This window comes from Pterocles gutturalis, unplaced genomic scaffold (genome assembly GCF_000699245.1).
Source record: "Pterocles gutturalis isolate BGI_N339 unplaced genomic scaffold, ASM69924v1 scaffold24733, whole genome shotgun sequence".
In the NCBI taxonomy this organism is placed as follows: domain Eukaryota; kingdom Metazoa; phylum Chordata; class Aves; order Pterocliformes; family Pteroclidae; genus Pterocles; species Pterocles gutturalis.
Window position 1 is genome coordinate 1 of NW_010123747.1, and position 52,128 is coordinate 52,128.

Here is a 52,128-nt window from a genome sequence, read left to right on the forward strand (position 1 = left end):
CGGGCGCGGCCGGTGAGGCGCGTCCCCGTCCTCGCGGGGCCCGGTACGGGCAGCACCTCGGGCCTGTGGAGTCGTATCGGAGGGTTAACGAGGGCTTGCACGCAGTTAATGGCACGGGGTGTAGGAGTGGGCGGAGGGGAGGTCGGTCGGTAAGGTGCTGGTTTGCAGGGCAGCAGCAGCAAACAAAATGTAAATGCGAAGTAAGGTATTACTTAACAAAAGTGGGGAGACCTGCTTTCCACTTCTTACCGGAAATGAGTGCGTGTGGGGTTATTAGTGCACTTGAGAAAATAAAATTGAGTAGACTGATAGTAATTTCCTTGCCTGTTGATGATTTTTTGACAGTAGGCATCTCCATTATCTTGTTTTCTAGAGTTTTGCACATTTAATAAGTGGCATGCTGGCTTTCGTTCATGGCTCTGGGGTGGCCTCTTGCACTTTAAAGGAACAGCATGTTCTGCAGAACCTGTTTCTTTGCAGTACACATAGGCCTCTAAGTTCTTCTAAGTTACAACAAAATGAAATGTAACAAAAGTCTTGTAGATTTTGTGTGTTGATATTGATTGTTCTTAAAAGCTTTTTTCAGAGATTCTTTCTAGCATTAATGTTTTAATTTCTTTGCTACCAGATTTATGTAGTACTATGTTATATTTTCAATTTTCTGCTCAGGGATTGTGTATCTATTTCACATTCTTTCACAGTTTTACCTTTCAAATGCTTTTGTTTATTAAGTTTTTTGGAGGCTTTTAATACATCTTGGTCAAGAGCAAAATTCTGTAGTTCTCCCAATGGCATGCATGAACATTTTTACCTTGGGTTCCAGGAACATTAAGTTGTTGATAGCTTCAGGTACAAAAGCTTCCTAACCACTCCAGAAGATAGTTTATCACTTCAGGCTACAACACACAAGCTCTTAAAAATGGTTGGGGGTTTTTTAGCAGTCAGCCTTTGGGCAACCCTCTTTAACTTAGAGTGCTGTGTTTCTTTTCATAACATTGGAGGTTAATATGGCTGTGTTGGCAGAGACTTGCATTATCGTTTTACATTAAGGTATTTCTCTAGTACTTCCTGGGTTTGGGTTTTTCTGTTGAAGGCCAGAAAGCTAATTTACACCCCAGGTGAGGATGCAGTTTGAAAGTGTCTTGGAAGCCCAAATTGAAATCTTTTTAATTTCTGAAAAAAAACTAGGAAGATATTGGCAACAAACATTGCTACTGTCTCTTTGTAACATGACTTTCTTCTGGCTAGTTTGATCTAATTTTATTTAGTGGTTACTTGTAAGTTGTGTAGCTTATTGTTTCTCATTCAGTTTTGGAAATGTTTGCTGTGGTTTTCAGTGTTCTCATGCAAAAGCAAAGGGGTTTTTTTAGATGTAATAATTTGAAACTAAATTTGTTTTGACTGTGTTTAATTTCAGGATTGTTTACAAGAGCATCTTGTTGATGTTGGTCCACAGAAATTTTGTGTCATATTTGTATCTCCATTGAACCTGTGGACTAGAAGTAGCTGTATATGTTATTTCTTAAATCCCTTGGAGATGCTCAGTGTTGTGTATTCCCCTGTGTTGGCTAAGTGGTTGTTACAGACTGGTCATGACAAATTAAAAGGTGATTATACAAGGTCTGCAATTTCTCGTCTGCTCTTCTTTGGAGTGTTGAGTACAGCTGGTTTCTTATAAAAATAACCCAAGTCTGGAGTACAGTAAAATTACATGGACTGTTTTTAAAGCAAACTATTGCTTCATAAATTGCATATGTCTCTTGACAGTACTTGATTGAAGAATGTTAATATTAGAAGTGCTGCTTAGCACTTGCAACCATTCCAAAACTCTGTCTTTGATAATGGATAACAGAAACTCTTAATTTCCATAATATTGCATCTTGAGCTTAATGAACGATTTGTGGACCATGCTTCCAAATTTGTTGTGTTATTGGGCTTTATAATTGCTGGTGCATGTAGTCTGATAACAGAGAATGTAAGTAGCACTGAATAAAACAGACATACTCCAAACAGTAAAAAAGCCAAAACAACTTTTATAATGAGTTGAATGATACCTTGTATAAATTAAGTGGCTTGAAAGTTATATATTTCTGGTTGTTGGAGAGTAAGGAATGTAAAGTATGTGTTAAAATGGAATATGAATACCTTGTGGTTTCTCTAGAAATCTGAGAGCTAAAGCTTATATCTTTTCATGTGCAGGTGAGATAAACCTGTACGTGACAGGTTTGTAAATCACTGAGTACTGACAGGAACCACTGGTAGTGCCAAAGTATCGGAGAGAGCCAGTAATATGCTGGTTACTTATGGAGAATGCTTCACTTCAAAATAGCTGAGTGCTGTTGTGAATCTGCTTTGGAATAGACTTGAAGTGGAAGCATACAATTCGATTCAGTTCTGTGCTTATTAATGTGCTCATTCTGGCTTGTCTAGTCAGGTTGGAAATAGACTATTAAAAACGGCAACAATGAGGTTTTTGTATTGGCGAATGTTAAATTGCTACCATTGATATTTGATTACATGTGTAGAGGTAAATAGTGTTTTTTTTCTCTTTAATCAGATCACCCAGAAGACACAATGAGTGTTAAAGCTTTCAAACTTGTTTCTGCTGTTGAGCGGGAGATGTTAATGGGAGACAAAAATTACATCAACATCGAATGCATTGAGTGTTGTGGAAAGAACCTCTATATTGGAACCAATGACTGCTTTATCTATCACTTTCTGTTGGATGAAAAGATCTCACCAGCTGGAAAAATAACTTTTGCTGCCACCAAGCAACTGCATAAATACCTGGGCTTGAAGAAGCCTGTGAGTGAGTTGAAAGCTGCCTCTGCCCTCACCAGGCTTCTTGTGCTTTGCGACAACACAATAACACTAGTAAACATGATGAACTTGGAACCTGTCCCCACTGGTGCTAGAATCAAAGGAGCTGTGACATTCACACTAAATGAAAACCCTGTGAGTGGGGATCCTTTCTGTGTGGAAGTCTGCATTATCTCGGTCAAGCGGCGGACCATTCAACTGTTCATGGTGTTTGAAGACAGAGTCCAGATAGTGAAGGAAGTGTTTACTCCAGAGCAACCCTGTGCTGTGGCTGTAGATGGTTATTACTTATGTCTTGCACTTACTACACAGTATATAATTTTGAATTATAATACTGGCGTCTCCCAGGATCTATTTCCTTATTGCAGTGATGAGAAACGGCCAATTGTGAAAAGGATAGGCAGACAAGAGTTTCTGTTGGCTGGCCCCGGAGGCCTAGGTGAGACTGAGGATTGTAATTTTTTTGCTTTTTTTTAACCTCTCTTTCTTAATTTCTCTCAATTTGGGAAGCAAAGCTTAACTAAGTGTTCTGCACAATAATGATAACCTTCACAGGGCTATACTGGACTGTTGAGGTATGAAGGCAGATGGTAAATTTTTGGTACTAAGTATTATTATAGCTCTCTTGCTTTTTTTTTATGCACAAAAATCCAATTATTTGTATTTTAATTGTGTCTGTAGAAAGCTTCACTTCTGTATAGGCAGCTACCAGTAGTAGTATCTTGCAGCCCAGAGTAAAAGAATTGTTTGGCACAAGGTGAAACTTCAGAGGGTGATAGCCTCTCTGTAGTGACTAGCTGGACTGGGTTTGAGAAGCCCCATGTTGCTATAAAATTGTTAAATTAATGTGGACAAGTTAATTTCCTCAGTTGCTATTCCGAGGAGTTCATACAAAGTCCCTTTTATAGATTGTAACAGATCCACAAATAGGTATGTTGTACTACAGTGCTAGTAAGAAATGTTAGTGGAAGTAAACTGTATCCTAACTCCTGTAGAAGTAAACTCGGTCCAAACTGTAGATGTTGTCAGATACTACCCCGTTTTTATGCTCCCATTTGCTTAATTTTTAAGAGTATTTTTTGGCTTCATATTACAGAAAATGATAGGTTTTAGAGTATTGCCAAACCAAAGTTAGATCATGTGAAATAATGCTTTTGTCTAATAGATAGATGATTGTAAGGACTATGGCTGCTGTAATCTGTCTAAATCAACAATATGCTGTGAGGTCTGTAATCTTGAGCTTTTTTTGGAAAATCTGCAATATCGCAGAGTTGACAGACCACAGGGAGAATGATTTCATGTTGTTTGCCATATGACTCTCCATTTAGGAGATGTGGTTTATGTATCTTCCCTGACACATTAGGAATAGCATGACAGAAAGATCACAACTGTTTAGGCGCTTACTTCAGGGATCTGCATGGGTTTTGGTTTTTTAATATAAATTCCAAAGACAAGCAAGAGTGCAGTTAGTTGTTTATATTGAAGTTTTGTCTTGTGACCAGAATGTGAGATGTACATCAACTGACCAGTTTTTCTTGAAAGAGGTAGAGACTTATTAGAAGATCAGCTTATGAAAATTTAAGTTGTTCCAAGATGAACTTGTTTTTTCAGGCGTAGAGCTTTGCTAAGTTACCTTGGTTGCCCACTTCGTATTAAAACTGTTAGTCACTTGAAATGTGGACGTGTATTTGTGGACATTAACCATTTTAGTAGTCCTGTGAAAGTTAAAATTTGTGAATTGTTTGTATGAAAGTGTTCCTTTTTGACATGTTTCTAAGGAGATCCCATTCTTACTTTAATCTTGATTTATTTTTTTAGGAATGTCAAACCAGATTCTGTTCAACTGTTTAATTTCTTTTTAGTTTTAAGAAGAATAGATACACTTTTAAAAGCATAATTTTATTTAGTCAGAAGCAGAATTTTGTTTAGTCTGACTTTTTGCTTTTATCTAGTGTCCTGGAAGAGAGCTGTACAGTAAGACATTTACTCATAAAATCCAACATCCTTGTGTACGTAGATTGTCCTGGAGTTAAAACATCGGAAATGTGATATCTTAAGCAAATGCACCTCTGCAGCTCTCAGCATGCCATAGACTTACCTTTTTCCCATAATACAAGCAAAGTCTATCTTGTACTAGCTCAGAAACCTTACAGAGACTGCTTGCTATGGATTGTATTTTTTCCTTGCCTAATTCAGCTTGTGATTTTCTAAATCATCTGTTCCCTGTTCCCTCCCCACTGTTGTTTTGAGTAGTACTATCCATCTTGCTGTTCTTCCTTGGTAAAATTCTTAATGTCTTTAACGCTCGTCTCTTTGAAGCTGTGAAGATGGTTGAGCACCTTCATAATATGTAAGCATTGTATATGATGGCATTTCACGTAAGCCTGTGCTGTAAAGTGAATGGACTTGAAAAAGCTTAATGTAAATCTTCAGTTCTGATTTTGGTTGGCTTTTGCATGTCTTATTGGTTAAGACGTTCATTTGGCACCTAGCAGAGTATCTCTGCTAAATTCAGCCTCTTTTACTGAGGTGGATGTATTTGGCCTTGTGTTTGCAGTTATGTTTATTTAGATTAATTTGGTTTTGAATTAAGACTGGAATTCAGAATGGCAGAAAGCAACTGCTTAAAATGGTAATTGTAAGGTGAAATATGTTTGAGTTTCTTGGGTGTGTAACCTTTTTCCTTACCTGGACTCTTTGCATTTAAAACTGATTGTTAGAATTGTTCCTAGTCGATCCATAGACTTAGCCATTCAGTACTTTGTTGGCTCTACTTGCAGTTAGTGTGTAGCTCATTCTTTCAAAGTGGGGAGGAACTTAATTTTTGATACCTCTTCATTCTGTCTGTTAATTCAGAATTGAATTCAGAATTCATTCAGAATTGAAAATCAGTTCTTTCTGATTATATATGAAACTGTGCTTACTAAAATTCAGGTTTTTATTCCATGAAGCTCTTGCATGATTCTAGTCAGATTTCCTGCTGTACAGAGACTTTAAGTTTTTAAAATTTCAGCAAACAGTTCTTGTATATTGGCACAGGGCACACTAGCATGCACCATCTGCAGCAACTACCCCAAAACATCAGTGGCCTCAACTCAGATGGAGCTCCCAAGGGAGGGTGCAGCTCTTCAGGTTTTGAGCTGAAAGTAGAGCCTGGTGTCTCTTGCTGAGACTGAGGCAGGGGAAAATTTTGCACTTGGCTGCAGGGAGATGTGTGCTTGGTTGAGGATTTGTGTTGCCAAGTAAAGGAGATGCAGGAGGAGGTCAGCAGAGTGCATGGCATCAGAGATTGCAAAAAGCAATCTTCTGTAGGACCCAGGCATGAGCCTGAACCCCTAGCTGTGCTAAGAAAAGGGCAGCCTGAGTCTCTGCTTGTTCTGTGGTGACGAAGGCTGGAAACTTATGATTTCTCATAAAAGAACTTTCCTTCTCTGTCTGCAGATCTGCATCTATAGAATATGTTCAGTGCTCTGGTAGCAGATGAGAAGCAGAAAGCTCTGTCCAAAAAAATCATCTGAGCTTGTACAATGCAGTAACACCAGGAGGAATTAGCAAGTAATAATAGTGGGGTACTCCCTCATATTGGAGATGGAGGTTTTCTTATCAATCCTGCTGGTGAGGAAGAACAGCAGAGGAGTAGGTGGATTGTGCAGGTCACCAGCTGGTTGCACAGCTTGTGGTGATGAAGGATTTGGCTTTTATGACAATGGATCCCTATTTAAGGAAGATATGGGATCCACCAGGCCAAGTGAGGCAAAAGGGTTTTTGTGAACAGGCTAACCAACCTGGTGAGGAGGATTTAAACTAGGAATGGCGGTTGTAGGCTGAGTTGGCAAACAAAGAGTGCAGGATGATGTGGATGAGAGACTTCATAATCAATAAACAGGGTTGGAGAGGCCCTGCTTCAGGCATATGCACACAAAGAAGTCTGTACAAAACATGATGAAAGCTTTCTCACTTTTTCTGGGAAATCAGCACAGCTGTGTGTTAACAGCTGAGGTAGGGGTTACTCGTTGCATTAAAGCAGCAGGATGGTGTGGTGGTGTGCCTTGGGACAAAGGAGGAGGCAGCTGAGAGTTTATGGGTTAGGGTTAGAGGGCAGACCAGCATGGGTGACATTGTGGTGAGGATCTGCTACAGACCACCTTATCAGGAAGCAGACATAGGTAACACCTTCTTTAGATAACAGGAAGAAACCTATGTTTGCAGGCCCTGATTCTTAGGGGACACTTGAACCACTCTGGTACCTGCAGAAGGGGCAGCATGGCAGTGCTCAAGCAGTCCAGAAGATTTCTGGAGTGGTGTTAACTTCTTGACAGAGGTGACTGAGCAGCTGATGAGGGGATGTAGTCTGTTGAACCTGGTTAGGGATGTGAACATCAGGGGAGCAGCCTTGCTTAGGCTTCGGGATCCTGAGACAAGGGAACAAGGCAAAAAGACAACAGGCCTGGACAGCAGACCTTGGTTTGTTCAGGATCTTGCTTAAAATAATCCCACAGGATATGGTCCTGGAGAGAAGGACTGCCTCCTCCAAGTTCAAGAGTAGTCCATCCCAATGAGCAGCAAAACAAGCCAAGGTGGCAGGAGGCCTGCCTTAATGAACAAGCAGCTCTTGTCTAAACTCAAAAATAAAAAGGAAGCAAATAAGGTAGAAGCAGGGCCAGGTAACCTAGGAGGAATATAGAGACACTGTCCAAGCATGTGGGGATGGGCTTAGGGAGGCCAAAGTCCAGCTGGCATTGACTCTGGTGAGCACCATGAAGGGCAACAAAAAGAGCTTCTACAAGCATATCAGGAGCAAAGGAAGGCTAACGGATGACCACTGCTGAATGGGGCTGGGGACCTGGTGTCAAGGGGCACGAAAAGGGCTGAGGTGCTTAGTGCCTTCTTTATCTCAGTTGTTGGTATGACCGTCCTTCAGGAATCCTCAGCTCCTAGGGCCAGTGGGAAAATCTGGAGCAACAAAAGCCTTGCCTCAGTAGAGAAAGGATTGGGTTATGGAACATTTAAATAAACTGGACAGACAAATTCATGGGACCTGATGGGAATGCACCCATGAGTGCTTGAGGGTGGTGATCAAGTCATTACAAGGCCACTCTTGATTATCTTTGAAAGGTCATGGTGATCAGGAGACGTTCCTCAGGACTGGAAGAAAACAAATGTCTTCACTGCTGTCTCAGATGAGCAAGAGAAAGGATCCAGGGAACTACAGGCTTATCTTAATCCCCAGAAAGGTGATGGAGAAAATACTGGCAGCTATTTCCAAATATACAAAGGACCAGAGTATGATTTGGAGTAATCAGCATGGATTTACAAATGGGAAATTGCTTGACCAGCCTGATGGTCTTCTATGATTAGATGCCTAGTTTGGTGTATGAGTGAAGAGCAGTGATACTGTGAACTTCAACAAGGCTTTTGACACTGTCTCCCATAATGTCCTTGTAGACAAACAGATGAAAAATGAACTAGAGAAACAGTGAGATGGATTGAAAGCCTGGCTCAAAGGTTTGTAGTTAGCAGCACAAAGTCCGGATGGAGGCCAGTCACTAGTTGTGCACCCCAGGGGGCTGGTAGTGAGGTCAATGCTAACATCTTCGTTAACAGCATGGATGGTGGGGCACAGTGCACCTTTAGCAAGTTTGCAGATGATACAAAAGAGGGAGAAGTAGCTGATACGCCAGGGGATTGTGTTGCCATTCCATGGGACCTTGACAGGCTGGATAAATGAGCTGACAGGAACCTCATGAAGTTCAGCAAAGGGAAATATCAAGTCCTGCACTTAAGGAGGGACGGCCCCATGCACCAGTACAGGCTGGGGGCTGACTGGCTGGAAATCAGCTTTGTGGAGAGGGACCTGGGGGCTCTGGTGGGCAAAGTGAGCATGAGCCAACAATGTGTCCTTGTGGCAAAGAAGCCCAACAGCCTACTGGGCTGCATTTAGTGGTGGACTTGGTAGTGTTATGTTAATGGTTAGACTTGATTATCTTACAGTGATCTAAATGATTCTATTGGGAAAGGTGCTGCCAGCAGGTTGAGAGAGGCAATTTTCCCCCACAATCCTAGTGACACCATGTTTGGAGTGCTGGGTCCAGCTCTGGGCTCCCCAGAATGGTGTGGACATACTGGAGTAAATCCACTGAAGAACCAGAAAGACAACTAAGTGTTTGGAGTACCTCATATGTGGAGAGGCTGAGAAGGCTGGGACTGTTCACTCTGAAGAAGAAAACACTTGCAGAGATCTTATAAACGTGTATGGGGAAGATAAAGAAGACAGAGACAGACTGCTCAGTGGTATTGTATCCAGTGAAAGGATGAGAGGCAGTCAGTACAAAATGAAATACAGGAAATTCTACATAAACATAAGAAAACAAGTTGCTCATTGTGATGGTGGTCAAACCAGGAAACAGGCCTTGGAGAGGATGTGGAGTCTGTTCTTAAAGATCCTCAAAATATGACTGGGCGAGGTCTTAAGCAACCTGTTCTAGTTCACCCTACTTTGAGCAGCGAAGTTGGACTAGACAGTCTCCAGAGGTCTGCTTCAGCTATTCCACGACTTTAATGAGTTAAAAAAAAAAAATACAAATTTTAAATGCCTAATTTTGGTTTATTCCTTTTGCTTTTCCAGAATAAACTCTTCTCAGTGGTGTATGGTTTGAACAGTTGTATAGTGATTGAGTAGACTACAAATGGAGTTGGAGAACTGAGCCTTATAACAAGCACATGGGTACTAAGCAGAATGATTCACAGAAGGATATGCAGTGCCTTTTCTCATAGCTGATGACACTGCATAAAGCAGGGTAGTCAACAGTAACCAGCCTGTTCCCTTCTTGTTTCCAGCCACTCATAGTGTTCCTTGTGCTGTCAACTTTTATGATAACTGGAAGGTTTCATATTCCTCTTAAAACAAGTAATAATAGTAATAAAGGACTTTTCTTTCAATTTTTACAGGTGTTTTCACTAAGAAGCTTTTTGTTTTAAAACAATCAAAAAATAAAATCTGCAGTCTGTTACACAAAGTCCTGAGTAATGTCATTTAAGTTGGTCCCACTTTGAGTGTGGGAGAGTCTGGTCTGGATGTCCTTTAGAAACCCCTTCCAACCTAAATTATTCTATACATTTCTAGATCTCTTGGTGCTGAAAACAGTGTAGCTGTGTTTTGGGTAATTCCTGTAACCTTTGGATAGGATATGCATTTTTAGTATGGAATTGATTGCTGGCTTAGTCTCTGTTTCATCAAACAATTCCTGTGCTATAAAAAGGCCATGGTTTCTGATTGTAGTTGTCATGTTTATTGTTATCCTCAGGTCACAACTGGATGAAGACAAAAAATGCATCATTCTACCACAGAAGCCCTAGCTATTGAGGGCAGAGGGATGTGGAGAGACATTGACTTGGAAAAGTACTGTGCATTACTCTGCATACCCTTTCATGTCCATAAAGGATTTTTAAAAATTACCTAGAAAAGAGCTCCATTATTAAAAAAAGTCTTTAAAATCAGGTTTTTGTAATATTTATTGAGAATATCAGAGAAATAGAAAATTCTGAGATTTAATATTTCAAATATAATTAGCCCTGAGCTTACTACTGATTAGTATGTATTTAACTTGTTTTCTCCCACCTTTTGAAATGTGTTTATAGCACAAGGTAACAGCTGGAAGTCACTAAAAATGACCAGTCTGCCTGGCTTAAAATTCCAATTCTGGTCTGTAGCAATATCAAGATTTGCGAAGGAAGTCAGGAATTACATATTATGGCCAAAAAAAAGTATTTTCTATAAGGCAATCTGATTGAAAAGCTTATCATTATAGTGAAAAAGCAAAAAACATTACTGGCTAATAGTCAGATGTGAAAATATAATTTTGCGTTGCACCCTTAGTCAAGGGAAAGGGCTGGTAATTTCAAAGCTGCTATAAAGGATCCAGAAGCTTAGTCTTTACACTGTAGTTCTGTAAAAATCTACAACCTTCTGTTTCCTTCTGTTGTTTTCCTCCCCCTCCCAAGATGGTCCTTTTACCCAGTTACCTTAACTTGTTATCTTCTGTTTGGAAGAGGTTGTGTAAATTGAATAACATCATCTTTTAATCTCCGCTGTCCTTTAGAGCTCAGACTTACTCTGCCAGCTATCAAGTGGCTTATTGCTGGCAAACAACAGTTTTCATGGGTGTGTCTTCTTAAGGGCATGAGAATACTGGTTTTAAGGACTATGTATTCATATTTAGAACAGAAGTTTACATAGTGCTTCAGTATAGCTCTGCTGGCAAAGTGTTACTGAACTAGGTCTGAAAACTTTGACTGGAGCTTTTCTTCAACTGGTGTCTTGGGGAGAATTGGGGAATACCAAGTAGGATAAATAGCGTGGTCCAAAAGCAAGTCAAACTTCTGTGACACTAGGAGAAACAAGTTGGATGGAATAGACAGGAGGAAAGATAATGACAAATAAAAACACAAGTTAACTGAAGAGTTGATATGGTTATTTTGAAGACAGCATAGGCAATATCATTGGGATATTAAAAATGTCTTTACTCTTTGCTTGGTTTTTGGGAAAATGTGCTCATATGCAGCCTCTTCCTTTTTTTTCAAGTGATTGAAAACACAGATGCCTCACAGGAGGCAACTCATCCCAAGGAGATGGACCCTCATTCTGTGAAAATTTTGCTGTTGCAAAAGTGAAGAAGTATAAGTAAATGATTGTTGACTAAAATACTCTTTAGACGTTTGACACTGCAAGGAACAAATATGCCTGTATTGCCAGATAGGTCAGGCAGTGCAGGTCTGCGGCTCCTACTAAGGAGGTATTGTTTGAATGCTGGATCTCACTACATATTAGTGTTTTAAAATGAATTCAAACTGCATGGCATAATTCTTATTAAATAATTCAGAATCTTGCTAAATTTGAATCATTCTTGATAGTTTCTTTCAGCATTCATCTTTTTTTTTCAGTTTCTGGTGTTCTCTGCTTCTGTGGTGAAGGAGAAAGGAAAAAAAAAAAAATTGAACTGAACTAACCAACAGGTCTGTAAGGTCCAGGGAGGTGTAATCTGCTGTCATCATGCCACCTGATAATGCATCTGTTCTTCTGAGACTTTTTATTTCTGTACCTTGGTACCCACGCTTCAGGAAAAACAAGTCTTCAACTGGCATGAACCTCAGGCTTTGTTTTTCCCTTTTTGTAGGTATGTTTGCAACTGTAGATGGCATTTCACAGCGTGCCCCTGTGCACTGGTCAGAGAACGTGATTGGAGCGGCTTTGTGCTTTCCTTACGTGGTTGCTCTTGATGATGAGTTCATTACAGTGCATAGCATGCTGGACCAGCAGCAAAAGCAAACGCTGCCTTTTAAAGAAGGCCACATTCTACAGGACTTTGAAGGTATCAAAAAGGATGTGCTTTTGCATCAGTAATTCTGCAACAACTGCTGCTGTGGGCATGGTCATTTCAGTTTGTTTCTTAAAATATCTACAAGCAGATTAACTATTGAAACGTTTATTGTAAATGCTTTCCTGGTTAGATTCTTGCAGACTATAGTAGGAATACTTCAGTCATCCAAAATTATGCGCTTCTAACAAAATGTATGACCATTAAATGTGCTCTAATTGTCAATTAATTGTCAGGTAGGAGGTTATGGTTAGAGCTTTTTCTTGTAACTTAATTCAAAGTAACAATGTTAATTTAATGCTGCAAGGCAGTAATTGTGAGCTACAGGTATTTGTCCATTGGCTATTCTGGCAAAGTTCTAACATCTTAAAAACAGTTCTTTTATATTCCTTTCTAAAATATTTGAGTAAGAGTTTAAAAGCAGGTATTTAACAAAGAATTGTTAAACAAAAAAAATTTTTAAATGGTTTTGATCTGTGCTTCTATTAAGAAATCTTAAGCATGGAATACATTGCATTGCTATTTTTTCCAGGAGAGCTACAAACTCGAGCACTATGAACTGTATGTTATTTGCTACCTTTGTACAGCCTACAATTTTTGAATGTAAGCCTGTGGAAGTACCTGGCAGTTACAAGTCCCTATTCTCTGGAATCCGGACAACAGTGCTGACCTTTACAGCTTAGTTTGTTATGAGAGATTATAGCCAGCTCATTTACTCAGAGTGGAACAAAATCTGCTGTAAATAAATAAATTTACTATTATCTCTGTATTTCTGAGGTGCAATTTACAGGTAGACTATACTATCTAGTAAATATGGTAACAACATAGATGAGTTTTGGAACTTGAACACTGTTTAGGTTTTTGTATCTTAAGTAGTAAATCTTAAAACTTATTTCTGAAATGTGGTTTTTTTCTGTAGAGAATGTAAACTGAATGTCTGTTTGCTCTATTTAGGAAAGGTGATTGTTGCTACTAATAAGGGTGTGTATATCTTGGTGCCGCTACCTTTGGAAAAACAGATTCAGGATCTTCTAGCTAGCCACAGAGTGGAAGAAGCCCTTGTTCTAGCAAAAGGAGCTCGAAGGAATATTCCAAAAGAAAAATTTCAGGTCTGTCCTTCCTTTAATTTTCATGCAAATATAAATGTCACAGTGGGGCCATGTATACTAACGGTCAAGTGATTGGGGGCGGGGGGGGGAGGGAGGAATTTATATTGAAAAGACGTTTAATACCTTTTGTGGTTTCATCCTGAGGTAATAGATGTGCTGCTGAACTGGCTTGTGCTTGTAAAGGCTGTGAGATTGACAGGGTTGAATGCTGTTGTTCTGCTGGGGTTTTGGTGGTGGTGTTTGGTTTTTTTTTTTTTCAAATGTGTAACTTGAAATCAAGTTGAAAACAAAACCAAAAAACTAGTGATAGAAAATCCATTGTGATGCCTCTTTAGTACTAGGTTCAGTTATTATTTGCTTTTGCTGTTTAAAAAAGTATACTTTATTTCAAACCAGAAATTTTAGGTTTTACTTTTTTTATCAGATATTCTCACCATATCCTAAACTCCACAGTAGTACAATTTTGAAGTTAAGTGATGGGAAATCTAAAGCAAAAAGCTCCTACTTCCAAACTCATACAAGTTGTCCTTCTGCTGGTGTGTAATTGAATATTTAAGTTTTTTGTGTGGCAAAGTATCTTAGTACGTCTTTGATTAAGAGTGTTGGTTAGAGATTTGTACTAATTTGCTTCTACTTCTCATTTATATTACAATGCATATTCTACTGTATTTGTTCCTATTTGTCAGTTAGAGACTGAAACTTGGAAAAAGTAGCATGAAATCTTTACTCAGCAAGTAGGTGAACGAATACTTGACTTGGTTGCTTTCCTTTTGTAAAAGCAGTATTTGATCTGTAACCTGCAGAAAATCTGGTTTGTTTGTTTTAATACACTTCGGAGCGTTTTGGTGCCATTGAAATAGTAGCTGTTGCATTACTTTTGTTTTGTTTAGGAAGATCTAAAGATTCGGTCTGTCAGGATTTTTTTTTTTATTATTTCAATAAGTTTCTAATTCCTTGATATTCAAATTTTTGTCAAGGTCCTTGAAAAGCAGTCACTGAAATGAAATTAGATTTGTATTGGCTTTCATTTTGATCCTTGATTCCTCTGCTGAATGAACAGCTGGGAGGCTGTTGGAAGTAAAAAAGCCTGACCAGAAAAGTGCTTCACTCCTTTTGCTAAGGTACAACTGTCGGGAAGCACTTGAAGCTAAAAAGTATTTAGGCAAACAGAGTTCAGTTTCCAGCATGTTTTGCTTTGCGTCTTCACTTCTGACACTCCCTTTGCAATCTGTTTAAAGAAGCGAATTAGAATCTTGCTGTGAGGATAGGACGCATGATCTAATCAATGTCTTCTATGCATGATGACCTCTAATTCTCCAGTTATTTCTTTCCAGTTTATGTAGATTTAGTGTAGGTGATGTCTTTCTGTGTTTCTCCACAGGATGAACTGCAATTCATTATCTCAAATACATGATGTAGAATCTCATTCTTCCCAAGTTTTCTTGAATTTAGGATTTTTCTGTCTTTAGGATAAGTTACTTTCTGTTCACATATATCTTATGTGCACAGTGTCGGTCTTCCTGAAATTACAGTTCCCAAGAATATTATTTCTAACTTAGTGTGCTTTTAAGGGTGTTCGGTTACTTTGAGTCAATGCTACAGCTGAAAAACAGGGAACTTATTACTTGCAAGCAAAATAGCCTGTTCCAGTTCTGGGCTGTATTTGCAAGCTGATATTAACCAACTTAAATTGATGGAGTCTCCCACTGAATCATATTAAAATAGCTCAACTTGGCTTAGTTGTTGAGACGTTAGTCCAATTTTTCAGAGCTTATCTGTAGCTGGAAATGCAACGTGTTGAGCTTGCTTTCTAATGTGCCTCTGATACTTAATGCTGTCATTACGGGTTTGTTACAAGCACATCAGACTTTCTTTTACTATAGTCACACATAATATAAATCTGATGGAGTTTAAGCAAATTACATGCCTTATATATGTCTTTTGCAACATTCCTTTGGCATACTCTTAACTGATCACATCGTTGCTCCTTTCTAACATGTCTAAGAGATATCTTCATATAATAGACATCTTCTAATAGGTATCTTTGGAAGTCTATTTTGCAAGCTTAACTGATTCCTGAGTAGCCAACACTTTCAAGGCCTTATTTTGCCATTTTATATGATGAGCAGTGAGAAGGAATGCATAGGTTTGGCATCAAGGCACTTGATCCAGCCACTGCAATCTATCTGTACAGAAGAGTGATAGTAATTGTCTGGTACATGTAGTGTAGTGTCCCCTTTTCCACATGCTGCTTTAATTTCTGCAGTTTGAAATGGCTGTTGCCATCTTATATGTGACTTGAACTGAGTCGTGGCATCGTAGGACAGTTCTTGATGACACTGGGTTTTTCCTGTGGTTCAATACTGTGTTATTGCATGCATGCACAGGTGCATGCTCTTTCTCTTTATATGAGCAGAAATATATATATGCAGGTAATGCAGAATGATAGTGGGATTGAAACAGTAAAGTACTGTACTCTCAATTACTTGTACAGACAAAATTTAATTTATTGGGAAGAAGCAGCTCATGCATGAGTAGCTCTAACCTGTTATTTAACCCATGGTCCCCACAGACTGCGAGTTTATCTCTGCCATATTAGATGAAAACTCCTTTGCCTTTGAGCATCAAGAATTATACTGCTAGGTAAAAAATGCTAAGTGAAAGTGTTGCAAGGAGATGGCTTTGCTGAGTATCATTTTTTGGTAGAAGAATACAAAGGCCTTTCTACCATGCTACCATGAAATGACTGAATACTACTTATTAATTTTTCAGGACAGCTGAAGTTTGCAGAAATCATGGTTGATGGTAGTGAAGACCTTGGTTAGATTGACACACATCTTGCATAGGTATCTCTCTTCTTTCTTTCTTTTTTTTATTCTCACTTCATTTTAGTTTAAAAAAAAAAAAAAATAACCGAAACCTGACCAAAAGCTAAAGTGACTTTCTAGAAAAAAAAATCTTTTGGGCAATCTAGTTCGTAATTCTGACTGGTTTCGAAAGGTTTTTTCTAGCAGTTGAGAGAATTAAGGCTTCACTATAGCTATTGCAGCTTCAGCAGTCATCTTTCTGCTTTTTAGCACTTTTTTCAGATATGAATTAATACAAATCGTATTTCATGATTTTGTAGCTAGTTTTTTTAATGTGAATTCAGTCAACAATACAGCATTTGCCTAAAGTACTCAAGTCTTATGATGATTCTTCCAAAATGACAAGGGAATAAACAATGTGTTGAATTTTGACTGGGTGTAACTTAGTACCTTTTTAAAAGAAGCCTGTTGCAGTATTCTGGCAAACGAGTCTGAAAGAACTCAAGATGTTTTTTCTGTCATAAACAAAAGTTAACTGTATGTGGTTGGCATATAGGTCTAGGCCATTTTTTAAAACCCTGTGAGAAAGAGAGAATATTGAATCTTCCATAGGCAGTCTGGTCTGTTGCTTCCATAATCTTTACCGTGGGCCATCTTAATGTCTAGTGTTTATATTGTCGGATAAAAATCAACCTGGATACTCCTTATCCAGTCACTGCATCTTTAAAAGGTTGAGGAAGCATCTGTCTGTAGACATTCTACAGCTCTTTTGTTGTGTGGCTTTAAGGGACAAGTGAAGATATGTCAACATTTAAATGAAAGTGAATACCACTTAATCAGTTCAAATTTAAAACTGATTCCTTGGGTCTGTACTTAGACTGTCAACAAGCTCTTTTCGACTTCTAGTTGAAAAGATTGCTTCAATAGTAGAACTTAGTATGTACATCAGTATTTTCAGTGTTTTAGATCAATTCAAACTTAATTCCAATATTGTAATTCACTAAATATGTAAATATTAGTGATCACTCCATTGCAAAGATCGAAAAAAGGCTTAAAAAAAAAAAACAAACCAAACCCTACTTTTGATACTAGTTAGTAGGGTGAGAAATGTTTGTACTTCAAGTCTCCCTGCAAAATCTGAGGGTAGATTTTTGTTTTTCTGGTGCCACAAGATGCAGATAATTGCAGATAAATCCTTTGCCAGCATCCTTAAGAACATGACCAGATGGGTATTCATCACTTCACAGATTACCATTTATTGATGTAGTAACACAGTCGTGAATCCAAAATATTTTTGATATTTTGTGAATTAATCACCTGAGGTAGTTTTACGTTATTACTGCAATTAAATTCCCTTTTAGCTTTAGTTAACTGTATTTAGAATTAGTATGCTTGGATGTAAAGCATAGTAACATTAATTAATGTAAAGGTGTCACGAAGTATTGTTAGTTTATGTTATGTTTGTCTGAAAAGGTGTGTCAGACAGCATTTCCCTCTGTTTCCCCTTTTCTCCCTCGCACTGGGGAGGCAAGAAAAGTCCCGCAACCTTATAAATCAATAGGTTTCAATGGTTTGCTAATGATCAAGATCAAGTATTTCCTTAGAATAATCCATTAGTAAAGCATGCACAGTCTTAATGGACTTAAACCAAGCTTTTCTCTTGGTAAATCCACAATCTCTAATCAACGTGAGAAATCACTAATTAGAATATTAGTTTACCCTGCTTGGGGCCTGACACGCCTTAGCAATTCCTGCCTGGAATACTTTATTAATGTACTGCAGTTTTTTCTGGCTATTTTCACTGAAAATGGGAGTGTGTTATTAATAACAACATTTGTGTATGCTGTTAAACATTAGAAAGCTGTATCTTCATGAGAAAGCTGAAGGGAAGAGCTGAGGATGTGTGGATATAGCTAGTGTATTTGCAAAATACCAGTGTTGTCACAAACAGTGGACACATTGCACAGCACAGTTTAGGTTCCTTGCTTTTGGTAATTCTCTTTTGCTATTGGAAATATTCTGGGCATGAGGGTTTCATTTAATCTTGTGGTAACTAGTTGACTATTCAGATTAAATAAATACCTAGCATTTAAAGTAGTTTTATATTATTTTTCTAGTGAACTTGTAAACTTTTTTCTCTTTACGCACGACATTAACAATGAAACTTCATAACGTGTAGCTTTTTGTATGGTTTACTTGTACTTCTATTTTTAACCATATTTTTATGTAAATTGCATAATATAATGCATATTGAATAAGTTGAACTGCCTTGGAAGCATTTTTATTAAAAAACAAACAATAAAACCCACAAAAAAAACCCAAGCTGGCAGAAAGTCAGAAATATGGTCATCAACTGGGGATGAGACTATGCAAATCAAACAGCAAAGTTGCTACAGAAGTAAGGTGAGATGCAGAGAAAGTTGGCTGTGTGTGGTCAAATGGGACCACCCCTGAGTTTAAATCTTTTTTTCGTGCATACTGAATCATGGGGAACTTCAAAGATGACAACTGGCTTTTACGTTTGCAAATACCATGAGCAAAAACTTGAGGAAAGTCAGACTGATGTCAGATAAGTAACTATTTGAACAAGGAAACTTAAACTTGCTGTTTGTTGACTTTGCCTTTAGCAGGTACTCGTGAACAGTGTTGTGTTCACATGCTTTTGTGTAAGCAGCTGAGTCTGGGTAGCAGATTAAGTATATTCAGGTACATACAATTTAAAATGCAGAGGATCGATGCTTTATTTTGCATGTAACCTGACAGGTCTGGTTGAAGATCATGTGTTCAGTGTTTTTGGCAAGTAGTTATGGCAGTAGTGACTAGCACTATGTAAATAACTCTTTACAAATATAATAAACCATTCCCCCCCCTTCTCTTTCATAGGTAATGTACAAACGAATCCTGCAGCAAGCAGGTTTTATACAGTTTGCACAGCTTCAGTTCCTTGAAGCAAAAGAACTCTTCAGGTAATTGTGTGACAATAAATTTATTATTTTCTCTTCTTTAAATAAGGAGCTAGTGTTCTTGGTTTTAAAAACTTAGTTGCTTGAATGTTTTTTGATGTAGATGTGAGTTCACAGTGATAAAATGGCTTTGTTGTGGCTTAAACCAGAGTAATATTGAAACAACTTTGTAACTGAAAAGTTAATGGAACTGATTTTTTTTTATATGATAACGTACAGTAGCATTAAGGCTGTGATCCGAGTTTGTATGTGTGGAGGTTTTTCTTTCTTTATGCCCATGAAGGTCAAGGCTTTATTATTGAGCCTGTTCTGTGATTTACAACATGGACGTTGTCTGTTTTTTTTAAAGAAAAAAAACCCTTTTAACAAAAAGTTACAATTTAAATATTAGTTACAATTTAAACATTATTCACACAATCGCACTAGTTTTTTTGAGGATGCCAGTACTGAATTTGTTTTAACACTTGTTCTGCTAGGCCTTTTCCAGAAGACAGATTATTTGTTCTGAAGTCTGTACTAACCTTCCCAATTTAGCTGTTTCCGCAGTCACTTGTTTACAGATTGACTTTGTGTGGTGGGTGCATACTCCATATGCATTCAAAAAAATGCTGCTTGTTATCTTTATTTTATCTGGTAATTTCATTTCTGCTAGCCATGCCTCCTTGTGTGATGCAGCACTGTCCAGAGCTAGTATCATCCATCCTGACCACAAAAAATAACTCTCCTGTTATAGGCTGAAATTCACTTTAAATCAGTGTAGAGTCTATGGAATGGGATTACAGTTAGACAGTTTGCTGTATATTGTTAAGTGTGTACACTATAAGAAAAAAGTTGTCCTTGGGTTTATGGAAATGTATCAAGGAAAGTAAAGCTTTGGTGAATGTTGCTGCTGATGAGGGACGTAGCCGTTTTGTCCCCTGCTCACCAGGAAATGGGAGACACTGAGCTTGAACACTAGACACTGGGTAAAGATTAGGGAATGACAGGAAAGGCCTGAACAGCATTTAGTGGCAATTTTTTTTTTGGCCACACCTTGTAATTTTTGGCCTTAGTGAGCAACTTGCAATCTTCCTCCTCCCTGTAATCTTCCAAACACTAGACTTAATCGCTGCTGTATCTGAAGTACAGGCTGTATGTAATCAGGCATCCTTTACAACATTCCCACAAAGCCCCTCCATGTGGCTTTCCCATTTACTTTTTTTGTGTTTTTTCAGTGTGGCCAGCTTTGGTAGAATAGCTTGTTAAGGTTGTACCAACTATAAAGTGTCTTCATTGTCTAGGTGTGGTTAGGTGGACAGATTTGTATAGCTCTGCAACTGTCTTGGCTATGGCTGATGCTTCAACTTTTTTTTCTCACTTTGTTCCTCCCTGCCTGGCAATAATTCCCTGTGGAGCCTAACCTAGGGGCCCCACCTTGCTGGTGGTGGCCTGAGGATTTTTTAAAAGCAGTGAAGAGGGAGAAATGTATCCTGCAAGGAGCTCCAGCACCTTGTGGAAGGAGCCAAGATCAGTTACACAGCCTCCATCCAACTAGCAGTCCATCTGACAAATGACCTTTAATAAACAGGATTGTGGGAGCTCCTCTTTCAAAAGAAACATGGTTCATAAGAAAACGTGCCGTGAAGGCATGAATTTTGGAGCTGAGTTGGCATCCCAGGGTGTTTCCTTCCTCTAAAAGCTGCAACTCTGAAGCAGAACAGCTGTTCACGAATTGCTGAAGTCTGCTGGGGGAGAAAGCAAAAATAAGTTTTTTGTGCTTTTTTTCTGTCCAGCCATACATAAGCTATTCAGAGTATTTTGGTGAGTCTGAAAAAATCCTTATGGAATTCAGGTTCCCTGATTTTCAGCCCTGGTGAACACACCCAGTTCGAGTAATATCTGGTTATGTCCCCATACACACTCAGTCAATCTTGTTCATTTTAGACTTGCTGATGCTCAGAGGAAAAATGGGAAGGATAATGGCAGTCTATGCAAGCACTTCCTCCCATCCCCGTGTGTTGCTCTGCGGGTGTTTCAAGATAGTGTTGATCAAAAATAACTTCAGTCTTAAAATGCCAAAGGGAAACTTTGTACCTATCTGAGAAAATATAGTTTTAGCAGTGAAGCAGAGTGGCAGCAGTACTCTAAGAACTTGGTGTGAAGTGGGCCTACTTCTGGACAAATATGAAGTAAGATTGTCTTCTCAGAAAATATCTGTTGCTTAAAGACTAGCAGGGGAAACTGTTGTACTTGACCAAAGGTCTTGTTTTCTTTCATCAATAATCCTTCTTGGATAACATTGTCAAGATATGGTTATATCTTACACTTAACTTCATAGTTCTTAAGTACTGAAACTTTTAAGAGGAATACTTTCCCGCCAAGTTCCTTTTGGTTATGCTGATACTTCTCAATACTGAAGAAGGTTGACAAAAAGGAAGGAAGTGGTAGCTTTACTGAAACTCATGTAGTTCAGCAAAGGGACAACTTTCTTCAGCTCCATCCATTAGCCTTAAACTGAGCAAGCTGTCACAGGGGAGCTTCTTTGGCCTGACAAATTCTGGATGGAGCCAGGCTCTTCTCTGTGATATCCAGTGATAGGACAAGGGGCAATGGGCTCAAGCTGGACCATAGGAGGTTCCACTTGAATATGAGAAAAAACTTCTTTACGGTGAGGGTGACAGAGCACTGGAACAGGCTGCCCAGAGAGGTTGTGGAGTCTCCTTCTCTGGAGACATTCAAAGCCCGCCTGGATGCGTTCCTGTGTGATCTGATCTAGGTGTTCCTGCTCCGGCAGGGGGATTGGACTAGATGGTCTTTCGAGGTCCCTTCCAATCTCTAACATTCTGTGATTCTGTGATTCTGTTTTGTCCAAATGTGGTGAAAAGAGTCACAAGACATCCACAAATCTCAGGAGCCATAAGCCTTGAGATGAATGTTAATCATTCATGCAGGTGGGGTCATTGTTTAGTATTTGGTGTTTTTTTGAAGAAGTTTATTCTGGATGATACTGTGCTTTTAAGGAGGCTGCTTGATTGCTGATTACCATTGCTGCTGGGAGAGCAGAGTTGTGCAACGAGAGCTTGAGTCAGACCTGCTGAGAGAGCCCTGGTGATTCACAGCCCAGGGTTTGGGCTAGCCTGAGTTGGAAGCTGGTTTTGGTTCTCCTTTTGGAAATAGATGGTCATTAAGGGCAGAATCCAGAGGTGAGGCAGCTGGCTACTTCCTCATCTAGGAAAAGTTGGACAACAAGGTGAAAGGATGCGAAGCTACTGTAGAAGTTGGAAAATGTTTTAAAACTTATTAAAAGTGGCATGTTAAATGTAGCATTTTTAACTTTTGTCCCTCTTCTTGGTCATATTCTCCATGTCAAGCTTAGGACATCTCCAAATACTTGACAACATAGCCAGCAAGGGAGCCAATGCTTATACTTGAATTTCTGTGATTTAGCAAGTCTCCTTGTTTCTGCCCTGATTTTGAGTAGCCTGTTGATGTTATTCAAGTTATGGGTTAGATTTTATTCTAAAACAAATAAGAGAAGAACCTTGGAGGGAAAAAAGCAATCTATTCTTTCTCTAACTAGGGTTAATTTTCTAGTGTAATATATCCCATGTAATATATTTTATCTGGTGGTTCTCTGGTCTTAAACTTTCATGAATAGGTGGACTAGCCAAAGCTGCAGTTAGATTACTGTAACAAGTTTGTACTGAAAGCCCAAATGCTCTTGGAACCATCAGGTCATGCCACTGACAGAACTTGCTACTTCTTGGTTAATCTGCATCTTAAAAAAAAAAAGTCCACATCTACTTCTGGATTCCATCATAATGTAGATCTAAGGATTTCAAAACCAAATATCAAGTCTGAAAAGAGGGGTTAAAAGGAAATTTCAACTGCAGAAATCTGCAAAGAAGATTTTGACACTTTACTCGTGGTTGGAGACTGGCCTTTCTAGTGCAGTAGGAGCTCTGTGTATTAATCAGAAGAATTTGCTATTTAAACCTCTTCTCACAGGAAGGCTTCATGTGTTCAGATTTTTCTCTGTTCTGGTCCTCTGTTGTTCGTGTTGCTGTTCCCATGCTTTGCAGTCACTAGGTTTTAGAACAGGATACTTGCTGTTGTCCCCTAGAATTTAATTCTTCTGGTACAGATTTTTGTAGCCAAAGGACAGAATTTACTCTTGAAAAAAAAATCTAAATATGTGTTGCCACAGTGATGCTTCCTAGTAGCTCCTATTTCCTGGGTTATTTTGGAACTATGTCTCTGTCAAGAAGTGAGAAATCAGGGTATGCCCCACTGCTTTGGGTACTTTACAATGGCAGGGAAGAGATGAGCCTGCTTGTGAGCATCTTTTTCACTTTATGGGCTGAAGAAATCAGCTGCTTCCTCTACTTCCATGGTAGTAACTTGGTTTTTTTTGTAATTCAAGGTTGTGAAGGGAAAACCTTTCTGAGGTTGCTGATCACCAGATAGATAAGAACTATTTTTTTGAAGTTTTACTTGTAACAAGATAGTAACTAACCAGGGTTTCTTTTAGAGAACTGTCAGTTCATTTTAATTTTTGTCAGCAACAGTATTTCTTGCATTTCAGGAGTGCTCATCTTTAAAGATGAATTCTGAATAATGGCTTTGACAGTGAAATAAAATATAAATCCTGATTTCTTGCTGTTCTTCTAAAGCAAGGCCTGGGAGGTGGAGTCATTCTTGCTGTGAAAAGTGGGGAATTGTTTGCTATGTGTGAAAAATTTTGGGTTTTTTTTCTTCTGTTACAACATGCATTCTTCAAATGCTTGAGGAATTTATTCAATCTAGGCTGAAAGAAAAATGTTTTGTATAGCATAGCTATGTTACAACTTGTTCCTGGAGAAAGTATAGATGTCCTTCACGTGCAAAATGGAAAGGCCGCACTCCATAGTATCTGATATAGATGTACACCCAGGACCTGTGCCTGTGCAATAAAGTGCTACTTCTTGGTTAGACAGATCTCAGTATCTGTGGTTCATTTTCAGTACCTCCTTAAGTGTGCCAAAGGAAGACTCTGGTGCATTTCAGGGTTGCAGAAAACATTATCATCCAAACACATGTTCTGAAAGCTTTGGTTTTCCACAGGAAGTTGCTGTTTTCTACAGAATTACACTTGCATAGGCTTGCCTGAAAGGGTTCACTCTGTCTTCTTTTTTTTCCTTGCCTCCATCAGAAGACCAGCTCCCATAATATATGGATGAAGTCTAGGACAGTCCTAGAAACTGCACTAAGACTATTCAGCTGATTTTTATATATATATGCTGCAGGACAGCTGTGGAATGTCAAAATCAAAAGGCTGGCCAGTCTCTGAATTCTCAGAGCTTTCAATGTCTAGAGGAAGAAAATGATAAACAAGTTTGGATAGAAATTAAAAAAAAAAAATCCAAATTTGTTCTGAATATATTTTCTTCAGAATAAAAGGCAATAACTTTCAGAAATTGACAACCTGTTAGTGTCTTGACTCTAAGCACATGTGAGCACACATTCCCAGTATGCTATTTTTTTGTGCCTATGTATACTTTTTCTTTCTTTTTGCTTCATCTAGTTTGACACTGTAATTGCAGAAGCGGCCAGCTTGATGTCCGGGAGCTGATCTCTCTCTACCCCTTCCTGTTGCCTACTTCCTCTTCATTTATACGGTCTCATCCCCCTCTGCATGAGTATGCGGACCTAAACCAGCTGACCCAAGGGGACCAGGAGAAGATGACAAAATGCAAACGATTCCTCATGAGTTACTTGAATGAAGTCCGCAGTACTGAGGTTGCAAATGGCTACAAGGAAGATATTGACACAGCTTTACTCAAGCTGTATGCAGAGGCAAATCATGAAAGCCTGCTGGATCTGCTAGTTTCGGAGAACTTTTGTCTTTTAACAGATAGTGCTGCCTGGCTGGAAAAACACAAAAAGTGAGTGCATTTTTTGACTATTGCACCTTTGAGACCAGAGGGAAAATTGTCTTAAATGTTATTGGCTTCTAGAGCAATGTGTTCAAATCCTTGTGGTTTCTCTGCTTTCAATTCCAAAAGCCTGACGTGTCAACATTTAAAAATGTTGCTGAAAAGGTATTAAATGACAGTCTGAGGTAAAGGAAATGCATTCTGTCTTACCCTGGTAGATACAGAGTTCTCCCTCAAAGTTTGTGTCCAACACAAAAATAAAGGATTGGTATAAGTTTGGGGGGAAAAAAAGTAGTTTGTTTGCCCTTGTGACAATGGGAGAGCTGAATGGACACAGTAGTGGTACTTGGACAGAATGAAAAGCTGCCTTAAAGCATACACTAACTTAAGTAGAAGCTGTTAACCAGCTAGTAACTTTAAAATTGTAATTGATTATTCCGGGAAAGAGATCTTGATTTTGAATTGCATACTTTCTGTGCTTCCACTGATTCACCAAAAGGAGGTTGCTTAAGCTGACTGCAAATGACTTCAAATTGGAAATGCCAGCAGGTGGAGAACTGGCTGTTGTTAAGCAGGGAACACTAGATAATAAATGTGTAAAAGACAAACTGCAGTCATAGGTAGTGTCTCTGTCTTGGTTTTGATTTCTTTAATCTCTGTAAACTGTGTAGCAACTGCAGTGTTGAGGAGTCTTTAATTGTAGTTAGATTTAGGGTAGTTTTGTTTATTTCAGATGTTAAATCCTCTCGATAAGTATGATTTGCATGGCAAACTTTTGCAAATGTGAATGGTAGAACGTGGTTCCATGAGAACAGCTGTTAACAGAACTTCAGGTGTATTTTTATTACAGTACACAAAAAAACATCTGTAATGGCCCTGTACAAAGCTCTTCCTTGCCTGACTTGATTTCATGCTGCAATAAAGAAAAAAAATGTTTCTGATAGTAAAACAGTTTTAAGTAAAAGCATCATAATCAGGTATCATTAAATCAGCTTTTTAATTATTGGAGGAATATCTGTTGTTTGGAGCAGTGTCTTAAGTCTGTATATAAAATTCAAAGAACAGCACAGGAATCATCTCTAATTTGACATATACTTTAAGTTGGAGCTGGGAACTAGAAACTGCCTTAGAGATAGGAGAGACACAGATAAATTTCTAGGACAGCACTTCTCTCCTTTGTAGGCTCTTTTTCAGAATCAGACACTTGTTCAAGTGTAGACATGGCTGTGTACATGTCACTGTAAGCAATTATTTGTTATATTCTGTGCTAATCAAACTATAATGAAATTGGTAGGAAAGGTCTAGTGATTTTAATATTTTCTTTCTATGCAGGTATTTTGCACTTGGTCTCCTGTATCACTACAACGGTCAGGATGCTGCAGCACTTCAGGTTAGAATAAAGCTTTTAGTGTCACCTGTAAACATTCCAAAATACCAGTTTACCTCTGGCATAAACATCTGAACTGCTAATTTATCTGTTTGAAAAGCAGTGATGTGTGTATATGAGAAACTTACGCTGAGACTTCCTTGAATAAAATAATATGCTGGATGTGAAAAAACTGAAGAGCTTACTGAAGATGACAGCTATTTAGATGCTTGTGTGCTATTTTTTAAGCAAAACTGTGCATACCAGAACACATGTTTGTACTCTTAAAAGATGGACAGAAGCACTAAAATAATCAAGAGATTGCTTTAAAAGGTGTTTGAGGGACTTCAGGAACATATCCTGTGATGATTATTCTGTATATACACAGCAAAGTAATATTGAATTCATGTCAGACACTGACAGCATCTGAGAGTTTATTTCCTTATCTGATGGTGCACCGTGAACACATTCTGCAAGATCACAGAATCATAGAATGGTTTGGGTTGGAAGGGACCTTAAAGATCATCTAGTTCCAACTCCCCTGCCATGGGCAGGGACACCCTCCACTAGACCAGGTTGCTCAAAGCCTCATCCAACCTGGCCTTGAACGCCTCCAGGGATGGGGCATCCACAACTTCTCTGGGCAGCCTGTTCCAGTGCCTCACCACCCTCACAGGAAAAAATGCCTTCCTAGTATCTAAGTCTACCCTCTTTCAGCTTGAAACCATTACCCCTCATCCTGTTGCTATACTCCCTGATCAAGAGTGCCTCCCCCTCTCTCCTGTAGACCCCCTTTAAATACTAGAAGATCTATGGGTTTCAGCTGGGTTAATAATCCCTTTGAGGACCTTCCTTCTTATGTCACTAAGACTAGCAGTGGTCTGTAGACTGCAGACTAAGTAGTTCTGTTATTCCTGTGTGCAAAACTTTATCTAGAAAAATTAATATGTTCTTGATCAATAAATAGCATGTATGTCTTAGACCATATCCCATACCTTAAGTAGTTTGCCTTACTGTATGGCTTTTTGAGTATGTTAACCACAGTGACACTGTCAAATGCATTCACATCAGTTATGTGAATGGTAATTTCCTGAGCAGAAAATTAGTAGGGACAACAAAAACAGTATGTACCTTGATCTTGTGCAAGATATTTTTCTTGATGTTTCAAGGAACAAGGTTTATTGCTTAATTGGTCTGGTAGATGTGGCACCTTTTAATTCCAATTAAAATATATATAAAAATCATCTCACAGTACTTGAAGTTCTTCAGTCAAAATGAAAGAAAAGCAAAAAAAATCCTCTTTTCTTCTAAATTGTTTATATTATTTGTTTTTAATCGTGCACACAGAATGCATTAAAAGAATACTGTGAAAATAATACTGTGTTGTAGTAGCTCACAAATTTTGAGTTGAAAGAGCTAGTACATGTTTTAAGTGCTTTAATCTGTGTGTGTTTTTGTTGCAGTTATGGGTGAAAATAGTTGATGGAGACATTCAGGATTCTACACGTTCAGATCTCTATGAATATATAGTAGACTTCCTTACGTTCTGCTCAGACCAAGATCTAGTGTGGAAATACTCTCAATGGGTTTTACAAAAAAATGAAGAGGTTTGTGATTGGTGTACTTTTCACAGAACATCATAAATATAAAGTATTTCCTTGCAGTGGTGTTTGGGTGTTCATTAACATTGTTCTGTCTTTATAGCTAACGAGACCATTTTTGCAGAATATTTAATGCTAGGTGAATAGTGATCAACAGAAGAAAACTTCCATATTTCTCAATACTCCTAAGTCCCTCTGTTAACAAGTCCTAATGATAATTGCCTCTTTTACTTTTGAAAACAAAGTTTAGGTTATTCTGTACAGTGAAAGATACAACATGTCTTCTGTTTTTCTTCATATTAAGCAAGATAATTTTTAGATTTAAAAAAAAAAGATCACCTAACAGGGTAACTGTTGCTGCTGTTTCTTTTTTAAAAGGATTCCAGGGATGGGTGATATCTGTGTGCACTAGACTGTGGAATAAGTAGCCTTCATTCAAAACAAAACCTGATTGCTACAAGAATTAACTTAATCCACCAAAAGTAAAAAAAAAAATCATCTTGTAACATCCATTAGTGTGGTGCACTGTTAAATGGGATGCTTGATGCTGTATCAGACACTCTGTGCTGTTGGAACTTGTTACTGCCTAATTCGTATTAATTTAAAGTTCAGTTATTACATGCAATGACAGATCTCTAAACTTTTGGGTTGGTCATTATAGAATTCTGTTGGTCTGTGTCTATCATCACACTTGCTAAGGCTATAAACGTTCTGGTCTCTAACTTATGCTTTCTTGCTGCAAAGGCTGGAGTCTCTTGTTCTGCTGTTAATGCAGATCTGTTAATACTTTTTGTGGCTGGTGGAGGTTGTGCCCAATACAAGGCTTATAGGCTGGACAATGTGTAGACCACAAAATGAGGTAATGGAGATAGGAGTGAGTGAGATCCACGATGGGTACAAAGTAATGTAATCTCAGTGGTGTTGAGCAGGGTTTTGCATTGTTTATCGTGCTGAATAATGTGCTAACTAATCTGATAGTGTTGTTAAATGAGTATTTAAAATAAAAAGGTAATAAAATGGTTGCTGCTGAGTTCCCAATTGCAATTAATTCTTTCTAGGTTGGCGTACAGATTTTCACTAAAAGGCCTTTGGAAGAACAGGAGAAAAACATTAATCCAGATGATATCATCAGTTGCCTTAATAAATATCCTAAAGCACGTGTTAAATATCTAGAACATCTAGTATTGGAAAGAAAAATAGAGGTGAGTCCTACAAGAATACTAAGGCATAGGATTCAGAATGCAGACCATGATGAACAACTTTGAAAAAAGCTGAAGTCTAGAAGAAATAAGCATAATTTGAGGGCTTTCAGATATACTCAGAGTAGGGAAGGAGTGGTTTTAAGATTAAAGTAGAAGATGAGGAGCAGATATCTACTTTTAACTTTTCAACTCTCGCAATGGCAAGACAGTTGCTTACCTCCCTTCAGAGGTTTGGGATTTTTTTATATCTGATTATTGAATACTTTTCTGTTTCACTGATGGGGCTCAAACCTCCATCTGGTAAGATCATAGAAAAACTGTTGAGCAACTGCTAACCCCACTGTACCATGTCAGCAATAGACTAAAATTGCTAATTCTGTTTTTTGCAAGTTATCCTGTCCTTCTGGAGAGATCTGAGCAATTAATTATAGAAGAGCCAGGTGCCTCTCACTATAGAGTTTCAAACCACTCTAGATGTCAGATGTCCGAAAGATGTGTCCACAAGTCATAAGTGACAGTGTATTCTACGTTTGGGGTTTTAAGCACAATACAGAAGCAGCCAAACATTATGGTACTTGGATATGAGACATTTTAAACACAGGGGAAGTTACTTCCACCTGCCAATAAAGCAAGGAAATTAACATTGAAAGAACTCAGCAGAACTGATGACCAGTTCACTAATTTGCGTTCTTGAAATACACGTGCTGGATCGATTTCCCTCTGTTGCTATTGCAAATATGTCAAGGTGTGTGACATGGTGACAGATGAATGTACTAGTTTCTGATGTCATGAATATTTTCAGACAAACTTTTTGAGTTAAACATAGTGCCTTGTAGGAAATTTGTAACAAAAATAATTTATAATTATATCTGCTCTGCCTGCTGGTAAAGGCTGGGTTATAAATTGATTTGATCTTCAGAAAGTACTAAATTATTATGAATGCTTTAGTGAGAATGTTTCAAACAGTCAAATAATCAGCTTGTTTTGATGAATATTTGGTAGTGGATAACAAAAAACATTCTTCCTTCAGCGTGCTTGTCTACCTCTGGTGGCCTTCTCAAATTTTATTGCTGAAACAGAAATGTCAAAGAACATACCTGAATATGAGGAGGAATGAATTAGATCAAATTTACTCATTTTTACAAGGGAAACAAAATTAAAAGACAGTGGAGTTCATACTTGTACTCAAAGGAGAGAGATCTGTTTTCCTGCATTGACTTTCATTAGGTGAACTTTTGAAAGGAAATAATTTTTGCACAAGGAAAGCTATTTATAGAGCTTATTTATGTAAGTTGAGGAGGTGTTTAGGAATAAGATGTTTCATATCTACATTTTGGAAATATCTGTATTAATAAAAGAGAATCCCATGCCATAGGTGTAGTGTCTTTTGTGAAGCAGGTCTGAATAATTTGTCTATTTGCATGAAAAAAAAGACTGATTAATTTGAATTAAATAAATTGGTTAAAACACATTTCTACATAATTATGTAAATATTAATCACTGTTGTTGGCAGGGAGAAGGAGTTCTCTTTGTAAATTGAGTTAACATTGTTCTTTTTATCTGTAGAAAGAAAAGTACCATACTCATCTAGCTGTCTTGTACTTGGAGGCAATACTTCAGCTAAAATCTGTGACCACAGACAATTGTACAGAAACAACTGAACTGCTGTTTAAACTACGCAGCCTTCTTCAGAAGTCCGATCTTTATAGAATTCACTTTATTTTGGGTAAGATACATGTTTTCTATTATAAATGCTGTGTGTCAGTTCCAGCAGGAAACAAACAAGTCCTCATAAGTATAGAAAACTGAAAGATCTGAGGTTTCTGGGCCTACTTGGTTGATAGGCTTACCATCTCTATGCCTAACAGACACAAGATAATTTAGAAAGCATATCTGCTAGTGTTGTCTTTGATCTCCTATAGGTTGTGAGATACAATGGTATGTTTGCCACTGCACCAAAGACAGAATACCATAACTAGTTAGAAAAAACATCTTCATACACTTATCTTCTTAATTTTGACAGTCAGTTTCTTTTTAATGATGAGCATGTAACATGATTATTTTTTGCAAATGGGGGAGAGTCACAAGTTTATTTGTTAAGCAGTTTGTTTCTGAGTGAACTGAAGCAAAGCTTTGAGGAATCTGAGTACCAAGGACTTGTTTGTTGTTCATAACCCACTGTCACCCCGAAAGCTGGGGTTCATACTAAGTGAAAATATGAACATCTTTTTGAGTGAAAAGTGCAACGTAAGTCTTACTGTTGGTATAAGGGAAGCAATAGTTGAGCTAATTTTTTTCCTTGGACAATGTTTATAATGGCTATTTTTGTAATGTACCCTGCAGTGGATAAAAGGGAGATGACTTGTTATTGTATTGAAAGATGTGAAATGTTTTTCTGAAATTCAGGGGAAGAATCTAGTTCATGTGGAAATAAAGATAGCTGAGTAGCAACTAAAATAATTTACCAGTGTTTAATGTCCCCTTGCCTTTCCAGTCAGCAAAACATTGTATGACAGATAACGTGTACAAGTGTAACACAGTAATTGAAACTCTTACTCTTTTGCATCTTTTAATTTTTAACCACATTTTTAATGGCAGTAGTTACAAGATGGATTATTCTATTGAAATCCATGTACTCCAAAACACACGATTTCTTACTTGGCAGTTGTTATCTTACATGAAGGTAAGATCAATGCATGCTAGTGTGTTCCTCCTTGAGTATCAAAATATTTTGAGGAGAAAAACATTGTATTTCCATACCTTTTACAGAGGCCTATGCCAAATCTTTATCACCTTTACAGTAAATAGAGGATTTTCTACTTTATCTTGAAATGCCAAATGAACTTGCCATTCCACCTGCCTGTCACTGACACTTTAAATTGTCAGACTGGATTAAGGGTTTGTAGTGTCCTTTTCTTAAAGGGAAGTACTGTTTGATCTTTGTCTTTTATGGACTTTAAACTATTCTGCCATTTTCTGTCATATTGGGAGAAGCAGAGGTTAAAAATATTGCAGCTTCATCTTGCAGTTTATCATACATGGTAGCAGTGTGCGCAGAAATGCACAGGACTGACATGATAGAATTTAAAAGATGTCAGTGACACTGGTTTTATCACCTGTTATTTAGTGATCCCTTTTTCATGTATTTTGTGGTGCTCTTTTGTTAGAGATGTGTTTCCATATATCTTAGCATTCTTGTACCCATAAACAGTGTCCTCTTGATAGCTGCCAGCACCCTTGCAAAAGAAGCAGGAGTTGAGTTCTTTGGGTTTGTTTGCATTAATTTTGGGAGGGAGAGCAGTTGTCTTCTCCACTGAGCAAATATTGGTTTGTTTCTCATTTAACAGACAAAATCCAGGGTACAGACCTTCATATGGAAAGTGCAATTTTATATGGAAAACTAGAAGAACATGAGAAGGCTTTGCATATCCTTGTCCATGAGTTAAAGGACTTCCATGCTGCTGAAGAATACTGCATATGGAACTCTGAGAACAGAGACGTGCAGTACAGACAGAGGCTTTTCCATATGCTGCTGTCAGTGTATCTGAGTCCAGGCGCTTCGGATTGTGCACTAGTTACAGCTGCTGTGGACCTCTTGAATAACCATGCTGCTGAATTTGATGCGGCTCTAGTTTTGCAGCTGGTGCCTGACAGCTGGTCAGTGCAGCTTCTCTCCCCATTCCTGACTGGAGCAGTGAGGCAAAGCATTCATACAAAAAGGATGACTCAGGCTGCACTTGGGTTAGCACAAGCTGAAAACTTAATCTACAAACATGAAAAGGTAGGTAGTTGTTTTGGGTTTTTTGAACAGATGCACTTTGAAGCTTTACAATTACTAGACTCAAACTTAGTTTTATGCTTTCTCTGTAAAACCAAAAGGAAGGTGGGGGCCTTGAAATAGGAACAACTTACATGAACTGTGATTCTACAAACTTTTGACCTGAATAAATGTTAATCTGGGATTTACAGATGAACAAAGTCCTTGCAGAAACCTTAATAAATGTGAGTTAGGTTTTTTCACTAGGAGTGAGACCTGTCAGAATTTGCAAAAAAGTTTACCTATAACTTAGTATTAATTGAAGCTTTTTAATAACTTTTATTAGTGGTAAATTCAGTTGTGAAGCTTTCTTCTCTTCCTAGCTAGAGCTGTGTTGCTTGAAGCTCCCAGTAGATTCCTAAATCTGTTTAGTTCTAATGACGGTATATCCAGCAGAACCTGTCTGGAATAAAAATGCATCAGTGCTGTTTTCTGTGGAGTTGTCCTGTGACCCTGTTTAGGAAGCTGTATCAGGTTTTCAGTTGCATTAAATGTGTGAGTGCTTTTCTTTATTAAATAAACCAAGGGAAAAAAGGAAGAAAAAAAAAAAAACCCACGAGCATTACTTAAGAGGAAGCATGAAGATGAATGAGTATGAATGTAGAAATTGAATTCAAGTTAAATAGTTCAAGCTGTCTTTTCGTACTACCTCTATTATTGACCAGGTTTGTCCATTTGGTACAGCTGAAGTTAAATGACTTAATTTCCATTTCTTGCTTGCTAGATTCATGTTTGGTTTTTTTCCCCTCTCTTTAGGTTAAACAAAAAGGAACTCCAATTCTTCTTTCGGACAAAAAGGTCTGTCAGGTGTGCCAAAATCCTTTCTGCGAGCCTGTATTTGTAAGATACCCAAATGGGGGTATGGTCCACTCACACTGTGCTGCAGACAGACATCTGAATTCAAACGTGAATCATCATTCTTCCAGCTCCAGCAATCAGACTTGAAATATGTTCCAGTCCCACAGGTTCCCAGGACTTATACCCCATTGAAAGTGGGCTGGAAAAAAGAACAAAGTGCAGCTGCTTTAGATATAAATCAAAATTAACAGCTAGTCTTTGGGTTAATGGGAAGACTTCTAGTGAATATGAAATATCGCCACTTATCTTTTTGATTTCTAATGAATGTAGATAGAAAAAAAAAATCACTACCAGAAGTGGAGAGGTGCAAATATAGGCTCTTCTGTATATAGTAATAAACAATTAAAGAAAGTGAGTCGTATTGGCTGGTCAGACATGAATGTTATGGAGACAAGGCAAACAGATATTTTAAGAAATGTAACTTTGCACTGAATGTGGTGTTGATAAATTTGTAGAGGTGGAGATGGCATCTGTTGGAGTTGGAATTCTTGGAACATTACATGACAGGACTGGCATCATGCAGCTTACTATCAAGACAAAACTGTGTGTTGGTTATAATGTTTGCTGCAGCATGTCTTCTTTTGGGCTGGATTATCTTCCCCAGGATCACAGTATGAACTTGGTTTTTGCTCTACAAATTGTTGGCTTTCGATGCACTTTTTAGTACTTCCCCTCTGCCCTCTCCTCTGCTGTACAGAAGTTAAATGTAAGCACTGGTCCATTAGTTTTCTACTCCTACAGTTACTGTAGTAAACTGAGTGGAAACTGATAGCCTCAGTCACACAGCTGTGCTTGGAAGAAAAAAAAAAGTCGTATTGGCTGGTCAGACTGTAGTCACTTTTATATGGGGGAAGAGACCTTAACTTTAATACTGATTTATTTATTAATATGCAAATATGCTGTACATACAGTTGAATAAATTGATCTAATATCATTCTAGAGTTTCTTTGGACGATAAAGATATAGCTCATATGTAAGTGTACAGGTTCCATGCTAAATGTTTGCTATAACATAGATTGGAACTCCACAAGAATAGGTTTTAGTACTTGTGGATGACTTTGTGCAATCAAAATCATGGAAAGAAGGTATAATTGGGAAGAAATCTACAAAGGTGCACTACGGGGGTACTGGATCTGTTATATCCTACAAAACATTTTGTAAACTTAGTTTTTTCAAATAACAAGAAGAACCCTTTAGTTAACTGCCCTGATAAGTATTCACATTGCTATTTAACCAGTTTAAAGTAATCAGTTTAAACGAAGCAGCTTCCCACAACAGAGGTTCAAAAATTACAGCTTTAAAGAAAAGTATTTCAAAGTCAAAGCATTTCTTTTAATTCTGTAATGCTCTAGTAGATACCAAGTTTACTGACCAGCATGCAGTTGAGTTAGGACGGCTGCTCACTGTTTCAGTGTTCCAAGTCAGAGTGGAGACTTTCAGCAGAGTAGGATATCTGCATGGTATGTTCTAGATGCAGTCTCAGCGGAGGTTGCTGGTGCGGAAAGGTTGGCTTATGAAACAGCCTTGTAGCAGGGTGCTGCCTTCAGGAAGGGGCAACCAGACTACATCCGGGGGGGGGGGGGAAAAATCCATGTCTTTGTCTTTGAAGCAAAAGAGCTTTAGATCTTTCTCTTTCCTGAGTTTGAAATTAGAAATGTATAGCTGTTGTGTTGGATTTTAAGAAATAAATAAAATCCAAGTAAGGAATTTTGTAGCACTTTCTACTAAGACATGTAAGTCACGTTTAGTGAAAGACACCTTCAAAAAAGACAAATGTGAGCGTTTCTGACTTAATTCTGGCATGGGTGATTCTATTGTGTTGCTCTGGTGTGAGCAGGTTCTTTTGTCTTGTATTCATGATTTTCAAAGATTGTGTATACAACTGGCAATGATGACACAGACAAATTTGTAGTTCCCTGTCCTCAAAATAGTCACAGATAGAGAGGAAGTGATATTACAAATATCTCATAAGCCTTTTGTATACAGTAATGTGCAATTCATAAGAAATACTTTCTTTGCTGCAAGCATCCTCAATGTGCTCTTTGTTCCTATCTAATAAGGAGGTACTAAAACAAACATCACCCTTCGTGATTAAGACTAATTCTAGTCACTAGATAGTGATGAACTTGGTCTTGTAAACTGGTGTTGCAATGGACTAAAGATCACATAATTCCAGACCACAATCAAGTTCTTAATTGTTATTGCATTAAAAGGTATGGATGTAAAAGATTAAACAATTCTTTATTAATATTTGGTATTTTTTCAGATTTGTACTTTGGTTAAAATGCAACAGTAACGATAAGTGTACATACTGAACAAATACAGAAATCGGAATCATGCAAGGTACTGTATTTGCAATCATAGATGACCAAAAGGGTGATTAAGTTCTGGGGTGATGAGAGTTAGATTCCCCCAAATGTAGACTGCAAAAATATTGACATTTGTTTCATACATTGTTACCTGTTTCTTTGTGGAATTTTATACTAGAACTCATTTGCATGAATTAATATGGAAGTTCAATGGTAACAAAAAGAAAAGGAAAAAAACAACAACAAAAAAAAAGTGAGGCTGAGGTAGAGAGAGAGAGCTCAGCAAGGAGGTGGCAGTCAGAGGATGCTCTTCCAGTCTGTGTACAGCACTTGAGCAATTGGGATAGTACTTGACCAGAGGAGATGACAGCATGTGTCAGAGTGGTGTGTGGTATTCTGTACTTTATCACCAGGAAATCTGTGAAAGGTATCTGCGCTGAAATTCCCTTAGGTAGGAATATACCCCTTCAGTAAGAACTTCATGCTGGAGAACCTGAGTTCATTCCTCTTTTTATTTCTGACTCTGTCAGTTTGCTGCTTCTTGTTTTGTGTTCCTGAAGTTCTGGGACAGCATTGCTTCTGTGGTAAGTTCGTCTGGTATGGCTGCAGCAGCAAGGAGGGAATGAACAGTAATCTGGCTACTGATTGCTGACTGCATACATGAAGGAGGAAAGAGGAATATTTCTTTGAATGGCCTTCTAGTCTGGAAATTAAATGGGTCCTGGGAGTTTCAGCTTGATGGAATCTTTTTCTCTTCAGTTAGGGAATGTGGTCTCTTAGACCTGCCCTTGGAGAGAGGAGATTCTGACAGAATATTTCTACTTAATCTCTTGCTAAATTATTTGTTTATAATTGATCTCTCACTTTTTTTCCCCCTACTGAGTCTCCTCCAACTTTGTACATGTGAAAACCAAAACAGTGGTGCAGGTTTTTTTTTTTTTAAATGTGTCAGCCTGTTTGTCATTCAGGACATAAGAAATTAGATCAGTCTCTCACATAGATGCTTTTGCCGATATTGAGGCACATTTGCTTAACATGTAACTTCTAATTGCAGAAATATTGCAACTGACTTTTTTAGGCATCCTCTGTTACAGTCGCTGATACATAAAAAAGCATTCATTAAACCCCTTTCTACTCTTTCATATCTCCATGCTTCCTCACTTAAAAATTACCCATGATATGTATATGTCATCATATGCAGTTTTTCCCCCCTCTAAGTCAAAAAGAGAGGAAAAATACTGAGAAAAAATTGCCCGGAATCTGGCACTCTGCAGCCATTTATCTTATTTCAAGCATATTTATGAGAAAGAATTTCGGTTAGATCTTCATTTCTGTGATTTAAAGGGATAAGTTATCATATTGGTAATATTACAAAAAACAGTGATCTCAAAGCCTGGAGAAAATAAGCAATTGGCTTTTGTTACACAGAGTGCATGACAGGTACCTGTGAACTGACTTCCTCAGGCAGCCCATGCTGTGGTGCCTCGGGTGTGCACAGGAGTCCGGGTTACAATGAGAACTTCTCTTTGCTCCCCCTCTGCTCCCAGTCTCCAAAATATTTCCAACCTTTGTTACCTGATTAATGTCATTCTTCTAGCACTTAATTGACACATGGGTGTAAATCTTGAGAGTTCTGAGTGGACTACTGAGCACATCTCTTTGTTCAATGAAATGTCACTTTATTACATTAACCACATGAAACCCTAATGATGTCAACTGTGGAAGGGTGGTGGTAGCGATGAAGTGTGCATCTTTTTCTGGGACCTTTGTTGCATGTTTGAACACACAAGCATTATCCTCACTCTGCTAAATCTTTATAATGTCTGTTCTTTGCAGGACTCCTATCCTGAATGACTTTAAAAAATATTTTATACAGTTGTATCAAGAAGCAACTTTTTATTTTACTGCTCTTCCCAATTTGCTGCAGTCTCTATTCAGCGTAACTCTAAGTGTTTTATTAACATCCTGCTGTTTATAATAGGCAGCAACTACTACGTTTTCATTGTGAGCTCTACTCCTATTGCTTATATTTACTAGTTAATTTTTCTCTCTCTGTGCAACATTTTGGGGCTTATGCCTTGTGAACACTGATAATTAATTGTGCTGCTACTTTTAAAGGGAAAGGAAGTTACTGGCATTCCGTAAGGTCTGATTGATTACAAAACTGAAGTTCCCCTGCAGTAAATTTGTTCAGATGGAAATCTGTACTATAAATGCTTTCTGACTTAATGGTTATGTTGGTGAACATATACAGCAGTATGTGGAATGTACAAATGTATAAATATGTTGATTTTTAATAAATTCTTTTAATGATGTTTCTATCATTAATTCCTAGATATATAAACCCTAGGATGTGAGTGAAGCAGAGAGATTCTTCAGTGGTAAATAGAGGCTTCATCTGGGTGACTGACAGAGGTGGTCAGATGAAAAGGCTGAATTAAGCAAGTGCAAGTTGTTAATGGAGATAAACATGTTCTTAAAAACTAGTGAATTTTACTTCTGGGAAGAAGTTTTACTTTGTTTTTATCTCTTCCTTGATTTGAATCTGTGTTTTTACAGATTCAGGCGAAAGCAGCTACTGCCATTGCAGATTGGGAAAATCGTAATCTGCCTCTGTGGAGCCAAAGCAGTCCCTCCTCTGACTAAAGCCAGTAATTACGTGGGGGTTCTGGTTAGTGACGGGTGCATGGACATCCTGGAGCAATACAAACAGAAGTACTAAAACATTTAGAGAGGAAGGCCTCGAAATGGCTGGTGTTGATCTGGGAGCATAGGCTGGCAGTTGAGAGCAGTAAAAGCAGGTACTGTTTGGAGAGGCACCTCTGGGACCTGGTAGAAATTGAGCTTAATCTGCAGCTTCTCTACTGGGGCACTCTTCAGCAAAAACGAAAGTTCAGGGAAAACAAAGATGCAAGTGCTACCAAAGTAGGATGGTGTTTATTTTTATTACTAGAATTCCCTAATTCAACCTTTGGAGCCCAAAAAGCAAAGTTATGCCAGAGCCTGCCCATGTCCTCAGGAAAAGGGGGTTTTTATATCCCTGCAATGTGGAAATGGGGCTGGCGCTTATATACTGTACATGAGGGAGCCAGTGTTCCTCATCTTCCCTCTTGCTGCTTAGGAGTAATGGTCCTGGCTCAGAGCAAGCTTCAGGGCCAAAGGGCCAGGTGTCCCCCTCTTCCCACTTCGAGCAGAAGGGGCCAGGGCCACCACAGTGAAACTATAGGACCTGCTGATGAGGAAACCCCAGGAAAGGGAGGGTGATAAGCCAACGAAACCAGTGCTCAGACAGTGGAGGACAGGGTAAGCCCTCAGCCAGGCAAGGTAGGCACTAGTAATGCTGCAGGCATCTACTGGAGGCCGAAGACAGGTGGTGCACAGCATAGCTGGGGAGCTGGCAGGGTGAAAATCCAACAGAGTGGGAAGTGGGCTCTTGTTTTGGAATTCGTTTCCATGTTCATGTGGCAAGGTTTCTACAGGGTCAAGTTTGTTCCTTTGGCTGGAGCAAAGGCTGTGGGCATGTTGGTGGGTGCTCAGGATGCTCTTACAGAGGGTGTTTGGGATGCAAAGGTTGGAAATGAAAGGAATGAAAAACATTACCACACTAAGCATTGCTTCATTAGGTTAGCCAGCAGAAAATGCACCCTGGAGGGCCCCAGTTTGCATTTCCCCAACCACCCTTCCAGTCAGTGGAGGAAGGGCAACACAGAAAGCATTTTTAAAAAGCTGCTGTGGCTTTGGCATAGTGAGATATCAGCTTGTTTTGCCTCGAGACAGTGGTTAGAAAATGGTCAATGCTAATAATCTGAATGGCAATTCCTTCAGAGACAAATAATCAATAGAGCGTAGCTGAGTTTTGGCAGAAATGAGCCCCAAAGGTCCGGTTCCCTGCAACAACCATCCCTGCAGGACAGCGTGGGGTCAAAGAAAGCAGGTCTGCCAACAAAAAGCTGATGGCTGAACATACAGCAGGTTTTCTTATATATAATAGTGCCTAAAGATCCAATAGCAGTCATGAACAACATTACGGTTACCTATAATTACCAATAACCCCCTGAAGGTACTGTCTTGTCAATGTGGTACTTGCATTGAGTGTGACCTGGCCATCCTAGTGTGTGTTAAAATCCTAGAAAAACTTAGGCTGGCTGGGTTCTCTGGAGACTCTGTTGTCCAAGCCCAACTCAAAGCAGGGTCAGCCTGTGTGAGGTTGGTTGTGTTGCTTTAGACCAGTGCTGACAAGCTTGAAACCAGATTGGGAAGGGTCCAAATGTCTTCTGATTAGCTCTTTGCCAGAGGAATGTATTGCTTAAGCATCCACAAGACTTTGTGGTGGTTAAACAGCTAAAAGGTGCATCTGTCTTGGAGGAATTGTTTGGGTGTTTTGTTTTGTGGTTTTTGTTTTTTAGATATTACAGAAGGACAGAATAAACAGTTAATTTCTAGAAAATAACAAACTACTGATGACAGCTTCAGGAGTGTCTGCTCGGTGCTTCTCTGGCCTGGAAAATTATATTCAAATAAAATGCAAGTTCTTTATATCTGTTTGAAAGTTGCAGACTGCATGCAAAGATGATTCAATCCCTTTAGTCCCTGTAATGTACAAGGTTACTTTGCAGTGTCGTGTCAGAAAGCTGTTGGAGTTTGACAGAAGTATGGATTTTTCTAGTTGAACCACAGGCAGTTGAAGATGGGGAGGGAGGAGTACAGGATGGATTTGTATCTGTTTTTTTTTTAAAAATGTCATGTACTGGGGATTTATATTTGCAAAGCAGAAAGAAGATTTTAATTTCTGTACTTGTTCGATCCGTCTTTAGGTTTTAACTTGTCATATCTTATTTCAAAGCATCTCTGTAGCCTATGGTGACGCACTAATTTGTCAAGCAGAAGGTTTAGTGTTCCTCCTTCAAAACCTTCTTGAAAGTTCTTCTTCTAGATAGCAGCTGCTCGATACATCCCCCCTAGGTGCCAGGAGTTGTGCCAGGAGCATTTCTGACAGCAGTTGCTCATTCTGTAATGCTGAATGACCTTAGAAATGTGATGGTCAAAACTGAAGAAATAATCCTGGAGGAAGGAGGAATTCTCTTGTTAAGCTGCAATTAATTACTGATACCTCAATACCCTGCACTTTTGTTTTTCCCATCTTCCTGATACCAAGTCACTCACAAGTGTCCGTAGTGCTTTACACAAATAAGTGCCTGTGCTGATAACTTTCCTCTCTGTGGAAGGAAAAATGGAAAGGCTCTCTTGATTGAAGCCATGTTGTGATGGGATTCAAAGGCAGCCAAGAAAAAGATCTGCCAGGGCCTTTTTTCAAAGCAAATACCCCCGAAAGCACCAACGGGGCTTTTAATGCAAAAGCCAGGCTTCAGGAAAGGGTGAGCTAGAACAATTTTAAAATGGAAAAAGCTCGTGAGTTGGGTAGGGAGAAAGTTTTAAAGGTTGGCAAGCAAATCCCCCACCTTGTGTCTTGTTGGGTCAGGTTTTGACTTCTTGCTAGGATTCAAAACAGACTTCAGTGGCTTCCTAAATTGCAAAGCCCCCTCCACTCGGCCTCCTTCTTGCTCCCTTGGGGGAAAAAATCCCACTGCTTCTGCTGTCAGGGCCTGCAGGTCTCTGCTGAGCCCACCGGCTCCCGTTGGTCCCTGGCCCCCTTGCTCACTTGCTTCCCTTGCTTTGCTGCACCTTTTCTGGGCGTCTTCCCCGGCTGCAGAGCAGCTCGTCTCTCGGGGTGGTGCAGGCTGTGCCCTGCCCGAGTGAGGGTTCCCCCCAGCCTGGGGGCTTCAGCCAGAGCTGGGCAGCTGCACCCTCTGCAATGGATGTGGCCTTGGAAGGAGCAGGCCTGGAGCAGGGCCCGGGAAAAGGCTGTGTGTCCCTGGGGCTGTGGGGAGAGAGAACCAGCTCCGGCACTGCGGTGGGCACCGAAGTCAGAGGCAACCGTGCCATGTCCTCAGCATGCTGCGCTGTTTACAAGGTTGTCATTCGCCTGGTCGTTTGTGAGGGAGGTTTGCTTTCATCCGAGTTTAACAGCAGGCTGGGTGTCAGGGTACCTAAGGGCAGACCCATAAAACAAATACACTGCTCCTCTTAAAGCACACTGAGAAGGACACGCACCAAAGACCAGTACGAACTTCAGAGTCTCGTGTCCCACAGCAGAACAGTAGCAATAGTACATTACAAAAAAAAAAAATAATAATTGACTCACAACATCCAGCCTGCTTGGTGATGCCTCCAGACAACTGCTCTTGCACTTGACCTGTTGGCTTCATGGCATTACCCAGCCTGACCTCAGGAGCAACACGTTGCTCCTTGTTCTGATGGCACCGGTAAAGGTCACTGAACAAACCCACACAATCCAAAAGAGACTGACAGCTTTATCTTTTGCAGCGTAAAGAGGTGCATACCACATGGAGGCAATGTTTATTCAGGTTCATGCTTGTCATTCTACATGCTTTCATACTATAACCTTTTAAATCCTGTGTATGTGCCCTCCAAAATATGGGTATGTTTTTCCTCTAGTGTACTCATGGAGAATTGATTTCCAGCCTCACCGAGCGCTGCAAAAAGCACTAACACTATGGATTTATGCCACTAAGAAGCCCTTCTTCTTCATCCCTGCTCCTTGTCCTAGTTCACCTTTGGGACATTTCTGTTAGGCTTGCTGTCTCCCATTTTAGCACTGTGAAGTGTGTGGTTTGTATTCATGCAAGCTTCGTTCCTGCACGCTGATTTCTTAAAGCTGATTAATTCACCCTTTCTCAAATTATGCACACTGCATCAATATGATATCTAGTGTTTCACCTCTTAAATAGTGTTTTAAAAAAGGTCACGTTACAGTCTTCCATTAATAGTACTTAAGAAACACCAAAAAAAAAAAAAAAAAAAAGCTGTGCTCACAGAAAATGTCAGGGATCTCGTCCAAGCGGCCCGAGCTCAAAAAAAAAAAAAAAAAAAAAAAAAAAAAAAACAAAAAACAAAAAAACCCTCGTCCCTGAATAATTTCAGTGTGTTAAGTATTTGTTATTTTATTTTTTAAGGTTCAAACACCATTCAGACACACTTTTACAGAGCTGATGTGAGAGACCAGCTCCAGCAGAGCAAGAGTGCTGGGAGTGTCTGTGCCTGGTCAGTGTGCACAAGCAGTTAGAACAGCAGGGAGAGGGAGAAACGCTACAAAGAAAAACTAAGGAAGGAATCAGCACTATGTGCCTTACCGAATAAATTACAGAAATGACGTAAAAAAATCCAATTATAAGGCTGGAGGGTGCTGTCAGAAAGGGGAAAGGAACAAAAGCCAATGTGAAAGAAAAGCAAAGGCAGAGGTAAAATAAGATTATGCGAGTTATCCCCCCTTGCCTGCTCAGATTTTAGGACTACCTTTCTGACTGGAGACATCCACACATGCCCCTGGGGCTTTGAGAATGTTGCCTCAGGAGTCAAATGAAATCCCTCTCCTGCTTGCTGTTCTCCTACTTGCCTCCCTCTGCTCATCCCGCCTGCGAGTCTTACGCTGCGCTCTGAAATGCAGAGGTTCCCTTTTCACTCTGACCTCTCCCTGCTGGTTCCCGAAAAGGGCCAGGGACTATACTTAACTGAAGACATTTGTTCATACAGCAGCCCTATCTCAGTGATATGTCAAAGTTTTACCAGGTGGATTCATTAGAAAGTGACTTATTTACAACTTCAAATATATACAAAAAGGACAATAATGAGCCTGCTTAATGATCGTGAAACAGACTTAATGCCATTTAATTACTGCACCTGTACCAAAAGGCAGAAGGAAAAATATAATTAAACTCCAGAATTAGAAAGAGGGGGGAAAACAGTCTAATAATAGCTACTTCACCAATAAACATAAAGGTTATAAGTGGAATCCCCAGAATTTCAAAGTCAAAATAAATTTGTAAAAATGAAAAGGTTAGAGGCAGAAAAAATAATAATCAGAGAGCAAAAGGTAAATAATCCATTAATCATGCACATCTGTTGAAGTGACTGAGCAAGCAGGATGCTCGTCTGGCTGCAGAGCAGCAAAGGCGATGCCCAGCTGCAGCCAGCGCAGCCTATCCTGCCCCGCGGGCACTGTGCAGCACCTCTGGCTGCAGCACCCTGGTCCATCACTTGCTGAAACAGAGTCACTGGAAACAGGCACTAGACACAGTTCCTGTAGGAGTCCTAGAATCATAGAGTCACAGAATGGTTTGGGTTGGAAGGGACCTTAAAGACTTATTTCCAGCCCCCTGCCATGGGCAGGGACACTCTCCACTAGCCCAGGTTGTTCAAAGCCTCATCCAGCCTGGCCTTGAACACCTCCAGGGATGGGGCATCCACAGCTTCTCTGGGCAACCTGTTCCAGTGCCTCTCCACCTTCACAGGAAAAAAATTTCTTCCTAATATCTGATCTAGATCTACCCTCTTGCAGCTTAAAACCATCACCACTTGTCCTCTCACTACACTCCCTGATGCAGAGTGCCTCCCCATCTCTCCTGTAGCCCCTTTAAGTACTGGAGGGCTGCTTTAAGTTGTCCCTGGAGCCTTCTCTTCTCCAGGCTGAACAACCCCAACTCTCTCAGCTGGCAAATGCTATGCTTAAAGGGAAGAAACATTTGGTAAGAGACAAAGCTCAGCAGGTTACGGCTAGACATGTGTCTGTGGAAAATCAAGCACGACTGTAATGGTGGAAATGCTGTAGGCAAAGGAGTGTTAGCCAGCCTTGTCACCGCTGACACAGCAGCTTTGCTTCATTGCTGGCCTTTTTCAGTTTCTTTCTTGCATAAAAAATTGGCAGGGCCCTGATGTGTATGAAACAGAAGGATGTTGTCTTTACATTGAGGTTAGCAGTTTAAGGCAGCTTGCTGCACTTATTGGAAAAGTTTGGTTTTTAGGTCTATACAGATAGTTAATGACCAAAATGCTTTTAGTTCTTCAGAATTTGGCTGAGTCTTGACCCGCTGTGGGTGTGCAGTTTTAGCCAGCCAATGCATCCCCCTGACTCTCTGAGAGGTGGGGGTTCACCATGTGCAAGCCCCTTGTCTCTGTGAGATGCTGCCAAGCATTTGGTGCTGTGTTTGTTTAAGGAAACAAGGAGGGGACACTGGCAGTTCCTATGAGCTTCTAAACAGGTAAGGACAAGGCTTCTGTATCCACAGCATTAAAACCTTGAGAACTCAACACATGCCAGTGCAAAATAAAACTGGGGCAGCAGTTTTAATGCCTTGGAAATGCCCGGCACCCACCACATATATGGCTATTGCATCTCTGCAGCAATTGAAGCTGAGAAAGAAAGTATTAGTGGACCTGGAGCTGTAGCACTTTACTAGCAGAAGAGTTGAAAACACACAATTTTAGCACTGGAAAAGCCAAAATCCATCCCAGGCTACCACTGAAGCCTACTTTGATTCACATAGAAGGTATGTTTCCCAGTATTGTCTTTAGGTCACTTTTTCCCTGATAATAACTCACGTTAGGATGCTTTGCCCACTGGTCTTGGATGGTTACTTACAAGCTGAAGGGTCTCCTGATGAGCACATTTTGTCTATCTTGTAACAAGTGATATATGTATCTCTAGCCTCGATTAAACAAGCTGTGTCTGTTCCAGACGTTCGCACCTTCCACACTCTTTGATAGAAACCTCTGCTGTCACAATTATTCAGCCAAGCTAGTCCATTTAGTTGATTTTTAGAAGCTAATTGCACTGGCAGATTAGTCCTTTTAATTTTATTTTAAAATTTTTGAGTCTAGTATATCAACATCCTAGTCATGGAAACAGCCAAAATTAAGAGATTTATCAAACTTCAGATACATCCAGGAATGGCAGTAAACGGCATCTACAAGATGTAAGTAGGGAACTTTCAAACCAGAAGGACTCTGGGAAGAGGATTGCATTGCTTCAGATCCCAGAGAGGTAGAGGTAAACTTATGGAAATATTTTGTAGTAAGCAACTATGCATAGCTACTCAGCACTGCAAAATTCCCTATTTCCAATGAGTTTAAGGTCAAGGAGTAGCTCACATTGCAAGGCTCAGAGAGTCTACTTTCATGTAAGGGAAGTGTTAATGGCTTCTGAGGTCTCCTTCAACCTTTTTGGTGTTTTCACAGTTTAGAAGATAGGAAAAGGTTAAAAAAAAATCACTGATCTCCTGAGGAAGCCTGTTTTAGAGGATGAGACACAACACAAAACCTTTTTTTCTGCAGGGTACGTGGAGTTGAGCCTTGAAAGGACCTGTGGAGGCATGAAAGTGTTGGCTTTTGCCACAGATTTAGCAACTCCTGCCCATCAACTTGAATGGAAAATTGCCAATGGGCAAATGTTTTCAGATCTGTGCAGCAAACAGACCCCAGCGCTGCTTCAGGCTTCAGTGCAGCCTCATCCTGCCTCACACAGCACAGGGAGCAAGGGGCACATTAAGGGAAGCTCTCACACACCTCACTGTCTGCATCTGGGAACAGCTGCTGCCCTGGCCCAGGCATCACTGCATCCCTGAGGGATAACCGCCAGGGGAGGTAGGCATAGAAATGTGAGGTGTCTGTTGAAATGAGACATTTTCTTTTACATTGCTCTGTAGCAGAGGAGGTGTGTGCTCCACTGGGGGTGTATCTTTTGGTAGACCTTGTGGTCTCTCCTGAAGCAGTCCTGAAGGTGTGAAGGAGCAGTTGTTCCTTGGTCATTTAAATAGGACACAGTGTCTTGGCTCAAGGTGTGCACTCGCTGTGGTGCTCAATACGGACCTCTTTGGTTTGTGTGCATGTGCTTTGCCTGGCAGCCTAACCCTGTTCTGAGGAGGCTTGCTAAAACACGTGCTTTGCTTCTTAATGGCAGGGGTGACAAGATACCACCAGAAGCAGGGATCTACTGATGTAATAAGGCAGAAAAAAAGCTACCAAAAAAAAAAAAAAAAAGAATGAATTGAAGAAGGAGTGAAATCAGGTCAATCCCATAAATTCTTGTTTGCTAGGTCTTAGAGAGTAATATCTTTTGATGAAATTCACAAAAATACTTCCTCATGCCTATTTTTGATCTAAACTTATAAGAGGACTGATTCATTTGCAGGTTCTCAATGCTGAGATGCAAAGCTAGCCCTGATCTAGCAAAGCACATACACAGAAAAGCAGTATGATGTTACAGTGCTTTGATAGCAGTCATGGAGATTTTGCTCTAAGGGAGGTAAAAATCTGGACTTGGGAAGGGAAGGTCTTTGGCATAATAGCAGTCGGTGTTTTTTTCCTGCAGCGAGTATTCCCTTCAAGTACTTTGAGCAATGCAAAATAAAACATTTTTTATCTGGTCTCCTGAAACATGAAAAATGTGAGGCTGATTTTTAAGCTACTTACTGTGCTTGAAAGACTCGTAGGGAGCCAGATGCATTCCTGGGCAGAAGCATCACTCCACTCCAGGAATACCTAACGGGCTACTGGAAGGCCCCCAAAACTATCTTTAAAAGTGCTTTAAACTTTCTTGTGCTAGGACTAAGAAGCCTGCAAGTGTGTCAAGTTAATTGATAATTGATAGTTTATTTAGATCCCCCATACTAGTGCACAGACGTAGTTGTTTTCAGTCTGACTCCTGGATACTGTCCCTACCAATGCTTAAGGGAGATCAGATTGTTGAAACTGAAAGCTGCAAAGAAGCTTCATTTCTATCTTACATATTAAACAATAATATGTAACTAGAAGGTACCTGATATTATCAGCATTTCAGATTCAGCTATAATGCAAGCAAGTCTTGCTTAAAACGCCATCTTAATTTTTTTTGTAAGTAGAAGAAAAAAAAAACCTTGCCCAATTTAAAAAGTTCACATAGAAGTTGTATAATGAACTAAAAAAAAACCAAACTACATGCTATCTCAAAAGCAAATCCTTTCCAATTGCTTTTTTCTTGGTATTAGCATTGCTCTACTGGAGCACACGGACCTGAGAAGCAGTTACACTAAAAATGCCAGGGCTACAAAGCCACAGGAGAACATTTAGTGTTCCACTCTGCCATAGGGTGGCAACGGAAAAACAAAAGGCTGAGGAATTGCAATGTTTTTTCCTGTGAGAAGCCAGTTTCACAAACTGATCCAGTGCAGGAAAGCAGCAAAGTGGGACTGTGTGGGCTTGATGTGTGTGTTCCCCTTCCCAACAAACTAAGCAGAAGAGATGTGGTGAACTAGTTTACTAGAAATCTGATTTTCACTGAAAAAAAATAATTCAAAGAACTGAGAGTTCAATATAACCAAAGAAGCATGGAGGCTTGTTTGTCTTAGGAATATGTTTCTTCCACTTTTGTGAGCACATGTCACAAGCAGTTTATATCACTAATGTTAGTGTAACAGAAACTTGTTTCCATGGTGCTTTACTAGTCACTCAGCCATTACAATTTTACATTTAGCAATAATTCCTAAGCCTACTCCTCTACCTGTGTGAATGCATAGCTCTTCTAGTAGCTCTGGTAACCCCTTCTAGCTCCTTAGCTTTTCCTGCTTTTCTATCACTTCCCCCCAAGTACTTTGCTTCTGATGCAAATAATTCCCAGTGGAAGATGGCCTATGCTCCAAACTGGCTTCTCATCCCTGGTGCATGCAAATTAGACGCTCAGCTGAGTAAAATCCAACTTGCTAAATACCGGTAAAATTATGTCATGGAAACAGACCTCCATAACCTGCCTTTGCTTTTACCCGCCACTTGTCAGATATGATCACAACTATAGCAAATTAACTTCAGAAAAAAATTGAAACCCTGACAGGCCAAAGATACTCAGGCAGTATTCAAATGAACCACTTAACCTTTTGGTACTAAAAGCTTCCTGCAGTAATGAAACATTAGTCATTAACTCGATGTGCTTTGTTAAAGAGTGCCCATTCAATTTAGCACTCACGTATACTTAGTGACAAAGAGCCATCTGTGTTGACTACATTCTACAGGACCAAAGTGTGCTGTGAATGGCACTCCAGCCTAGTGAGGCTCCGGTGTACAGGGAAAAATACACAACAGCCAGCACCTCATGGGAAAAGGTGATCCAGAAAAGAGAATAATCCTGTTCATGAGGTTATTTGCCCTTCTCAGCGCTACCCATCCTGTGCAAGCACAGAGGAGAGCTGAAGTAAAAGAGTTCCACCCAGCTAGTGAGCAGACAAGGAAAACTCTGCCCAAAGGAGGGTATTGCCCATGCTGTCTGCATGGTTTCATGAACGAGTTGCAGTATCTCACTCCTTGAACCAACAGTTCCTTGAACCAACCAACCTAGTTCACTAGGTCGGTCACTGGATGGCATGAGCATTGTAACAGGAGTGGTGCTGGTGTAAGCCCCCAAAGCACTGGCACAGGGGTGCTGGGCAGAAGAAGGTGAAGAGCACGATGACTTTAAAATATTTGCCCAGTTAAGCACGTGGACACAAAGGCTGCATGAATGGGACCTACATGTAAAGTGTGCTGAGTTCCTTCCCAAGTAAAGGAAAAAAAAAACACATAGATTTATTGTCTGTCAAAAATTCATTTTTGTCCTCTTATGCTCAATCCAGCAAGTTGCTGTGTACTCCCCTTCCCCACTGGCCTTTGCTAGCCCTCTCTCGCTCCCCGTTCACCTTGACTGAAGTGCAGTTGCCCGTAGCTACTGTCAGTGGGGCTCTGTCTATGCTCTAACATTTGATATGAGGGAAAAAACATCCTGACAGACCTCCGCTGGTCGCCTGCCAAGCATGGATGTTAGCCCAGAGCAAGTTAGTAGATCCTCAAACAAAGGTTCTTCAAAATAACCAAAGTCTGAATTTACTGTACGACAAATTAAAATTTCAAGGTGGGCTACTGAGCTGAAAAGCACTCAATTTCTTTGTTTTAAATGTGCATATTAATATACCCATAAATTAACGTTAAAATAGGAAACATTTTTGGCTAGCGTCAGATGTATTTCAATTGCATGAAATTTTTCTTCTTGTTCCACAAGAACTCAGAAAGTGCTTTAGACAGCTCCTGACCAAGACACAGTGCAAGTGTCGTCTTGTTTAGCTTTGATGATATTGCTCTGGGCAAGGTCAGCTATTACATATTGTTCTGTCAAGAAAATAAAATGTATAAGCAATAAGATCTGAAAGGTTTCAGGCCCTCTGGGAATCCTCCCTGTAAGGATCACTACAGCAGAAAGTCTCAACAGGAACAGCAGCAAAAACATGTGGCGAGATGAACAAGCACATGCAGCATAAATTTATATTTTCAATTATTTCCAAGTCCTTTAGACTCAGAGAAATGCTTTTACAATTTCTACTGAGCCCTATAAGAGGGCTTCTCATCAGCACCTGAAAATTCAGTGGCTTATTTAGCTTTACAAATTCCTTATTTGTGACATATAGCCAAGCCCATAACAAAGTAGTTCATATTTGGACAACAATGCAATTGAGTTTCTGGAAGCAAACAAAGTTTTACAACCAAAATCTGTGAGACATGATTTCTTTTTATTTCGGGTTTCTGTGTGAGTTAGTTGCTCCCTTCTTTCCAAGGACAGAGACGATCTCTTCTAAATCTTGGAAAATCTTGGAAAATGTATGGAAACTTTGCAGATGTGAATCGGGAGTCTTCAGCTGGTGTCTTCTACTTCTGCTGGAAGATGCCAGACAGAAACACACGCATGTTAAAAACATTTGAAAAACAAGAGAAGATTTGCTACAAAATTTTCCTGGATCTTTTACTACAAATTTTTTTTCAACTACTTCTCTACAGTATTGGGTGCTTAAAATCACCCTTGCCAGACTCAGTGAAGAGCTGAGAACACATTAAATGCCAAAACGTAAAGCTGATCTGTCCTTGTCACAGTACATTATGATATGATGATAGTGCTTTTTCTGAATTGTTCCATTAGAAAAGCTATTCTTAGGGGAAAAAAACCTGGTTAGCAGTCAAAATATTAGGAAGAATTCTTAGTAAATGCCGCCTTTAAAAGTCTACCAGAATAGCTGTGGAGATTGCACATATATGGAATAAAAACCAAACAGTTTTATTCTAATATCTATTATCTTTAGCTGGGTTTAACAGAAAGGTTCCATCTACATTAGCAATGTATAGGCCAACAGAGCAAAGGGTGGAAAAAAACCCAATCTTTTAGAAGTATTCATGTTTTTGGCCAATAATAAATAGTTACGTTAAAGGTAAGTAGCAAAATAAATCCCTAACTGAGGATATATGCTTATACTGAGAAATACGAGCAGGCACTAGGCTGATTGAGGAGAAGCTGTGGGAACATCAATCCAAATTCAGCCATAGCAGTTGCATGGTGTGGAAACAGGACTTCTGACCTCAAACAAATTTTAGTCCTACAGGTTGCACTCCAGGTGAGGAATGAGCAGAGCGGGTTTTAAGAACTCACACTGCCTCATGCCCATACATTTTTTGGGTTGTGGTAGCTGGTTTTACAGATGCATGAGGCTCCGTGCTTTAGGACAACAGCACAGAGCATGGGGTTCAGAACCCCCAATATTGAGGTTCAGTAACAAAGACAGCTCAGATCCCAACAGATTTCTCTGCTACCTGCAGATATCCTCTCCTTTTTGCAAAATGGAAAAGCAAAGCTGTACAGGATGGGTCTTGCATGCAGGTGTGCTACAGAGACTGATGTCAGGGAGTCTACAGATAATGTCCCTCTGCATTGTTACCAATGATTTAATCCCTTGGCAAGCTCTCAGGGGACGCTGCCAGCCTAAAGGTCTGGTCGGGGTGCTTCAGGAGTATGAAATACTGAGACCTGAAAACTAAACACAGCACTATCATGGCTGAGTGCTGTTACCAGCACTGCTGTGGGATGTTGCTGGTTAGAAAATGTGGCTGGCACCCCACTAATGACCCTCTTCAGAATTATGCTATTTCAAGTGAGGGGAGTTAATCAGGATTCTAGTTCATTACTTAGGTTCTGGATATTTCATAGAATCATAGAATCACAGAATGATAGAATGACCAGAGTTGGAAAGGACCTTAAAGATCATCAAGTTCCAACCCCCCTGCCATGGGCAGGGACACCCTCCACTAGACCAGGTTGCTCAAAGCCTCATC

The 52,128-nt window shown here is 39.5% G+C and overlaps 1 protein-coding gene across 1 annotated transcript; it reads left to right on the top strand.

Annotated features, from left to right (window-relative positions):
• The first annotated feature begins 2,574 nt into the window (after window positions 1-2,574).
• Window positions 2,575-33,898, top strand: TGFBRAP1 (transforming growth factor, beta receptor associated protein 1). Its single transcript, XM_010078037.1, has 11 exons — window positions 2,575-3,259; window positions 11,994-12,188; window positions 13,149-13,303; window positions 18,994-19,076; window positions 24,635-24,976; window positions 26,300-26,357; window positions 27,797-27,940; window positions 28,993-29,136; window positions 30,703-30,862; window positions 32,484-32,917; window positions 33,710-33,898. Exons 1-11 carry the CDS (start codon window positions 2,575-2,577, stop codon window positions 33,896-33,898), a joined length of 2,589 nt encoding a protein of 862 aa, XP_010076339.1.
• The last annotated feature ends 18,230 nt before the right edge of the window (window positions 33,899-52,128 follow it).

Bases quoted from the DNA above. Each gene is read 5' to 3' on its own strand.
- TGFBRAP1 (XM_010078037.1), top strand. From the start codon at position 2,575: ATGAGTGTTAAAGCTTTCAAACTTGTTTCTGCTGTTGAGCGGGAGATG. The intron at 12,189-13,148 runs GTATCAAAAAGG...TGCTCTATTTAG, and splicing joins CATTCTACAGGACTTTGAAG to GAAAGGTGATTGTTGCTACT. The intron at 13,304-18,993 runs GTCTGTCCTTCC...TCTCTTTCATAG, and splicing joins TTCCAAAAGAAAAATTTCAG to GTAATGTACAAACGAATCCT.